Below are 70,647 nucleotides of genomic sequence, written 5' to 3'. Positions count from 1 at the left end.
TAAATGGACTCCCTTTCCTCTCCCTTCACAGCAGGTCTCCCCTACCCACCTCTTTAGAAAGTACTTGGGTTTGGTTTGAATATTTAAAGAATTTTCTGAGCTTTGGTTTGGTCTGAACTTTTAAGAGATTTTCTGAACTTTCTTTGAGAGCATCAGTAATTTCTAACAATTAGTAAACCCTGAAAACCCTGTTTATCTTAACCCATTCTACTGATATCTGAATATTCCTTCTTAGAAAGGTTGTATAAATGAAAATTGCTCTTACCAATGGGGAAATTATATTTGATTGCCTTAGCCATGACAATAGCAGAAATTGGCAATGGGCTTTTATTTGAAATCTACCAATCATATCATATTTAACCTAGAAAACCCTTAGTGTAAGTGTTCTAGGAGCATGTGAGCTTAAATCAAGCCCATCCACAGGCGGGCACTTTTTGTAGGTATTGTTGAAGATAAAGATCGCATGTGCTATTTTGAGAATGTCCTTGGTTATAAATGCAGCAAAAAAAAAATCTATACACCTCAGACACTGGGCTGGCCAAGAAGGTCAGGTTAAGGTTACAAGAGACATTTCTCCGACTCATCAGTATGAGAACATAAAGATACTTAAACAAGGAAACAACACTGAACGCAAGTAACCGGGACACTCGTCATCGCAGTGCCGAATCCAGGATGTCCCTCCCCCAGACCACCTCCCGTTTTCATCGCCAGCGCCAGGAAAAGTGAATCGAACGTATGTATTTCCAGAATAGAGTGCAAATGTATTTCTTCCTTATAGGAGCATATTTTCTGTGTCAGTCTTGATCTGGTTTTCCCCCTGCACCCCCTAAATTTGCTTAAAGTACCAGCATCCTCTCTGCCATGGAGCTCTATAAAATTGAAGTCACTTTTCACTTCCTTCCCTTATTCCATCACCATACGCAGTAGCTAGCCAGGGCCCATTGATGCAGAGCCTCATAACCCGCCGTCTGCACAACTGTGATAACTAGCCTTCTAACTGGCCCCTCAGTAGCCTCTCACCCACCCACGGTGTCTCAAACGCTCCAATCGGGTTAGTGTTCCAAAGTGCAGCTCTGATTTTTCATTCGCTTGCTCTATCTAAATGCCTCACAACCTACAAAATAAAGTCTCGACCACCCAGCCTAGCATTTAAAACCAGGTTCTGGCCACAGTCTGTTTCCGACCGGGTTTTCCTCTACTCTTCATAGCTATTGTTTCCTTTGTCCCAGCCCCAGCGTCTGCTCCTCCCTGACTTGATGCTTTCCTGCCCCTCTCTGCCTTGGCTCAAGTCGGAAATGGGTTTTCCTTCCTTCTCTGTCTTTGCAGATCCTCTGTCTTTGCAGATCCTCGCTTCCTTCAGGGCTCAAGGTCTAGCTCCGCGCCACATCCCCCACAAAGCCTGCTCTCAATTTCTCATCTGGAAGTAATTGTTTCCTCCTCTGAAGTGCTCTCTGGTAGTTATTTACGTAAATGCCTCTTTCTCCACTCTCTTCTGTTTTCCTCCCCTTCCCCTCAGCTCCTTGAGAAGATCCAACTCTTATTTGCTTTTATATCCTCTAACTGAATCCTTGTATACCGGGCAACTACATAAATAATAGTTGAAGAAATAGGTATGTATATACCCAATAAATAAGAAGCCTTTAAGGCAAATAAGAGTTTTATGTAAAAGAAGACATAATCGAATGCATGGAAAAATACTGACTTGGTACTGTAGCCAGAAGCCAGTAAATGAGCCAAAAAAAAAGAACATTGAAAGGGGAATATGTGTTTATATCAAGCTAACAATATATAATAATCTCGTTAAGAAATATTTCCTCAAAATATTTATTCTAACTGATATATTCTAATGCAGAATTTACAGGTAGTTTGTGTGTGTGTGTGTGTGTGTGTGTGTGTGTGTGTGTGTGTTATGGGTAGTTTTAAATGGACACGCATGCCTAGTCCTTTCATTTCCACTTTCTTTATTATTAATACAAGTCAAGGCTGTTGATTTGGCTCCAGATGGTTGAAATAATATCTGAAACCTCATCAGTGCTAAATGTGACTGACCAAAGTAATATGCAGACCAATAAATATATCGTTGAATTGAAATACTCTCAACTCTAAATAGAACCAAACCCATCTCCCAGCAATTTTGGTTCTCAAAAAACAGAGTCAAAGTCTGTTTTTGTTTCACTCTCTGCTTTTATTTTTCATTATGCACTTTTGAGATCACCTTGAACACATGATCAAATTCATTTTTTTCATACATGCCTAGCAAAGTGCTTGGTATATAAACACTCACTAAATATCGAATGCATAAATCTACAGAAGAATGCCCATCCTATTTGTCAGCTACTGTCCCTGAGTGATAATGCTGTGCTCCGAAATCAAGCCAGTCATGAGCTGGACAGGAAATAGGTGCTCTGTAAATATTTGTTGAATTTAATTCATATAGTTTGAGAGCTGGAGAGGATCTTAGAGATGATTCACCTTCTCGTCATTGCCCTCTCCTCTGCGTGCAGGGTGCTTTTTGCATGTTTATTGAAGCACATGTTTCAGCAAAGATTTATTTAGCTTTTCTCCTTGCTGACTCCTTGAAGGCAAAGACATTGTGATGACCCGCCTTTCCCACGGAGCCTGATGCTTGGCAGTTGACAGGCGCTCAAATGCTTGCTGAGTGCGTGAGCGTGAGAAATGCTTGCTGTGCAGCATGGTAGCCATTAGCCACATGTGACCACTTAAATTAACTAGGACTGAAGGAAATTTGAAATTCATTTCGTCTGTCACACCAGCCACATCTCTCACATGTTGAGTAACAACATGTGGCTACCATATTGAACAAAACAGGGAATATTTCCATCATCATAGAAAGTTCTCTTAGGCAGTTGTCACTTGCTCAAAATCAAACCATCAGAAGCAGACCTGGGATGAATACTTGGAACTTCTAAATCAATGTCCATTGTTGTTAAGTCATAACTGATTCATTGCAGAATTCCAACTGCCTGTAGCCCTAAATGAGAGCTAGGGATATTATGGGGGGCATGGTCTTATGGTTGCCATAGAAGCTATTTTATTTTTATATTGCAGTTGGTCAGTTCGCAGGTTTTACAAACAAAAAACATATAACAGATTTTTAAAATGTACCTGAAAGTTCTATACCTCTGGTGTAGAAGTAGAAAATAATGCTAATTTTAAAAATGCTTTCCAGGTACCTAGCTAAGGATTGGTTTCTTGAAACCATTTATCTCTGGCTTACTAATTTTTAAAAATTATTTGGCTCTAAATCAACAGATCAGATTTGGGATTCAAAGTTGTCTTGGTTTGAGTTCTTAAAAGATTTCCTCAGCATTTTTTTTTTGAGAGCATCAGTAATTTCTAAAAGGCTCTTATTTTCTAACCCTTCTATAATGTATTAGTTTATGAAATCAGTGTTTTGTGTTCTCTGGAGAGAGAAATCTAGTCCTGCCTGATATGAACAGTAATGAAGAGGTGAGGACAGGACGTGATCATTCCCATTGGTGCCCTAACATTAGATCAAAGGAGACAAGGAAAGGAAGGACCAAATGGGAGTTCAAGGAGGAGGAGGCGAGTGACATCCAGCGGGTAGAGGCCAAGGATGCAGCTGAACACGACACAATGCACAGACAGTTCCACAGCCAAGAACCGTCTGGCCCAAGAAGTCAGCGGTGCCAAGGGTGCGAAGCTCACTATGACCTATAAACTAAGAAGATCTTCCTCGATCACACCCACTATAGGCGTATAGTGATGAGGCAAACATATTGCAGTAAACACTTCCAGGTGGGAAAGGGGGGAGGGGGAACACTGTCCCCCTGCAGAGGTGAAATTCCACTGTGACGACCCAGAGCCCGGGGCGGGGGGGCGGGGTTGGGGGGGCAGTTCCCAGGCTAGGCCTCATTTCTGCTTTCTGTAAGGAACCCCGTGTCCATTGTCCTCTGGGGTCACTGGACCACAGTGGCTCTGCCCTCCGAAGTTTTTCCTCTAAGTCCACAGCAAGTGGGTTGTTGGAAAGCCTGACTTCCTGGTAGTCCCTGAAGCTTGTAACACAGACTCGTGATTTCTGTAGCATTTCAGTCCCCCCAAAATGAGACTTCTGATCTGTTTGCATCCAGTTTCATACGCCAGTAACAGTAAGTAAAGTTCTTTCCCAGAGATGATTCTTGATCCTGACTTCTTTCTTTGCTTTGTCACCCCTATACTTCTCACATTAAAGGGCCATCAGACTTAAATGTGAAGGCCACACCCTAAATCTAATCTCCGCTGCTCAGCTGAGTTTTAATGGGCCCATGTTGCTCAAAAGCTTTTTCAATCTCATTTCCTATTCTTTGCAGTCTAGAGCAGCCGGTTTTTCCAATCCCTTGGGGCTCCAAATTTCTGCCCTCTCTGTATTCCTTTTCATCCGTGCGTGCACACCTGTTTATTATTGCATGAGCTCGTTCTCCTAATACCTTTCTAAATGCAGCTGCGAAGCATAACCCACTCACGTTCCATTTTCTGGCCTCTGCTAGAGCTATGGACTTTGCAGGCACTTAACGTGCCTTCCGATGACCACAGACAACTCTTACAAATGTCTGGCCATCAATGTCCATATTCCAGCTCCTAATGTTAGCTTCCCTGCTGTCTCCTGCCTGCCTGACTCACTTCAGGTTTTTACAGCAGCACTCTACTTCTGTGACAATTTCTGTATTACAGTAGTGCTCACTGGCATGACGAACATAACCTTGGAAGGTCACAGTAGAAGTTTGTTTCTTGCTCACACGACAGTTCAATGTCAGTGTCCCTGGTCAGGGGTGGAGGAGCGAGGGAGTGACTCTGGCCACACAGCCACCCAGGGACCCCAGGGACCCAGGCTCTGTCATCTTCAACATGTAACTTCCAACCTTTCCCTTGACATCAACTTCCAACCAGCAGATGCCAGAAGCGAGGGAGATGATTGATGCTAAAGTGATCGTGGTAATCATTTCACAGCCTGGACCTGAATCAAGTCATTACATTGTACATCTCGGACTAATGCAGTGTTATATGGCAGTTACATCTCAACCCTGGCGCAGCGGGCGTGGGGGGAGGGAATTGACTGCTGGTGTTGGCAGTTCTCCACGTGCTGACTCAGTGATCTGGGCTGCTTCAGTCCTGTAGCCACTCCACGTTAACCCGAGGTTTCCTCCGTGACTGTCATGGTGAGGAAGAGGAAGTCTAGGGCACTGCTCAAAGGCTTGCCACTGTCTCTTCCTAGAAGTGACACACTGCTTCTCACGTGTTACTGGCCCCACCTAACTACAGGGGGCCCCAGAAATGTAAACTCCCATTTGCCCAGGAAGTAAAGGAGAACCAGATATTACTGAACGTTAGTGATGTTTGCCACAGACAAGGTGACCTTGGTGATTCAAGGTCCATTGGCTTCCGCTCCTCCAGCCCTTCCAAGGGTTTCAGAAGCACTGAATTGCCTGGCTGATATCCCTTTGGGTTTTTTTGTTTGTTTGTTTGTTTTTATTTTTTAAAGGAGTTTATTTATTTCTTTTTAGAGAGGGAAGGGAGGGAGAAAGAGAGAGAGAAACATCAATGTGTGGCTGCTGGGGGCCATGGCCTGCAACCCAGGCATGTGCCCTGACTGGGAATCGAACCTGTGACACTTTGGCTCGCAGTCCGCGCTCAATCCACTGAGCTACGCCAGCCAGGCCCTTTGTTTTTTCATATATCTAGTGGTTTGGGGTCCCTCCAGAGAACCCTGCCTGCATCAGGTGTGTGCTGGTGGCTCTCTGTCCCCTCACTGCCATCCACCCTCCACCCTCTGCGCCCTCCTGTGTGCCCCAGGAGGGCGTCCTCTACGAACTACACCTTCAAGGTTCCATTGCCCTATGGCTTGGGGTAGTTTTGGATAATGGGAGGTACTACTAGACTGTGGGTCCCTTACCCTGCTCTATGAAGAGTTCTGCAAAAAGTGCTGGCTGGTGTAGCTCAGTTGATTGAGTGTGGGCTGTGAACTAAAGGGTCACCAGTTCAATTCCCAGTCAGGTCACATGCCCGGGTTGGAAGCCAGGTCCCCAGTGGGGGCCACATGAGAGGCAACCACAGATTGATGTTTCTCCCCCTCTCCTTCTCCCTCCCTTCCCCTCTCTCTAAAAAATAAATAAATAAATTCTTTTTAAAAAATAAAGTTCTGTAAAGGGTCCTTTCATTAAACTTTTTTTTTTTTATTTAAACACCTTGAGTACGATGTCTGCTTCTTGCCTGGACTCATACAAGGTGTTTCATAATCAAACATGAGTCTAAAAAGGAACATTAGACTCTTTCCCCACCTCTAGTTTTACTGCAGCTGGAGATCCTGATAAAATGCAAATCTGAATTTAGTATCCCCGTCGCCGCACCCCCTCTAAACTGCAGCCATTCCTGAGCCACTTTCAGTTCCTTCTGCAGCACGGTCTCTTCCTCTGAGCCTTTGCACATGCACTAGCTTCTTCCTGGAAACCGCTCCCCACCCCCACTCTTGCATTCAGACCTCAGCTCAATGTCACTTACCCCAGGGTCTCCCACAAACCTGCTTTGCTAGTTAGATGTGGTTCTGTGCTCCCAGCAGCCTCCGCTTACCCACACACACAGACAGAACTCAGGGCCACAGTGCACTGCAACCACCTGCTTGCTTATGGCCGGTAGACTCCAGTACCCTCCCTCCCGTCGGCTGTGGGATATGGAACAGGCGCTGCGTCTTAGCTCTCCAGGACCTAGAAGGCGCCTGGCACTTAACAGGCTCTCCATCAATCTTGAGTAGCTCCTGAATGGTACTGAGAAGGCTTGAGCCTTCCCTTCGCCTTTAGCTATTGTCCTCTCTTTCCACTCAATAACAAAGACCTGAAAAAAATCATTTTTAGTCACCCTCTCCTCATGACTGCCCTCTGTTCACTTCCCAGACCATTTTAATCTTACTCTGACACCGCCTTTTAGGGAGACTTCTGCCAAGGTTATCCATGACCTGCGAGATCTTCAAATGAACAGCTTCTTTTCCATTGTAGGAGAGGAAACATAATTTTCCTTCTACCCATCTAAGTTATTCTGGCTGGTCTAGTAATCAGATTAATGTGAGAGATTAATGGGAGAAAATAACCAAATTCATTACATATATAATATATACACATATGGACAGAAGGTCCATAGAATAGGGGCCCCTGAGGACACACAGGGCAGTCACGGCGGACACGGCACATACACAGGCTGCTCTGGACTAAGGAGAGGCAGGCAGGGGCCTGGGGCTTCAGAGGGAAGGTAGGTAAGAAAGAGCAAACCTTTGGCCAGCAAATTCCTGCCGGGCCATCGGAAACAATGAGACGCCCAGGGGAGTCCAGCAGACAGAGGCTGCTAGGTTCCTCCTTTAGGTCACATCTAGTTTATTTGAGATAAGGTGACAGCTCCCTTCCTTTAAACATTTTTTTCTGTCTGAATTTCCTTTAGGCAGGTAAGGGAGAGCATCAAAGGTTCTTTCTGAGATTTTTATTTCTTAAAAAAATAGCTTAAAATAATACGCATCCCAAATGACCTGATTTGCGGTGGCAAACTCCGCTTCCCCTCACAGTTGCAGCGATCCAGAACTGCTCTGCAGCGCTTTCTGGAAACGCGTTGCTCTGCTCTCCATGGACCATGAACATTATAGTAGACTGTTCTACGTGGCGTTGGCCCAGCTCCCACTGGGAGATGCACAGGACCCACACCCACGGATAGGTTCTCCCGTGGGGAATCAGGCCTGCAATGTACCTAGGCCACTATGAGTCTTGCTTTTTGCTAAAACTCCCTCAGCCTGAATTGAGGATATTTACTGCAAAGTAACTTCCTAAAATCCATGCTAAACCTTCCAAGGATGAGTGTAACTGGTTCAACCACTTTTGCCTTTTCATTTGCAAATATCCCTCTTCTATGATGTGGTTAGCAGCATTGGCTCCTTTGTTTTCTGTATAAGGTAACCACCTAAAGCGAACCTGTACATAGTAAATGAGGACCATCATGTAATGTGAAGGGATAGAAATAAAGGCCTGTCATGGCGGAGGCTGCGGCTTTGGCTCCCCTTGAGAGAAAAGCCATGCCGTCCCTTTTCCTCCACCGGACTCGATAGTCTGTGTGAATGTCTCATTTCATCCGTAATGACTCGGACACTGTGGACCGGGGTCTGCATCAGAGAATAACTCTCTCTCCCCACCCCCCGCCCCACTCTGTTTGCACGTCTATGTTATCCTCACATTTATGCTATCCTCCATTCACTTATAAGCCCCTATGTCTTTCCATTCGTATCATGGGTCCCCAGCATAGTGTCTGGCACACGGGAGGTCTTGGTAACCATGATCATTAAATGATTAACACTCTTTCTTGGCTTCCAGGCCATCTTTCTTGACATCTTTCTCTGACTGTTCCCAGGCACTTTCACAAGTTCCTCTTCCTCCATCTACCCCTTAAATGTTCTTCAGAGTCACTCATTTTTATCCACCTTTGGGTTTTCCACCATCAGGGAATACTCTTAGTTCCCAAATGACTATTTCAATCTTAACCTTTCACCTGAGCTAAGGGTGCCCTTCTTTCCTCGAATGTCTTTCAGATAGTTCAAATCCTCATTATCCCTTCCATTCCCACCCTGCCCTTCTCCAGCTCCCAAAGCTCATTCCATGGAATCAACATCCATCTAGTTGTCCAAGTTACAAACCTCAAGGTGTCCCCTTAATTCTTTCCACCGCGCCCCCCAACTCCTGCTGGGCAACCAGTTTATCCACTACCAACCCGCCTGTCCCCAAATCCTAAACTCTGCCCCTGGGTATTCTATTTCTTCCATGTAGAACATCCCTCCCCCTTTGTGCCAAATCCTGGTCGCTGGTTACAATTCAGAACACTGGTTCACTTCAGTTAATCGCTTCCTCTTCTGAGTTCCAGACAAGTTGCTTCTTCATTCTGAAGAAACACACCTTGATGCTAGGTTTTGTTTTCTAATGACTGATTTACATATGTCTCCCTCGCTAGATTGTAAAAATTTTGAGGGCAGGCTTTTGTTTTTACTTGTTTTGTTTTGTTTTATCATTGGCTCTAGCCAGCGACTGACACTTGAGCCCATTAAAGAAATATTTTTACATGAATGACTGCATGAATAAATGAGCTCCTGAGAACGGAACCTCTTCAATGACACCCTTTCAGAGATTACTGCAAGGGAACACGAGCATTGTGTCAGCACGTAGGCAATGCGCACTGAAACGACCTATACCTGCCTGTAGACGGCAGGTAAGTGCTATGCGTCTAGGGAGCTTTCTTTATTTTTAGGCTTTTCAGTTCTTGGTCTGTACAGCCAAATTTGAAAAGGGAAGCTGTTGTTTTAACCTGTTCCGTACTCTTTTATCCTGGGTGACAGGAATTCAGAGTATAAACAAGAGGACGCCTGCAGCAGTCCAGCCGATGCCTGGGCGGGCACTTGGTAGGCCCGCCAACACACTCCAATGCTTTTGCTCTTGCCTATCCCGTCTTTACTCTATATTAAAGGCTCGTGAATTGAGAGCGCCTACGGGAAATCTTAGCTTTAGGATTTCAATTTGGTGAAAGCAACGTCGTGGAGATTCCGATGAATAATATTCTCCCAGGACTCTCAGTCCCGGGGGAGGAGGAAGAATCACTCCGCTGGAGGGGCCTGGGGAGGAGGGGGGCGGAGCAACCCCGGAGGAAAAGCGGAGAGCAAGCGGGAGAAGGAACCTCCTTTCGGGTCGGGTTGGCGTTTTTTGAACCCCGCAGAGACGTGACGCCCTAACTGCCCTCGCGGCTGGTTTCCCCGCGGAGCGCCCGCCCCAAGTTTCCCCGCCCGCCCTCTCGCTTCCGCCGGGCGACGCGCTGCCGGCCGCCGCCGCTGGGGGCGCCCGGGACCCGCGGAGGAGGAGGCGGCGGCGGCGGCGGCAGTTCTCGAAGCGGCGCCTCTCCGGCTCTCAGACGGGCGGCGGCGGCGGCGGCGGCGAGCTGCGCCCCAAAACGGCGCCCACCGCCCAGACGAGCTGCAGCACGAGCGCTCCCGCGCCGCGGCCGCCGCCGCGCTCCGGCCCGGACTGCCGCGAGGGGCGGCGGCCCCGGCCCCGACCGGCTCGCGGCGCCCCCCAGCCGCGCCCCCGCGCGGAGCTCGCGGCCCCGGCCATGGGGCTGGGCGGGCCCGGGGCTCGGCCGAGCTGAAGCGGTGGCGGCCCGCGCGCCCCTGGGGGCCGCCCCCGCACCCCGCTCGCCGGCGCCTGGCTCTCATGATGATGAAGAAGAAGAAGTTTAAGTTTAGGGTGGACTTCCAGCTCGAGGAGCTCTCCTCGGTGCCCTTCGTCAACGGGGTCCTCTTCTGCAAGATGCGGCTGCTGGACGGCGGCAGCTTCACCGCCGAGTCCCCCAGGTAAGGCGCCGGCGCGCCCGCGGGGCGGGAGTGGGGGCCCGCGCGTCTTTCCGCGGCCCCTGCGCTCCCGCGGGGCGGCCGGCCTCGCGGTCGCCTCTCTCGGGACCATCCTGGAATCGGTCAGCAAGGTATTGATCTGCACAAAGTGCTTCGCAAATACGCTCATCTGGGTTCCTGCCCTCCTGATTCCAGATGCTTCCTGGGATCTGCTCTTCCCCCCTAAATTTTCTAGGCTAGGGAGCAACGGCCAGAAGGGAGAAGATGCTTCTGGTTTCTCTTAGACGTTTCCATATTTGTGAAGTGCAAAGTGGAACTTGAGCTGTTAAAACTCACAGAAATAACCCTACGTGCTTGAGCTCCGAGAGCGCCGGCTCGGAGCAGACTCCTGTGCGGAGCCTAACTCCTCCCCCCTGTCGGTTGCCGGGCACCTGGAGCCAGGGCTGGGCCTGGACGGGCTGGATGGAGGCAGGTGTTCGTTGGCGGACGGGGCGACGTCTGTGCCTCATCGGGAAGCTGAGTGCCTGGTTCCGCGCTCACAGTGCCTCCGTGACCCACCTTGGCGTGGCCAGCAGTGGCTCTCAGTGCGGAGGACCCAGAACCAGAACGGGAGCCAAGACCCTGTCCCCTCCCCCCACAAATTTGAAATGAGCCCCTGGCACTCAGGGAGAGTCGTTGGCAGGTCGCAGAATAAAATCAGGAGTCGTTCTTGAGTCATTTCAGGGCTATTCCTAGGTTGACAGATTTACGCTAAGCTAAGTGTTCCTTAAGAAAATAGAAAATTTACAGCATTTTTAAATGGGCTTTTAAGTTCCTGAGATCAAGGAAAAGGATCAATACGTAATGCTTCTTTTGCCTAGGTTCACTATTCATAGAGTATATTTTTACCCTAAAAATTCTGTTTTCCTTTTATTTATCATTTCTATTAATAATGTAAAGGACATAATGTCGATAGGTTGTGGAACTGGGGGCCAGAAAATTGCCTGCGGTGACTATATTGAAACCTATGGAAACCAGAAGCTGTAATATCTGGTTGGCCGAAGCCAGACAGGTATGAAGCGCTGTTGATTCTCAGAATTGAAACATGGTCAGCTGAGGGTCGTTTTTAAAATTCAGCTGTGCTGACAAATCTTCTGTGGCTATTCGATTCAGCTAATTATACTACAGTCACTAGTAACACAGGTCGAAAGCTTAGAATGGTGCAGCGGATAAAGCTGTTAGGCGTTGAAAAGCCACCTGCGTTCTACAATGACCTGTAAGTGCAAGTGACAGTCCTACCCTGAACCTTACCCTGCTTTGCTGCAGGGTCACACCCAACATTTCTGGCCGTTAGAACGGGCTCCTGAGCCAGTGGTGCCACCTGCTGGTCAGGGTACTTCTCTACCATCTCCTTTCTCCCGCAGGTTATTGAGGTGGCTGGCAACTCTCAAATTAGTTATTCCCATGCAGGTAATCATTTGCTCAGCAACTATGTTTAGGCTGGGCCCATTAAATATGTCACCTTATATAATTCTCACAGCAAGCCCACAATCTGGGGATTCCCATTTTGCAGATGAATAAACTGAGGCTCAGAAAGCATTCCTAAACTTTCCCAAGGTCCCCCCATCTACTACGTAAAATACCAAGATTCTGAGACGGGTCTGTGTGACGTCAAACAGACTTAATGCCGGTAACAGAGAAAACTGTGTGCTGTGATGAAGTGGGAGGGTCCTAATGTTTTAAGAAGCCAGGGGTATAGTTTGATTGGGAATCTGCACACGTCGTTGGAAAGGGAAAAGGTGAGCGTCTGGGTCAAGCTTACCCCTTTTTCTTCCAACTAAAATTTGGCTGTAATCAGTACCAGTAAGGTTCAGAATAGTGTTCTGTATAACCGAACAGAGTAACTAACTAACCAGCCCACCCGGGTCGTTTGGAGGGAAAGGACCCATAATAAGGAGCCTCATTAGGCAGAGGTAGGTTTTGGAATTAGGTGGATCTTTGCCCCAAACCTCGCTCTGCTGTGGCGGAACCTGGGTGGAGTGCGTAGCCTCCCAGAGCCTCCATCTGTAAAGCAGAAACCGTCACGGCAGAAGGGGTTACTGTGAGGCTTTGGTAAGATCCTGTACCTGAACCAGCTCCCACAGCGCTCTGACACCCGATGAACTTTTATTTTTTTAATATATCTTTTTTTAAAGATTTTATTTATTTATTTTTAGAGAGGGAAGGGAGGGAGAAAGAGAGAGAAAGAGAAACATCAATGTGTGATTGCTGGGGGCTGGGGCCTGAACCCAGGCATGTGCCCTGACTGGGAATCGAACCTGCAATGCTTTTGTTCACAGCCCGCACTCAATCCACTGAGCTATACCAGCCAGGGCCCGATGGACTTTTAAAGAGAACACCAGGAGCTGATCCAAGAGGGCTTGTTAGGTGTTACACTTGACTTCCTTTATCCTGACAACGAGGAACGTTTTGGGTTGAATATTACACCCCATTTACCAGGGAAAAAGAAAACCTGAAATACCTAAAGGTTGTGAATTATTTAAAATCTGTATAACTTTCAATCTTAGGTGCCAGTCCAGGCAGTGCATCTCTAATGAAATGCTAGATTTTAATTTTTTTAAAGATCCCCTTAGACGCCCCTTATCAGTCCAATACAGTTCACACGTGAACATCTCTCCCATGGAAACGTGAGGTGAACTGCACAGCACCCGCAAGACTGCTTTCCTTAGAAAGGCCTGCTTAGAGCTGCTGGCGCCCAGGGGCCTGAATGATCAGCAGGCCCCTACCACTCGCTGTGCCCAGACTACTGTGTGATTTATGCCAGACGCTATCTGGGAGCCTGGGGGTCTGTGCTGGGCAGAGGGTGCCTATGGGGCCAGCCTGAAAAAGGCCGTAGGCAGCGTGTCTCTAACAAGCTCCCTTGGTAGACGGCATGTGCTGTCGCGGTTGGATGCTGGGGAAGTTGTGTTCCCTGGGAGAGGACTCTCAGAAGCTTGCCCTTGGTTTCTCCGGACTTTGCCCCGGGGACTTTGCAGCCCCGTGCACCTTTTATTCCCTGGGCTGATCGGCTTTGATTCCTTCGGTTGTAGTAAAACTCAGACATGAGTGTGACTATGTGCTGAGTCCCATGAGCCCTTCTGCTGGAGCACCGAACCTGGGAGTGGCCTTGAGGCCCCTGGATGCATGAGCCTACGAAAAAGAATCATTTATTTTGTCAGAGAAAAGCCTTAGAGGTGCACAGGACATTGTAAATAGACTTGCAAAAATGCTCAAGATGCTGCTCATTCATTATTCACCAGATATTGAGGATTTACCAGGTTTTGGGCTGCCTGTCAGCAGCGATGAGAAGTATAAAACTAAAGGCCCATAAGGGAATCACATCTATTCAATTAACTTAGGCCATAGACGTGTAATTGTTGATGGTAGGACACAGTGTGATCTAGTGCCAGACCGCTGAATTGGACCGTTTGTGAGAGTCGTTGGCTTTGTGAAGGTAGAGTTTATTCACAGGTGTGATGGTTACTGAAACCTTACCAGCTCTTCGGCATGCCGGGAGGATGCATTTGCATTGACAGGGAAGCGGGTGGACAGCTCGAGCGAGTCCTCAGCTCAGCGGGAGTTGGGAGAGCCGCGTGCCTGCAGGGGGAGTCCACACTGACCCGCAGCAGAAGACCCTGACTTGGAATGTCCTTGTGCCCTGTGCTCTCCGCTGCTCACAGATTAGAGTTCATCTAAGGTTCTCGCACCAGATCGTAATGGGATTATAGCGAGAGTAAGCTGGCTGGTGGGCGGATGCTCTTTGGATTCAGGTGGGGATAAATCAGAAATGGGGGGACAAACTAGGAGTCTGTTGAAATAACCCAGGCAGGCGCTACCAAGAACCTGAACTTGGAGGCCTCTCACGTACATGACCGATGAAATGATAATGCTGCAGCCTGTGCCTTGGTGACGCGACAGGAAAGACGTCAAGAAGCATCTTCGTCTCATTTTGCTTTGTTGGGGGCACTATAACGTATCGCGGGGGAGGGTACAAAACGCTAAGCTGTGTATTTCACGTACGACATGCAGGTGGCAGCCCCACGAGGCACATTCATTGTGTGTTTCTTAGGTTCTCGTCCATTGTAAGTAAACCTGCTTACCAAACTTTGCCGCTAGCATTTCCTTACACTGGTGTGCCCTTTACTTCCTACTTATTTATTTTTTATTGAATTTATTTTATTTTATTTTTCAATTACGATGGACATACAATGCGTGTGTTTCTCGTTTTGCCCTTTTAAAGATTATTAGTGGAAGTTAATTCTAGAAGGATTCAGTTTCTCCTGGGAAGGTATGCCCAGGGAAGACGTTAGAAAGAATATAAAGACCAAAGAGTATTTATTTGTAGTGAATGTTATTTGTATGATCAGATATTACATAGCATGGTTAATAAAACATTCAGAAAATCCATTGTACGATTACAGAAAATTGAAGCTGAGTTATTGCCTAATAAAAAGTTTTGAAGACCTTTCAAAGGCAAGATGCTACATTATTTCAATCTTTTCAAAGCACTCTTCCTTTGTGAAAATGTTCAAGGCACTTTCAGATTTGTTAAGACTGTCAGGACAGATTTAATTTCTGGTCTGCTGGAATCAAAGGAATAGTAAGAAAATTTTCCTGGATTTTTGGGGATTCCCAAGTCTGCCTTACGTGGTTCATCTTTGTGGGTGCCCATCACGGAACACTTTTCTGGGTCTCACATGGGCTGGCGGCCCCGAACCACGTGGATTCAGGGAGTGTCCAGGAAACCAGCAAGCACATCTGTGTATTGGATTTTTTGCTTTGTAAACAAGCTGAAGGGATTTCTTGTCTTTGGCCAGAGTTTGTGTTCATGTTTTCAAGACCTTAATTCACTGCACATTTTGTATTCCCATTTAGTAACCTTTTCCTGATTGCAAAAGTAACATAGATTCATGTAGAACATTTAGGAAATAGAAAAGCAAAAGGAAAAGAACAAAAATTGCATGGAAATGAACCAACTAGAGAAAATGATTGTTACTAATATTTTGGTGGATAACTTATGAGTCTTTATTGATCCTTACATATCCTTATATATACACACATACCACAAACTTTTTTAAAAAAACAAAACAGTGGAATCATACTGTACGTGCATGTCTATTTTACAGACACACTGCAGTGAGCATCCTTATGGCCACATTTAATGCACCTTCATTATTATTTATTTAGGATTAACACTAGAAATGGAATTATTGAGTCAAAAGGCTTTCAGGTTTTTAAGGTTTTTGATATATATTATCAACTTGCCCTTTAGTACATTAAATTGACTTTTTAAGATGAAAAAAATTCACTAATGAGCCCTGGCTGGTGTGGCTCAGTGGATTGAGTACTGGCCTGTGAACCAATGGGTTGCTGGTTCGATTCCCAGTCAGGGCACATGCCTGGGTTTCGGGCCAGGTCCCCACTTGGGGGAGTGTGATGTATCCCTTGAACATTGATGTTTCTCTCCCTCTTTTTCTCTCTCTCTTCTCCTCTCTCTAAAAATAAATAAATGGAATCTTAAAAAAAAAATTTTAAGGAAAAAAATCACTGAGTAGCAAACATAAAAAATAACCAGTTTTAGAAAATGCTGTTTGACCCTATGGCACAGAATTCTTTATACCCTGACCAGAAATGGGGTTATCTATTCACATGCCTATAATAGCTTTAATAATAGTAGCTAACGTTTGTCGAGCACTTTCCCCGTGTGCCAGGAACCTTTCTAGGCCTTTACCTCCTCAAAGTAATCCTGGGAGGAAGGTACTTGTACCTTATCGCTACGATCACTCTCATCTTCCTTCCACCCGAGGAGACGAGAGCACAGACAGGCACCTAGTGTGTACGCAGCTGGAAAGCACCAGAGCTGGGGGGGGGCGGTCGGCTCCAGGGTCCACGCGTCATCGATCGCTGAACTCTCCTGCCTCTCAAATTTTGTCATGTTTTCTCATGTTTATGTTTTTTTAATCCTCACTCGAGGACAAGCTTATTAATTTTAAAGAGGGAGGGAGAGAGAAAGAAAGAGATATCAATTTGAGAGAGAAACGTGGATCGGTTGCCTCCTGTACTCACCCCAACCGGAGATCGAACCCATGACCTAGGTGTGTGCCCTGACCAGAAATCGAACCCATGACCTTTACGTTCATGGGATGACACTCCACAACTGAGCCACACCAACCAGGGCTCTCATTTTTATGTGTTTGTTTGTTTGTTAATATATTATTTATTTATTTATTTATTTTTAGAGAGGGAAGGGAGGGGGAAAGAGAGAAACATCAATGTGCGGTTGCTGGGCGCTGTGGCCTACAACCCAAGCATGTGCCCTGACTGGGAATTGAACCTGCGGTGCTCATTTTTATGTTTTAACAAAACAGTAGATACATACACATAGTTCTGAATGCCAGTGTCAGAAAACTGGTTCCAGTGTGGGACACCACGGAACGGGTGGTGACTGGCCCCTCTGGGTTTGCCCTGAGGTGGTCATAGGTGGAAGATGAGAGACACAGCACTCACAGGTGTGCTCCCCCACCCCCCAGGTGTGACTTTCCAATAGTAAGCCCTTGAAATTCAGTCTCCTTCCTGGATGGCTACCTTGTAAAATTATTACTAATGCCATTTTACACCCATACATTAATGTTCGCTTTCATATCACTAAGCCTTGCACAGTGGGACATTTATAATATTTATTCAAAGAGTGCAGATACTTGGAGAAAAAGCCGTGTGGGGAAGTATATACTGTTCTGGGTACACAGTTCATTCATTCTTTATAAGATTATTAGTGGAAGTTAACCTCAGAAGGATCCTGTTTCTGATTCTTTATAAGCTGTACACCCAGAACAGGATACACTTGCCCGTGTTCAGTCTGGGGTGTCAGCCTGTGAGGGACGTTACCAGGTAGCAGCCCAGGGGAGTACAGTACGTGAGGATGCTGAGGAATTGTGAATTATGTCAATCACAGACTCTGAGGTGTGAATATCAAGAGAAGATGGTGGTCTTCAAGTAATAAAAAATGAACTTGTGTATCTGTGTATATATTTTACATCCCTAACTTCATTTAATTCTTATAAAATCTCTTTTATATATAGAGGTGGTACCTCTTACTGGGTTAGGCTATGTGCCAGGTGCCATACGGATATATTTAAAAAATAAGCAGCTTAAACAAGATGGAGGTTTATTCTTCTCTGGTGTGAAGTCCAAGCTGATGGGGCGGCTGTGCTCTGTCAAGGTGTCAGGGCCCTGACTCTTTATCTTGTCGCTCTGTCCTGCCCAGGGTATTGTTCCCGTCCACGCAGATGGACGAAGCTGGCTCGTCCCACATCCAAATTCCAGCCTCTGGGGAAGAGGAACAGGGAAGGGGGTGGGGGGTCCCTTTTGCTCACCGCCTGTTGACCAGAGCGGAAGCACAAGGCCACATCCAGTCCCAAGGAGGGCTGAGAAATGTGGTCTTTGCTGGGCATCCAGGCGCCCAGCGGAAGAGTCAGTTACGATAAACAGAAGGGGGCGGGCAGATGTCCGGGGACAGTTAGCCTCGGCCACGCCCCTCTCACCTCTCTTTTAGAGAGGAGAGCGTTGACCCTCAGAAGCGTGACGTTAATTTGTTCAAGGTCACACATCAGTTCAATGAAAGGTATTTGAAAGACTGTCCCCTGAGGAGGGAAGAGACTTGTGTCTCAGGAGATGTTAAAGAAGGCACGTGTGTTCGGGAGGACACTTAGATGTGACATGCAGTGTGACTGTGACATTGAGTGAAACATTTATGAGAAGAGTACAGTTGTGTTATACAGCTTGTCCCCTTGTCAGGAGGGTCACCCTTCATTAGTCACCCTGCCCGGTGACTTAGATGACTCATAAGGCCTTTTCTAACTCCAAGATTCGGTGACTAGGGCTTTAAATTTTGTTTGCTAATACTGCTCTCCCTAAATCTCCTGTTTCAGCCGAGACTGGTCAGCCTCGATTAGCCAGATGTGTGTGCGTTTCTGCCTGCCTGGTTTTCTCTGCTCTTCCTGCCTCTTCACCATTTTGTTGGTTGGTCCAAACTCCAGCCATTCTTTGAGATCCGATCGGATGCCTCATCCATCAGCTTTCTGCCCGCCCACCGCTCCCCTCCGACACCGAGCGCACACACTTGTCCTTCTGAAGCGTCGGTTATTGGTTGAATGAATGAAACCTCCTCATTCATTCCTCACGGTCTCCCTGAGATTTCACCTCTCAACCCCTGTAGTCTCCTTTCTACCAGTTATTTCACCCAAATCAGTGTTTTAATTACCTTTAGGAAACATTTCCATGCAGTGAGTGTAAAATTCATAGTAGTAAACATTAATACAAGGAAAGGTAGGAAGAAGTGTGTAGCTCTTCTTCTGGGTGGGGGGAGCTGGGCAGGGGAAGTGTGGTGGAAGGGAACTCCTCACGAGGCTTTGAACAAAGTCTGGCCAGGAAGGGGGGGCGGGGTGACGGAGGAGTGGCACGCAGGCTGGCAAGCAGGGCCTAGGGAGCCGAAAGCAGGGGAGGGGCTTAGGCAAAGTGAGTAGGTTGGCTTAGGGCTAAAATTTAAGAGAATCCCCCTCTGATGACCTTGGCTTTCTCAGGAGCAACCAAGGCAGGTGGAATAAGGGATGTGAGGACAAGGACAGAAGACCAGAAAAGCTGCTCTGTAAGGAATAGGGGGGGAAGCTGGCCCCAGGCAAGTCCAGGTGGCCCAGCTGAAGTTTAGAACGCGCACTGTCGGTGATGGCAGGGTGCGTGTTCACGCACGTTTCCCCAGAGAGCGGTGCTCTCAGATGGGGGAACGTAGACGGGGGGATAGATTCCGGTGTAGACGTTTGCAGGTGCATGGAGAGGCCAAAAGCACAAGGGAACTGAGACAAGGGAAGTGTCGGTGAGCAGGGAATGGAAGGAATCGGTCATGGGGTCCAGACTCCGTTGGGAGAAAGCAGGCCAGGACGATGAACCAGGAAACCGTGGGACGGTTGGAGGCGCGAGTGGGTGCGGATGGGGAGGGAGGAGGCGGGGGCGGACGGGGTGGGCTGAGAGTCGTGCTCGGAGAGCGGCTCTCAGAGCATGGGGTTCTTCAGGAGAGCTGTCCGGAGAGCCGCCGAGTGCGGGGTGTGGGCATCCCTGGAGCGGTGTGCAGGCAGCGCAGGGCAGAGACTCTGAGTCCAGGGTGTTCGGTCACTGGCCTGGTGTAAAGAAAGCAGCCAGTGTGGTTGCTGCTGGGGAGGGGGAGGGGGAGGGGTGGAGAGAGAGAGAAAAGGAAACACAGGTACTTCAGTGTGCCCTTCATGAGGAGACAGAGGGTATGACCTGGCCAGGTGCTGTGTGCCTCCCACGGAAGATGGGGGCGGAGAGTAAGCGCACCTGCCCTGCAGGGCGGCAAGACGGGGGGTGTCCTTGTGAAGTAGCCAGGCGGTGGTTAGGCAGTGCGCGAGTGCTCCGTGAAGAGGCCGAGGGGGTCAGAGGGCATCTGACCGGGGAACCAGGGTCTCAGGTTGTGCGGTGGAGGGAGATGGGAAGGGTCAGAGTGACGATGGAGAGAACAGCAGGCAAGAGCAGCCCGGGGCCTTGGGGAGAATGGGCAGGTGGCCGGGACGTGGTGTTCTGTCTTTTCCTGAGGATGACAGGGGTGAAAGGTACGCAGTGAACTCAGTGGCCTTAGGATTTCCGATATGGACAGGAAACGATCGAGTGTGGTGTCTAAGGCCCCGGTCACACAAGATGTGGCTCCAGCGGCCACGCCTGGAAGTGCAGGAGGAGGTCACGGTAGGCCCTGCCTTTCCCCTCCTAGGGGGTCTTCACCACCTCCGTCTGTCTTGCTGTCTTGCAGCCCCCTCCCCACAACTAACCTTCAAGCCCTGAAGACTTGACCTTAACCTAAAGACGTAATCTCCATCCTCAGTCAGTCATCGTTTCACTCTCAACTCACAGGATGAGGTAGATGCTGCCTCCTCCTGAGTGCCGGCCCATTTCCCTGCCCCTTGGGCCCCACCTTCATCCAGTTTCCTCTCCTCTCTGTCTGCAATTCTGTCCAGATTTCATGAAAAAACTGAGCATTCCTGCTCCGCCCTCAACCCCGTACTCCGACGTCCTCCCAGCACTCAGCAGGAGGCTTTGCTGGGGTCATCGGCCTGGTCTCCCTGGCGCCCCTGTGCTCCGTGTGGAATTCTGTGACAATGCGCCGTGGCTTGAAACTTGGCTGCCTTGGCTTCCTTGAGCCTAATACCCCACCTTACCCTCCCAGTATAACAAATCAGTATTTGTGTTGGGCGGGCCAAAAAGTCCGTTTCGTCTTTGCTGTAAAATAAAGAACACGTTTTTCATTTTCACCGTTAACTGTATTGATTTAGGTATTTTGAGTATATCGGCTCTTTCCTGCTATTGGCTTCCAGTGGGGAGGCCAGGGCTGCTGCTAGTCACCTTCCAGTGCATGAGACAGCCCCACAGCACAGGGGGTTTTGGCCAAAATGTCAGCAGTACCAAGAAACAGACCACTTTGGACATGTTCAATCAGTCACAGCACCTTCTCCATACACTGCACACATCTTTTTCTGTGTTCCAGTTGCATTTTTACCTTTCTTGAAATAATAAAGCATAAGATACCGAAATGTTGCATATTTTCTTCCATCTTCAACATTAAAATGGCTGCACAAAAATTGACCAATTTTGATAAGCTTTTTTTTAATGCACACTCATATGATAGCTGTCACAATACAATCTAACAAAATTGTTTTGAATGAAGTTAAAGACAGCTAAGCTCTACTAGAGCCATCGTAGGGAAAAAACTAAACGAACTTATTGGCCAGCCCAGTATAGAGTGCGAAACGATTGCCCCAGAAAGTGTAGTCAGCACCTGTCAGCAAACACGCCACTCACAAGGTAATTTTTTTCTTGCGATGAGGACTTTTAAAGCTCTGTTCTTTAGCAACTTTCAAACATATGATGCAGTGTGGTTAGTTACGGTCACTGTGCTGTGCATTGCGTCTCCGTGACTTCTCCCCTTTGACCCCTTCACCTCTCTCACACATACCCCACTCCCGGCCCCTGGCAATCTCCAATCAGTTCTCTGTAAGCTTGGTTTCTTGGGGGTTTGTTCTGTTTGTTGTTTTTTTATATTCTACGAATAAGTGAATTGTATTTGTCTCTCTCTGAGTCTGACTTATTTCACCTGGCATAACGCCCAGCTATGTTGTCGCAAACAGCGAGATTTCCTTCTTTATGGCTGAATAATTTTCCTGTGCATGTGCGTGCATCACATTTTATATACCCATACATCCATTGAAAAAAATACGTAGGTTGTTTCCATATCTTGGCTGTTATAAATAATACTGCAGTGAGCATACAGGTGTATATATCTTTTTGAGTTAGTGGGGTTTTTTGTTTTGGGTTTTGGTGTTTTTTTTTTAATGAATACCCAGAAGTGGAATTGCTGAGGCTCATGGTAGTTAATTCTGTTTTGAATGTTTTGAGGAACCTCCGTTCTGTTCTCTGTAGTGGCCGCACTGGTTCTCCATCCCACCAGCAACACACAAGAGTTCCCTTTCCTTCGCATCACCAGCGCTCGCCTTTTCTCGTCTTTTTGAGAACAGCCGTCTGACCAGTGGGAAGCCATATCTCACCGTGGTTTGGGTGCGCACTTTCCCAGTGCGGAACACCACTGCACGTGCCTGTTGAACACCCGTATGTCTCCTTTGGAATAATGTTCAGATCCTCTGTCCTTTTCTTTTTTCATCTATCTATTTGGAGAGGAGGAGGGAGGGAGAAGACCATCAGTGTGAGAGCGAAGCATCCATCCACACTCCCTGACTCCCAACCGGTGACCAAACCCACAACCCAGGCATGTGCCCTGACCAAGAGCCGAACCCACAAACTGTTGCCTTGTGGGACAATGCCCTTGGCCCACCCAGCCACACAGGCCAAAGTTCTTCTGTCCATTTTTTAATCCGATTATTTGGGGTTTCCTTTTGCTATTGAATTGTATGAATTCTTTATATATTTTGGATATTAATCCCTCATCAGATATTTCCTCCCCTTTAGAAGGGTGCCTTTTCAATTTTTTTTGGTGGTTTTCCATGCCATGCAGATGCTTTTTAGTTTGGTAGGGTCCCACTTGTTTATTTTTTTCTTTTCTTGCCTAGCTTTTGGTGTCAAACCAAAAAAGAAAAAAAAATCCATTACCAAGACTGCCAGCAAAGAGCCTGTGTTTCCTTGCGGAAGTCTTCTGGTTCCAGTGCTCACCTTTGAAACTTTACCCCAGTCCGAGTTGGTTTTATGTGCGGTGGAAGGTAGAGGCCCAGAGTGTTCTTCCAAGAGTGGCCGTGCAGTGGGGAGCTTGGGGGAGGAGCCTCAGGAGCAGAAGCCAGGCTCCTGGCAGCTAGTGGGGCGTGCACAGGGGAAGCAGCAGAAGCCTTGAGTACAGTTGTCTTCCGTTTGGAACGTTTGCTAAAGTAAAGCAAAGAAGAAGAGTAGAACTCAGTAAAACGGGGGGAACCAGGAACAAGCAACAACAATTTTACTTTACGTATTTATTTTTAAGAGAGAGACTTGAACATGACTGTAGTTTGGGGCAAAGCAGTAGTATAAAATAAAATAGGGATACAATCCTAAAAACAAACCCATGATTGAAAGTGTGTCTTTCTGTTGTCTGCAAGAAAAAATAAATTTTCTGCCCTGGAACCTGTTTACTTTTTTCAGAAGAAAATTCTCAGGCTTTTCCTAATAGAACAGTGTTTCCAAGCATTGAGACTTGGAAACTAGCTTACACGCCCAAGGCTTGTTGTAACCTAACGAAACGAGGAACTACCGGTAATACTGATTTTGGACTTTACGTGTTTGCTTCATTTCGTTTTAGTGAGTCATCAGGAGCATAGCATTCAAATGAACTCATTTAGTGACATTTTCTTTCTAGTCAAAATTTCATATCTTTCCTGTTTGCAGACTGCAGCCGCATTTCAACAGCAATTTCTGGGAATTCTCTAGTGCTGGTGTCTACGTATAAAGTTATTAACGTTTTATTTTCCATTGTTACCTTTTGAGGCTGATCCAGGAGCTCATAAGGTATTGTGTTTTTAAAAGTATCCCCTCTGTGTACCCTCTGTGTACCATCCTGGACATGAAGGCCTTCCCCTTTTTTTTTTTTTTTTTGGTCTTTCCTTAGGGAATGACTTCCAGAAAACCCAGATGAATATCTCACTTGGACTGCCCCACGGCCAGCACTGTTTCCTCTGTGCAGAAAAGTTTCAGATGTCACAGCTCCAGGAAGGTGGTTAGGAAAGGTTGTTCATACTCCTTGCACAAGACGGGACTTGGTTCCAACATTTTGCTTGTAGGCCCATCAGGAAAGATTCTTTTATAAGCAACCATAAGTTACCTTTATAATTTCTACCAGTGAAGGAAAAATGAACTCCATTATTAAGTCAGTAGTATAGATTGTATGCATTTGCAATCATACACAGTTGAGAACGGGAAACTCATTACACTAATAGAGCGTCAGCCTTCGTGGAGGAACCAGGAGCTCGGTAATTAATAAGCAATCCGAGTACTTGGCATTTCCTAATTTGAGAAGCAGAAAATTAGTACCAGCTGAGAGTAAAAATGAGTCTCAGCCTCTGAGTTCTGTACAGTTAGTCCCTTGTCCCTTGGTTTTTAAGAAATTCAGGAGGACATATTTTCATGCCTGTGCATATAACCTGGTTTTAATGTCCTATGTTCTTGAAGGATTTTTACCTTCATGAAATCGGGAAGTTTTGTGTAGTTTTCTTTTTACTCAGTTTGCCTAGACTGTCTGCTCTACGGTGTATTCTTAAGTTTTTAGTATGAGGTCTTTTCTTCAATTAGGGTTTTTCTATTACTTCGTTTTTTATCGTGTCTTCTTCATCTGTAGTGTCCTTGTTAGGAGTTAGGGGAGTGCTGCTTTGTAGAATGTGAACAATCAGAGCAACACAAATTAATTTTCTAGGATGATAAAATATTTTTGTCAAAAATACTCCTTTTGATACATGGAATCATGAAATTTTTATGCTACATAGCCTCTAGTTTGACACTTCTGAAGGTGCTAGATGAGGGAACTGAAGCCCCAGCTGGTGACATAACTAGTCCAAAGTCACTTGTATAGTTTCTGACAGAAACATCGTGATTCTCTAGCCTTTACTCTTTCCATTATACCCTCCTCATTTCCTTTCACGGCCGTTAAGCTGGAAAGTTGTGAACAGAAACTCTGTTAACTGACAGGTGACATGGGTGCCAGTCTCCCTTTTTTATACTGTTTCAATTGTTTATATACAACGTTTAGAAATGCGCTCAAAAAGTGTATAGAAAGAATGATCTATGACTAGCTATGGGGGAACTTAAAGAATTCACGTCAGTCGGTGATCCAAGTCATATTTTTAGTGCCGACGTTTTTACTCAAAAAAACAATTAACTCGTCTGTCGTACTATAAAAATGGACATAAGTTTGTGTACCTTTTTAAATGAAAGTTTTCATTAGGACACCTGCCAATCACTGAGTGGCAGTCATTCCTGTGTGAGGCGACCCAGGATTTCTGGACCCGTGCACAGGGGATCCTGAGCGAGCACGTGTTCTGAGGACCCGCTGCGCACCCGGTCTCGCCGTGTTTTGTGGATGGAATTTCTCATCAGCGTAGCTCCGGGCAGCGAACCGTGGCCTGTGGGCAAACCTGCCTGAGTGAGAGCTTGTTCTTTTCTCTTCTGCTCCTCATGATGTGGAGGGGCCCCCCATCCTGTCCAAGGCCATCATGTTGTCGTCGTCCCCCCCCCAACCCCGCCCCACCACCATGGCCTGGACACAGCCCCTCTGACATTCTCTGGCGCCATCATTCATTCATGCCCTGTCCGTCCTTGGCTTTTTCTCCTGCCTGGTTCTCTCCTGCCAGCACTAAAGCACACCAAGTCTCCTGCGTGTGACAATGAAATCCACCCTCAACCGCATGTGCCCACCTGGCTGCCACCCCCCATTTTCTCCACTTTATCACCCAAGTATTTGACACCGATCGGCTGTGTTCCTGTTCCACTCCCCATAGTTGTCTGCCTTCCACCCCCACCTTTGCACTGAAACCTCGCTCACCAGCATTATCAGTGCCTGCATTGTTGCTTCTTCCTAGCCTTTATCTCACCCGACCTCTGGGCCCATTATTGTTGAGCAATCCCTCCAAGGTCTTCCCCCATGGTTTGGTTTCCGAGATAACATTGTGTTCTTTGCTTCTCTCTCTGCTGACCTATAGTCCCCTGTGCCTGCCTCCCGTCCCCTCCTACACCAGCCACAGCTCTCCCCTCCTCCTGCCCTGCAGCTCTCCCCTCCTCCTGCCCTGCCACTCTCCTCGAAGGGCCACCTCGTTCCCACGGCCTCCTTGGCCAGTCTGCCATGCTGACGGCTTTCACGTGCATCGACAGCCCGGTCCCCCCCCCGCTTTGAGTTTGGGTCTCTATCTGCCCACCTACCGGGCCTTCCCAAGGAGGGACTCTAGGCTCCTCCACCTCCAAATGCCCGAAGCTGGGCTGTCATCTCCCTCACTGTCCCCCACCAGCAGCAGCACGCCCGAGTGAAAGACACTCTTCTGGGGTTCGGATGTTCTCCACTGAGTGACCGTGTGGCCAGGTGGTGCCTCCAGCCAGCAGTGCCTCTCGGCCGTGAGAGGTCCTTTCGTCCTTAGCTTTGCAATGAAAAGCCACAGTGTTATAGATCTGATTTATCCCCAGAGTCTTAAAATATTTGTTTTTGCCTCAGTCCAAAGCCTCATTTTCAGGAATCTATATCTTTCATAAAATAAATTGCTGTTGAAGAAAACTTCCTACTTGTGATTTAACCATTGTTTCTCTCTGGAGGACAAATGTAAGTGGACTTAGAACTGCTTAGATCCTTGATAATGACAACTTGTAACATTTAGTATTGAGCTCTGCTATAAGCCAGGTGCTATTCCAAACACCATGTATAATAATTCACTTGATTTTCCAAAACTCCCATGACGTGTGGGCATCGTTACCATCCCTGTTTCACAGAGAAGGAAACAGAAGTTCAGGGAGGCTAGCGAATGTGTACGGTGTGACAGCTGCCAAGTGGCAGAGGTGGGATTTGAACCCCAACAGACTGGCTCTGGGTACAGGCTCCTAACTCCCAGCAATAATATCACCTGGCAGAACAGCATACATTCCTGACAGCAGTTTTTTTTTATATCAACATTTCTTTTCTTTTTTTTAAAGATTTTATTTATTTATTTTTAGCAGGGGAAGAGAGGGAGAAAGAGAGGGAGAGAAACATGGATGTGTGGTTGCCTCTCGTGTGCCCCCTACTGGGGAACCTGGCCCACAACCCAGGCATGTGCGCTCACTGAGAATCGAACTGGCGACCTCTTAGTTCGTAGGCTGGCACTCAATCTGCTGAGCCACACCAGCCAGGGCTGTATCACCATTTCTAAAAACTTAAAAATACTTTGAATTACCAAGACATGGCACAATTTTAAATATGTGCCTCAAGTGTACATACGCAGGTCATTCTCAGAGCATTAAGTAGTGCAGTTTACTAGTACCACAACTACGTAGTCACCAAAATAGATCCATCATTTGTATTGTATTTTATAGTTTATTTTTTAAAGAACTTTTAGATTTTCTTGTATTGCATTTAGATTTTCTTTTGATGCATAAACAGCCACAGCAACACTTATCTTCTTGTAAGTCTTCTGCTTTTGAAGTTCACAGTCAGCATCTTGATCGTTTTATCTGGGGAATACTTGGCTCTCCACAGAATCAACACAAACCATGTTGTGTTGCTCTCCTTCTTGAAAGTGGTTAAGCAACTGTGTAAAACTCATAGGAAATTGATGACTCATATAATGGAAAGCATTTACTAATGTGGCTTTTGTCTCAGTTGCCAAGTAGTCTGTTTGTTTCCATGGTAACCTGTCAGTATAACAAATTGTCACAAACTAAGTTTTCCACTTTTTTTTCTTTGTGTGTGTAGTTTGGACAGCCTCCTAACAGCTGTGTGTGTGTGTGTGTGTGTGTGTGTGTGTGTGTGTGCGCGCTCACACTAAAGATTTTCTTATCACAAAAGAATTCTGAGTAATTGCCATAAGCACAGAAATTTTTTTTTTACAGAAAAATATTTTATTTACTGAAATTGTTTAAGACTCCAGGGCTATTATGTTGACATTACAAAACCTAAAAGATTATTTAAATTAACATATCTATTACTACTTGAGTTCCTATTTCTGAAGGCCATCGTCAACAATTATTTAAGCTGATAATTTTTTTTTTATTTTTTAAATACGTTTTCACATTTATTTATTTATTTTTAAGATTTTATTTACTTATTTTTAGAGAGGGAAGGGAGGGAGAGAGAGAGAGAAACATCACTGTGCGGTTGCTGGGGGCTGTGGCCTGCAACCCAGGCATGTGCCCTGACTGGGAATCGAACCTGTGATGCTTTGGTTCGCAGGCTGCACTCAGTCCACTGAGCTACGCCTGCCAGGGCTTAAGCTGATAAATTTTTAAAATATTGGTTTATTTGAAATATGCAGGGGTGAGCAAAAGCAGGTTTACAGTTGTGAATATGTGAAACAGTTTATTCTTGTATCATTATTTATTATTTTCCATATGAATGACCGTAAACCTGCTTTTGCCCACCCCTGTGTGTATGTAATCATAGGAGGGAGAATCTGCCACAGACAAGGCAGGGAAAAGGAAATTAGGACCGTGTCCTGGGGGACGAGGACTTACGGAACGACAGAGAAAGCCAAGTCAGCTGGTTCTTGCCAGCCCTTCCCGGGGACAGAGTTCGGGGACGGGGACTGGCAGACACCGAGCTCCTCAGGGAAACCAAGGCAGCCGCGTCACATAGGACACCTGGCTTTCTTTCACCCGAAGGCTGAGTCGGGAACGATTGTTAGAGGAGGTGATGACGAAAGGAGGGGAGTTTGAGTTAAACTGGTGAGTAAGGGAAGTTGAAAGGGGGAGTACAGGGTGTACAGGAACAAAGGTGTACAGGTGAGAGAGGACCAGTGTGACAAAAGGGGGGAGCCACCAGCACAATGAGACAGGAGGGGTCAGGACAGGAGGCTGAGCAGGGGCCTCGTCGTGAAGGAGCTGGGACCACATCCTCCAAGATGCAGGGAAGCAGTGCAGGATTTCACACAGAGGAGAGACATCTCAGATTCATGTCTTAGAAGGAGCTCTCCTGTGCAGCGAGGAAGGTAGCTTTGCTCGAGGACCGTTTGGGAGGCTGTTGCCGTACTCCAGAGAAGCTCTGTTGAGGGGCTGAATTAGAGTGGGGGCGGGGGTGAAGTAACACAGACAAGACTCGGTAGCTGGGACTGCTCACAGGTGGCCCACGCACGGCACTTCTTCATTCAGGAACAAATTTTTGTGGAGTGCTGGCTGTCTTTGGCAACGTCCTGTCCAGGGCGCTCGCTGGGCTCTTACTTTCTGCCTTCATCCTCCCCGGGTTTCTCCTCCAGGAAGGACCCTCTATGGTGTGGCATTGTAAGTTAATGAATGGACACATTTCGTAGCCCTCACTCGTTCCCACCTGATCCCTTGGCTCACTAGACCTTCTCACTCTCACGGGAGAGAACCTGCTCCGTAGCCCCGCATGTGTGGCAGGCACACAGCCTCCTGCGTCCGCACAGTGTCGTAACCCGCAGCTGGATCTGAGCTTCCTTGGGCCTGCGTTGGGCGGGGCTATGCAGGTTATGAAAAATATGCACAATAGGTTCCAGAGCGTTTTATCAATACATTAATTTTATTTTATATTTTTAGCTCTGTTGAGATATAATTGGCAAATTAATTGTATATATTTAAACATATACAACTGGATGTTTTGATGTATGTATATTCATTGTGAAATGACCACCACAATCAAGCTAATTAACATCCATCACACCCTGGCTGGCGTGGCTCAGTGGATTGGGCGCAGGCCTGCAAACCAAAGGGTCACCGGTTCAATTCCCAGTCAGGGCACGTGCCTGGGTTACAAGCTAGGTCCCCCTAGGCACATGAGAGGCAACCACACATTGATGTTTCTCTCCCTCTCTTCCTCCCTTATCCTCTCTAAAAAATAAATAAAATCTTTGAAAAGAAAACAAACATCCATCACCCCACATAGTTTCCCTTTTTTCTCTAGAACACTTAAGATCCACTCTCTGGGCACATTTCAAGTGCACAGTACACTATTGTTAACTGAGTTCACCATGCAGCACATGAGACCTCCAGAACTGGCTCGTCTTGCATAACTGAATTTTGTCCCCTCGGATCCACACCACCCCCCCCACCCCACCCCCCACTTCTCCCACTTCCCAGCCCCTGGCAACCACCAGCCTACCCTGTGCTTCTGTGAGCTGGACCATTTTAGATTCACTTTTGGTAAGTTGTATGTTTCTAGGAATTTATTGATTTTTTTCTAGCTTGCCTAATTTGTTGGCATACAATTGTTCATATTAGTCCCCTAAAGTTCTGTTTGTTTCTGAGGCGTTCATTGCAATGCCTCCTCCTTCATTTGTGATTTTTGTCTTGTCTTTGTCTTTGTCTTAGTCTAGCTCAGGGTTTGGTGATTTTTTTCTCCCTGTTGTTTTTCTGTTCTCTATTTGATTGATGTCTACCGTCATCTTTACTATTTCCTCCTCCCTTCTGTTAAATGAAACAGCCGTTTCTGCCTCCCCTGAGCCTCTTTTCTTCTCCTGGCAGAGACTCTGTGTTGTTACATGTGCCTTTTGCTGTTTGTTTCAGTCTGTCTTTCGTGTTAAGAGCCTTTCCTCATGTGTAACTACAAGGCACTAAAAGTTCCTTAGAAGCTTTGCTCATGTGGAGAATGTTTTCACTGTAGATTGAGCTGGTTGAGTCATTTTTCTGGGAACCCTCAACACCCACCTCCTTAGATCTTTTCTTTGGGGGGCGGGTCAGATGCCCCAGAGAATGTTCTTCCCACATCATGAAGAACATATTCTGAGGAATCCGGGTAGGGGAAGAAAATTGGAGGCCTCAGCACTCAGTGAGTCGTCCGGCATCCTCCACCCTCTTACTCCCCTAGCTCCCACCCCCTTCCGCCCCTAGCTCCACCCCTACCTCCCCTAGCTCCACCCCCTTCCTCCCTTAGCTCCACCCCTACCCCACCTCCACTGGTCAGGTCCTGCAGAGGTCCCTCTGCTTTACTCTCAGGAGGAGCTAGTCCCCTGGCCGGGTCAGGGAGAGGATCTGGGAGTTGTTTCCACGACAGTGTTCGGTCCTTGCTTCTGCCCTTGGGCCCCCCTTCCTTCCACCTGGAGACCCCGCCCTTGCCTCTCACCACGGCCAGCTCAGGGTCCGGCGCCCTGCAGCTTGCTCCATCGGTTCTCCCTTGTCCATCCCTGGCTGCTTATTCTTGTCTCCCCTCCGGTTCTCTCTGTCCTGGTGAAATGATGCCCTAACCATTAAATGGAACGTTTTGGGGAGGAAGCCCTCGTCCTGCCATCTTTAACTAGAAGTTCCTATGTACTTTTTAGGGAACGTTGTAATGTTGTCTTTGGTTCCCAGCCCCACATCAGTGTCTGAGTGACAGGAACAACCGAGTGCCTTGAAGCTCAGCCCACTCCCGAAAGGCCCCCCAAGCCCCCGGGCATCCAAGCTGCAGAGGCCCTGGCTGAGGCCGCCCTCGGGTCTGGAGGCCAAGGGAGGTTGAGAAGGAAGCAACAGTTTAAAAAATTTTGGCTTTTGATTCCCAGTCAGGGCACATGCCTGGGTTGCAGGTCAGGTCCCCAGTAGGGGGCACACAAGAGGCAACCACACATTGATGTTTCTCTCTTTTTCTCTCCTTTCCCCTCTCTCTAAATAAATATATTTTTTTAAATTCTGGCTTTTTTTTTTCCTCTTTGTGATTCCCATTATTATTCACCAGTTTTTAAAGAGTGTTTACTCTGAGTGTGCAGGAGAGTTTTGCTCGCCCTCCCCCCACCCCCGGGGATGCCTCCACAGCCTGGCACGCGTTGTGCCTCCGGGTCCGTCCTTGGCCGGGCGACTTCCATCTGCCTGTGCTGTGACCGTGCAAATTAGTCGCCCCCCTCCTCCCCGCCGCTGGATTGCAAGGGGAACGCTCCTCAGGGCACATACACATTCTCCTCACATCATCATTAATGAAATCATCTAAAGCTTCCTATTGCAAAATAAAATAAAATGGCTAAAGTTACCGTGTGAAACCTGTGACAGAAGATCTGCCCTTGGCTCCCATTTGCGTGTGTGTTTGTGTGTATCTAAACATGCATGTGCACACCACACACACACACACATGCTTGGGTTTCCCACTGAGCCACACCAGCCAGGGCTAAAGACTGGCTTTTGATAGGTCCCTTTGGCCCTGCAGGCTTGGGTGGAAGCGTGTGTGTGCTGTTTCGTCATGTCATCAGTAACAGTTCATTAACCGGTTCTTTTTCTCCCCCCCCCCCCCAGGGAGGTGGTGCAAGCCAACTGTGTTCGCTGGAGGAAGAAGTTCTCGTTCATGTGCAAAATGAGCGCGAGCGCCGCCACGGGCATCCTGGATCCTTGTGTCTACAGGGTGTCTGTGCGCAAGGTACAAAAATAGCCTGTCAGGAGCCATAATTAGTCCCCTGGTCACGGCCGCTCTTTATTTAGCTCCGCTTCCTCCTCAGAACTGTTGCAGGCAACTCTGCCTCACGCCCGCAGCACAAACTCAAGCGCCTTTGACAGACACGGTGGGGAATCTGAGGTTGTGAATTAAGGTGTGTGAGAGCCTCATCTCACGGCCGGCCGTGGTGCCTGTGAGTGTTAGCCTCGTTGGTGTTGCTTGGGGGGCTGTGTGTCTGCATCCTGCTGGTCATTGACTTCCTCTTTGTTAGACAGTATTTTAGGAACCTCACATGTGTGCTGTCTACCAACAGCCCCGAAAGTAGGGGTGCTTTTTCTCCATTTTCAGGGAAACTCGGGCTCAGAGAGGTGGTTACTTGTCCAAATTCACATGGCTAGTAAGTGGCAAAGTAGGGACTCAAGCTCAAGTTTTTCTAATTCCAAGTTCATATTCTCTCTCATATGTATATATGTATACACACACACACACACACACACACACACACACACACACACACATGATATATATATCTTCTTTCCACATGTCAGGTCGAAAGCATATTACCAATAATCTACAAAAATGGCAGCCTCGGATGGTTCAACTTAATCATATATAAGTATGCAATCCTACCATTTTTTGTGTATGAAAAAGAAGAATCTGTTCACCACCCCTACTAGCGAATTAAACTACCAGCTTTAAAATGTCAAGCTGACACATAAAACTGACCGTCACAGACCTCCAAGTTCAAGTTCCCTGTGCCAGCTCCCTGGAGCTGCTCTAAGGAAGCACCGTGAGGCGGGCGGGTGAAAGCAACTCGGTGCACACAGCGCCGCCGTACACGGATGATGTGTTCTAGAGTTGCGCCCCTGAATTGAGACCTATATAAGTTTACTAACCAATGCCACCCCAATAAATTCACTGAACATTAAAAAATTAAATTAAAAAATAAGTAAAAACAAAAAGACAAAGCTACCAAGATGCACTGTCTTACAGTCCTGGGGCCCGGAAGTCGGAGTCAGGGTGGCGCAGGGCCGCGCTCCCTCTGGAGGCGCTGGGGGAGAAACTCTTGCGCTCCCCTCTCCCGCCTCCCGGCAGGCAGCTGCAGGCAGCCACAGGCATCCCCTGGCTTGGAGATGCGTCCCTCCAGTTCCACGCTGTCTCCTCTCTTTGCGTCGTCACATCGTCTTCCCTCCGTGTGTGTCTGTGACTTTACTGAAACGTCTCCTTTTTAAATAAGGACACGAGCCGTAATGCATTAGAACCTCATGCTAGTTACATTACTCTTCAAAGACTCTATTTCCAAAGAGGGTCACATGCTGAGGTACTGGAGGTTAGGACCTCAGTGTATCTTTTGTGGGGGAGAGACCTACAATGTAATTCATAACCGGCCTAAGGCCATAATAAACCTGGGGATTTATATTTCTGAAGTTAATGGAGCAGCTTGTTCCAGATCACCCCTCCCTCTGACAACAACCAGGAAAGCGAGACAACGTGTTAAAAATAGCCGCTGGAAGGCACCAGAAGCTGCCTGGGGAGTAGGACTTAGGATCACAGGTAACAGACGGGGAAAGAGTCGAGCCTGCCGTTCAGCATTGCTCTGACCCTCAGAGCCTGTGCTGATGTGCACGCGGTGGTTAAGAGGCTGAGCCAAACGCAATGGCAGAGAAGGTGAGAAGCTGAACTGAGAGTCCAGCAGTTTACAGATTTAAAGGGACAAAAACTGGAGCCCAGGACCCGTGGAACATGCCCCACGCTTTTCACTGGGACTCTCGAAGGGTCTCAGCCTGGAAGGAGGAGTATAGTGGAAGTAGATCGGCCCTTACAAAGACTAACTCAGCTTTAATCGGCTCAGTCCTTGCTTAGATGAAGGTGATCTGCCCCAATCTCACTACTCACCAGAAGCAAGTGTATGTGTTTTTTAAAGGTTTTATTTATTGTTTTAGAGAGAAGGGAAGGAAGGGAGGAACAGAGGGAGAAAAAACATCACTGTGTGAGAGAAACATCGATCGGTTGCCTCTTGCATGCCCCCAACTGGGGACCTACACCTCTCGGTTTACAGGACAACACCCAATGCACTGAGCCACACCAGTCAGGGTGCAAAGGTGTATTTTCTCTGAAGGAAAATAGCATTACTCTGAACCTCAGAATATTTCTTCAAGTTTTCATGCACAGAAATCACCAAGCATACCCAGAGACATGACTGCGTGACCAAAAATCAAAAGAAAAAACTAGGGGGATGGCTCCAGAGGGCGGAGTCCATGCTGTGTCCCTCACTCTAGGGAAATGCAGGCATGCAAACAGTATTTGCGCAAAGAGGAAATAAATGAAAGGACTGATTTTAAAGCCCACACTTCAGAGAACTAATTTTTAACTCAATTAAAGCTTGATGCTCAAAAAACTTTCAAGAACAAGGAAAAGAAAATAATAATAAAAAGAGACCCAAAGATATTGGAAGACCAGAGACAAACTTTTCCAATAAACATAATTAGTGAACAATATGGGGACTTCCATTAGAAAACTAGAAACTATTTAAAAAGAAGCAAATTGAATTCTAGAACTAAAAAAAAAAAAAACAGTAACTGAAATGGAAAGCTAAATAAGTGAAACTCAACCTCAACAGGTAGATTGAACAGCAGGTTTACCACAACTCAAAAAAAGCGTTGGTAAACCGGGAAAGAAGACAGAAGAAAGCATCCAGCGTAGATCACAGAGAGAAAAGGGGTGGGATGCACAGAAAAGAGTGTAAGATTCGGGAAACGGGGGAAAGGTCTAGCATGCAGGTGATTGGAGCCCTAGAAGGAGAGGGGAGAGGGCGTGGCTGAGAATCTTCTAGACGAATGAGAAACACCAGCCGCAGCTCTGGAAGTACCTCGGACCCCACTTAGGAGAAACAGCAGAGCCGGGCGCGCGCGGATGAGAGACGGGACCAGCCCGGCTTGGAGAAAACGTGGCGAGGGGAAGCTGCTGGCGAGGAGGCTGGGGGCGCTAGATCAGGGAGGGCCTCACAGGCCACAGCGAGGAGTTTCGATGTATTCTAACTACAGTGGGAACCCGGTTCAAGGTTTTAATAAGGAGAGACGTGGCTTCTAAGATCACTTCTGCTGCCGTGTAGAGGATGAATCGCAAGGAGACCACGCGGGTGTTGGGGACAGTTTAGGTGAGGATTGCAGGGCGTGTTTTGGCTTGGGGTTGTAACAGGGGAGACGGTGTGATTTGGGGTGTGTCTTGAAGGCAGACCCCCCCCCCAGATGTGGCAAATGAGGGGGAAAAGAAGAATTGAGGATAACTCTTGCCCCTTGTGCCTGAGTGAATGGGTAGACGACTATGCTATGTATTGAAATGGCAAAAACTCCGTGGAACAACTGCAGGGACAATAGTCAGATCAGCCCGGTCCTGTTCTGGCCATGGTTAAGGTTGGCGTGTCTGCAGGACGTCAAGCGGACAGTTCAGTAGGCATTTAAAAACCCTAGTCTGGAAATCGGGGGGGAGTTTAGACTAGAGCTAGAGATTTGAGAGTCGTTCAGCTCACCTTTTTTTTTTTTTAATTTAGAGCCATAGACTTGAATGGGATCACCCAGGGAGAAAGTATAGAGAACGATCTTAGGCCAAATCCCGAATCCCTCTAACACTCAGAGACAGTCCACATTACTGTTAGCGGGTCCAAGAAAGGGGCAAGAATTCATTCAGCCCCACGTCACCTCTCACGTGCCTTTGGCCATATCCTGGTCACCCTGCCAGAGCACAAAGGAAGGGAGAAGATGCAGTCATTCCTTTATTTGGGGTAGCCAGATGTCCAGTTAAAAATAGAGGATTCTGTTAGTATGGAGAGAGGGAGAATGGATAAGTGGGGTACAGGCAGCATTCTTTCTCCGGAAGTTGAATCCAGGGGTAGGTCCGGCGGGGAGAGTGGGCAGGAGTGGCTGGCGAGGCAGCAGAATCAGGCATTGGGGCGCCACGGACTTCAGGAAGACAAGGACGTGAGCTGGAGGAGGAGGGTAAGCTCGCCACGTGCTGCTGGGAGATTAAGGTGAAAACAGAGGCTTTGGCTTTAACAAAAGCGGAGGTCACTGGCAATCTTAAGAGCTGCTGCAGCCGCAAAGCGAGGACAGACACCAGCTGGAGGAGACTGAATAGAGAGCAGGATGCAGCATTTTCAGTTAAGTCTTTTGAGGAGTTTGGCTGCAGAGGAGAGCGAAGAAAAGAATCAGCTAAGAGAGACAGGGATCATCTGAAAAAAGTTCAGTGGTGGTTTTTGTTTTTTTTTGCTGTGGTGTTTTTTTGTTTGTTTGTTTGTTTTGCTGTGTTTAATGAAGAGTGCTATTAAGGAATATGATGAAAACCTAATAAAGAAGAAAAATTCAGTGATTCGTAAGGGGGTTAGACAGAGGACATGGCCACACCTTACCCCAGTGGGGCAGCAGAGGGCAGAGGAAGCAGATAGTCATGAATAATAGAATTTACCATCAATTGCTTCTGAACTTATTTAAATTCGACACTTTAAAGATGGAAATGGTAGATAATACATTATGTATCTCGTTTCTGCAAGAACGATAAAAACCAACTCCATCCAGCAAATGCATTTTTAAAAGTTGGGGGGGTAGGGAGGAGTTTGGCCCTAATTATACACACGTGAACAGTGTTTATTGTGTGCTAGGCATAGCCCCACGCTTATTCTCACATGTGTGTGATATCCTAAATCCAGAGATTTGGCAAATTAATATACAGCTTCATATGTTAACTGAATCTTAGCTATATGTTATTTTTTATTCTTTTTCACTTTTGCCAGTCTTGTTCACATTAGATGACAGGGAGTCTTGCCATATATATATATATATAAAAGTAAAGTATAAAGTAAGGTATATATAATGTGCTATCATTTGAGTGAGAGGGGAATATCTAATCTGTCTATATGCATGGAGCATCTTTTGGGCAATTCCTAAACATTGATAACAGTGGTTGTCTCCAGAGCTAGGGTTTTGACTCTTACTGAAATCTTTCTACAGTGTGTTAACATGGGTAACTAAGTGATTTAACCTTTCTTTGGTGATTCGGGTTCTTGCAATATGTCCAAGACCTTTTGGCCATTTCTTCAGCAAATGGATCAAATATTAGCATGTCTTCTCACCATTTGCTGCTTTCAGATTTAAGCTAAATTCTCAATAAAAATTTTGGTCCTTTGGAGCATCTAAGTAGTTGGATTTAAGATCATCAGAACTATACTATCTAGATTTGCCAGGATTTAAATGTCTACTTAGAATTATTTGATGTGTATTTCATTTTAAATCCTTAGTCATGTGATAGCCTAATAGTGTTTTTTATCTTTGGCAGGAATTAAAAGGTGGAAAAGCTTATGCAAAGGTAAGTAAATGGTCTTCAACTCTTTTGGGTTGTGTGATATCACTCACTGCTATTTATAAACTTAAAGATTAAATAGTTTGCTCTTCTAATTGCCAGTCAAATAGGGTGTTTTTAAGTAAAGAGATCAAACAGTCGGCTTCAACAATTACTTAGGCGTGTTCTTCGTAAAGACTGGTTCCAGGAGGTTCTTGAGTTTCAGTGTGCCAAATGGAAGATGATCGCCGGTGTGCGTTAAGCAGTAGCATCCATTCATTCATTCTCCCAAGAGGTACTTCCAGTCCCGCCTCCCCAGCAGAATAGAGCCCCTCCTCTGTGCCCTTCTACACTCTGTGTGTGTGGGATCTCTACTGTTCTTTGTACTTGCACTACCTGGGTGGAATTACTAGAGGGTGTGTGCACCTTTTTTGTTGACCAGAAGGAATTAGTGATACTCCCAGAAACCCGCATGTTCCTCCTTCATTTCCAGTTTCCGTGATGGCATCTCCATCCATCAGCATCCGAGCCAAGGCCCGGGGCACTCGTTCCAGCCATCACGTCTGCCCAGCTCCCTGAAACTAGCAGGTTGCCATGTCAGTTAGGATGCTCTTTGCTATGAGGAGCAGCAAACCCTCCTCACCCAGAGGTTTTTTTAATCTCGAAAAACAAGTAGATGCAAGATAGAGCTGCTCTGGGATTGGTAAATCCACTGACTGGAGAGGCCAGGATTGGTTGATCCACTGACTGGAGAGTGTCATCAAGAACCCGAGCTACGTTCCTCTTTGTGCTTTCATTCCCTCCGTGTTGGCTTTGTTGTTGGCCAGCTCCCTCTGTGGTTACCGGGAGGCTGGCTGCTGAAGTTGTAGTCAACACTCCCTTAGGACAAAATCCAGCTGCTTCCCCATGGGCGACTCTTTTTGAGTGAGAAAGCTTCCCCTGGACGGCCCTCAGAGGACTTCCCCGTGCCTGTCATTGGCCACAGCTGGATCATAGGTTCATTCCTAATCCAGTCATGAACAATAGGAATGGATTGGCATGGTTCATTTAGACGAATCACGATTTAACAAGGAGCTAGAGGTTGGGAAGCTTTCCTTGTGCATGTGGATGAGCTAAGAGTAGACACTCAGATAAAATCAGGGCTCTGCCAGTAAGGAACATCAGGGCATGGAATGGTGGGTGGGCAGACAGCAGGGTCTGCTGTGATTGACAGCTCCTCTTGCTTTTTCCCTACCAGGAGCCCTTAAAACCATCTCCTCTCCATTCCCAAGGGCACCGCATTAGGTTATGCCGTTTATCTCTTATTTAAAACCTGCGCTGGCCAGCTATTTTTTGTTCTCTGTCTGCATTGTCTTCCTCCAGTCCTTCCTCTATATGGCCAGAGCGATCATTCGAAAATTCAGACACGGTCACATCACCCCCTCACTTTCCGTTTGTCAGCAGCTGTCTGTTTCCCGTGAAGGGACGTGAAGTCTTTAACCCCACATATTAGACCCGTCTTGGGTGGCACATGACCTACTTGCACGTGCGTGTGCACACGCACCCTGGGGCTTACACACCCACACTCGCCCCATGCTCAGACACACGGCCTCCTGCACTCCCTGCTCTCGTGCGTCTGCCCGCGGAGCCTCTGCCCTGGGACCCGTACTCCCTGCCATGCGTGTGCTTCTCCCCTCTCTTGTCCTGGCAGCTCCGCTGTCCTTGAACTCTCGGCCTGCTCATCCCTCCCCGCTGAGAAGTTCGCTCTTCTCCCTTTCGTGCAGCGGTGTCCCCTGCTAGCACGGCACATAGATTTCTATAGGAGCTTTTCTGTCTTCCCTTGTTAAAAACCGTGAGCTCCTTGAGAATAGGGATGATCCATATATATATATATATTCCTAACGCCTAGCATTTGCCGGAATGTAGATGCTCAGAATTTTGGGGGGAAATGAAGTAATATCGACCACAGAGACCATTTTAATGAGACAGTTACCTCAGAGAAGCCGAAGGGAAGTCGTAAGGACGTGTAGACTCTCAGGTACCTCCCTAGAGTGGAAGCTCTTCCAAGACAGCCCTTGTCTGTCCCGTTCATCACCGTTTCCATCGCCTGGAACAGGGCCTGGTGCATCAGAGGTGCCAAGTACATGCTGCCCTTCGGCCTAAAACATCCCACTGACCTACCCCACCTTTTAATATGCTCTCTTAATGGGGACCGCCCAGATGCTTTTCTCTTTGACTTTCCTTCTGCCTAACAACACTGTGATACCAGCGTTCCCACAGTGGATGGTAAGCCAGTGGGTTGTTTTTTATTCAGTGAGTGGGTATTAACCGCATACCATGGGCCAGACAGTGTTCCTGGCACTGTTCCAAGCACTGGAGCTGCAGCAGCAGACAAAGCTGACCAAGTCCCTGCCTTTGTGGAGCTCACGTTCTAGTAGAGGGCTGGGGGAGGGGGGCAGACAGTAAACAAAGTACATGTGACATCTGTGTGTACGTACTAGGGGGGAAATAAAGCAGATCAGGGGTGAAAGGTGAGGACTCCAGTGCAGCAGAGGGAGCAGGCGAGGTGGGGTCAGGAAAGCCCCTTTAGAGAGGTGACACTGGACCATAGACCTGAGTGGAGCGAGGAAGACAGTGACAAGGAAATCTGAGAGGGAGTCTCTCAGGCACAAGAACGGCCAAAGGCCTTGAGGTGCACCTGGCATTTTCAAGGGAAAGGACATTGTGGCTACAGCGGGGAGATAAAGCTGATGAGGCGGCCAGGGTCAGAGGGGCCGCAGACATGGGCAACTTTTTCAAGGAGCTTTGCAATGAAGGGGGAGAAGAAAGACAGTTCAGGAGACTGGAGAGAGATGCGGGGTGAGGTTTGTGTGCTGGTGGGAATGACCCAGCAGAGGAGGCAGATCTCAGAGTGCAAGAGAGGGAGCAAGAGGGGGGCGGCCGGCCTCAGACCGGAGCGCAGCCGGTTCACCTCCAGGAAGTGGGGAGGCAAGTCCATGGGCACAGGTGCAGGCAGGTGAGTGGATGTGGCCGCTGATGAGAGCTTGTGAAAGTTCAGCGCTGTTTTGATGGCTTTCATCTTCTGGTGAATGAGGACGCAAGGCATCAGCACCGAGTGCAGATGCGGAGGAAGTGTTGGAGGGTCAAAGGGAAAGGCGAGTGGATGAGATAGGGCATGTGGATGGTGTGGGGTCACGTGGCCACACGAGTCTTCACGTGCACACTTACATGTGGCTTTGGCCTGGACGCACCCAGGCTCTTTGGCCGACCTGTTGAAGCCCCTAAAAGAGGCAGTAAGACCAGAGGCACTATGTGAAAATTAGGTCGATGTGACCTGTGGCATGATGTGTTCTGATTCACTGTATGCGGGGCTTGTGGCCCTTTAACTGGACTCTTAAGTTCTTATTCTCCATTCTTTTTGTACCACGTCAAAGCTCCTAAAATGATGCTCCAGTCTGCAACTAAAATCTTCATCTCAAATGTCATGCATATTGCCCCATGTGTTACTAAAATCTTAAAGTAAGTAACTTAAAAAAAGCATAGCAGTGTTTCACATGGTCAGTAGTCTTTATTATACATGTAGAGAAATGTGCTTAATTGTAGATGCAAAACTTTTTGTTGTTGTTGTTAACCAAAAACCTATGTACACTTGGTCATGCAGAATAGACTTAATTTGTTCTTTAAAAAAGATATGATGGGGTTGACCGCTTGGAAACACAGTCAAGGGTTGATGGACATCAGAGGAAAGACTGGAGGGCAGCCTGTGGCAGCAGCAGAAGACAGTGACCAGGGAGGAACGGGTCTGAGCCGGACTTCTGTAGAGCAGCCCCGAGGGCTGGTGTGGGGCTGAGCTCTGGGGAAGGGAAGAAGTAGGGTTTTTCAAGAAAGACTCAGCGCAAGGGCGATCAGCAAGACAAGGTTATGGAAGGTGCCAAAGGAGAAGGGGTTTGTACCAACAAACGTGTATGACGTGTATGTAAATCATTCTAGTTCTTGAGTGGAGAGTGACTCTAATAACCTGCAGCTGCCTGCAGCCACCAGGGGCTGCCTGGGAATAAAGGCGGAAGCAGAGTAGGAAGAAGCAAGTCTGGTCAGTGTCCTGTACGTCCCTGCACATGACCTTGATTGGTTTGCTAGTGTTTCCTCTAGTTCAAGTACCCCTGCTCCTTGCAATGAGTTCAGTTGCTGAATATGCATTATTTATTTGTACCACAACAGTTATATATTTTAATGTGTACAGAAGAATACATTTAGCACATCAAATCCGTGATTTCAAAGATTGCATTGCTTAAAATGAGTACATTAGGGAATACATTTTTTACCAGAAATGAGCCAATTTAAAGACACACACTAAGCAGATAATAGAGCAGGTATTGTTAAGGTAGCAACAATTGCAAATGATGGCAGTTTGCAATAACTTGTCTAGAACGTGAGGTGAATGTTTATTTTAAGAAGAATATGATAGAAGCCTAGTAGATATTCTTAGTAATTTTTTTTTTCTTTTCGCAGCTGGGCTTTGCAGATCTAAACCTGGCAGAGTTCGCTGGGTCGGGAACTACCACTCGCCGCTGTTTGCTGGAAGGCTACGACACCAAAAACACGAGACAGGATAATTCCATCCTTAAAGTAAGCACCTTTCAAGATGTACATGTCAACACACGAGGTTCTCTGCCTTTAAGTAAGCCTGGCTGTCTGCTGTCAAGGGCAAGATGGGAGTCGCTACTGATGATCCCATGAGCTGAGCACACCACTGAAATGCTCACCAGCTAGGGCAAAGACTACCCAAGTCCCAGAATCACAGACACAGTGGAGAGTCACAGAATTTCACCTTCCTGACCCTCAGGGGTTTCTCTCTGGTGCCGTGGCCACTCAGGGGTCAGCGCACTGAACCACCATGGCCTCGGGCTCGTGGGCAGGAGGGAGTGTGGTGAATGAGCACCTGCAAATGCTTATAGCTCCCAAACGGTGATTTCCAGAGCAGCTGTGGTGGCCACACAGCAGTCACTGGGTCCTCTTCGAACCAGTGGATTAACAGTCGGAAGTCACTGTGGGTGTCTGCCCACTTGTTTCCAAGTACCATCCGGAGCCGAACATTCTGGTGGCCCCGGGCAGAATACACTAAATGAGACTGTTTGAGAAAGTGTTTGTAAAGTGCCTTGCACCTAGGAAGACTCACTGGATAAACTTCTTGCTGTATTTTAGTTAGGTTATCTAAATGATAAGAAATGAAAAGTGCCCCTTGATCCTTGGTCCTCGTCTCCCTCCGTTGCTGTCCCCTGGGTATGCCCAGCCCTAATCAGACCCTTCCGTCCCCCGTGGGTCTGTGTCCTGTTGTCGAACCAAGTGCGGCTGGAGTCACCAACACCGTGCTCACCGCCAGCAAACAGCCACACCCTGCTTCCCGTGTAAGCTTCCTTTCCCGGTGATCTAGGTGTTCTTTTCCCTTTACTTTTGTAACCATTTTTTTATTTTTCAATTACAGTTGATACACAACATTATATTAGTTTCAGGTGTACACCCTAGTGATTGGACATTATTATAACTTACTCAGTGATCATCCCAATAAATTCACATCCATCTGACACCACACAGAGTTACTAGAATATCATGCACTGTATTTCCTACGCTGCACTCCACGTCCCTGTAACTACCAACTTGTACTTGTCAATCAGTTCACCTTTGTCACCATCCCTCTGACCCCGGTGCCTCTCGAGGCGCTGGAGCTCTGAGGAGCGAGTCCGAGTGAGTCCGCATGCGGGCCCTTTAAGAGGAGAGCCTGGGACTCCAGAACCTTCCGTCTCCCTCGGCCACTGTCCCCGGGGTTTTACAGCCACACCTTGGTATTCTTTTTCGTGGCTTTTCTCCTCGTGTCTCCACACGCCACTCTGGTGGTTTTGCATCATCCTTTATTAAGAAAACAGATGCCGTTAAACTCAAATTCTCTCCTCTTCCCATCACAGAGTTTATGTCTTCTGGTCTCTCCAGCCCTGTCATCCTCTCTGCTTCGTGTTACAATGAATGAAGTGTCCCTCTGCCTGGGAGAAGTCTGTCTGTCCTTCCTCCTAGGTTCTAGAATCTGAAACTTGCCCAATCCAGAGCTCCGCCCCTTGGGGGATCTCTTTACCTAATCCTCTCTCTCTTGAATGTGAACCATCCTCATTAACATAGAAGGAAAGGGCTCTGGCAACTTCTCACCTCCTCCAGCCAGGACTCACTTCTGTCTTCCACCTCCCTGCGGTGTCTTGAAAGCTGCCCGCACCTTCCTCATCTCCAGCTCCAGCTCCAAAGCGCTGTTTTGGTGGAGCTGGAGACCAGACTGTCAAGTTCTGTGTCAGGAGAGGTGGTGAGGAAGCAGCAGCACAGCACACGTACGTGTCAGCCATTAGTGGGAAACAGGCAGTCTTCATTAAGACCACGAGTTTTAGTAACATTCCACTCTGGGTCTAGACCCCTTTGCTAGCTTCCTGACCTTGAAAATATCACTTAACCTCCCAGACTTAAAATAGAAGCATTAATCTCTCTTAGAAGCTCTGAAGATTAAATGAAATAATCCACATAAAACCCTTATCGTAGGCCCGGCATATACTATGTTCTCCAGTCATGATCATTGTTAATGTCAGTGACGACTGGCATTGTCACCATTAGTCCCAGAAGAACGTAAGAAGATCCCGTGGCTGACCCTTAAAGGCAGCCAGCAACTAGTGAACAGCCGCATGTCAGAAAATGTCGGCAACGCCTTCAACCCTGATCTAAAGCTGGGGCGAAGGCGGGAAGCGTTCTGCTCTTGCCAGCCACCCGCAGGCACCCCGTGAAGTGACAACAGGGCCGGGAGGGGACAGCACGGCCGGCCAGCTGGCAGGCGACGCCGAGACAAACTCGCCCAGCACAGCACTCCCGGGGCCCCTGCGGCTGAAGCACTTGCCCTCCGTTTCTGCGCGTTCCACCCTGATTTTTGCAGTGACACGGTTCTGAGTGTTAGCAAGGACGTTCAGTCCACGTCTGCATAAAGCGGCAGTTCCACGCTGGGCGTAAAACAGTTCAGCCGTCACGTCACTCAGCCTTCCTGCAGAGCAGGCCCCGAGCGCGCGGCCGCGGAGGCTGCGTGAGTGCTCGGAGCCGGGCCTCCCCCGCCGGGAGACCCTGTGGGGTCACCGTGTCTCCTTTCCTTCCGTCTAGGTTTTAATCAGCATGCAGCTGATGTCCGGGGACCCGTGCTTCAAAACGTAAGTCGATGCTCAGTGAATGAGTTATTCCCCTGGAAGTTACAATAGTGACTGACTTGTTTCAGGGTTGGGGTTCCCATTTTGTAGTGTTTACAAGCTAATACCAGTGAAAGGCCAGTTGCTCCCCTGGGTGACCCCCCGACCCTCAGAGGAGAAGGTGCTGTAACCTATTGCCTGGGAGTGCAGCACACCCTGGATCGTTTAAACCCTGCGCCTTTTGTCATCTTCAGGTTTTAGGTGGAATCATACACGTTAAAACTTTTCAGTCGAGCTCCCTGGACTTCCTCATGGCTTGAACAGACACCTGGTGCCGTACCTTGTGCCGGGCCGTCTTCTAGACGTGACAGAGAGAGCAGGGGGCACGGGCAGGGTCCCTGGCACCTTGGAGCCTGTGCTCTGAAACAGGCAACAGACTGAGGAGGGATCCTGTGACGGAAGGGTGGCCGCGAGTGCTCTGGCGACACGTAACTCGGGGTGGAAGGACCGTCCGTCCATGGTGGGGAGAGCTGTCGCTGTTTTACAGGGAACAGTCGGGGAGACGGTACTGGAGTGGAGACCCGAAGGAGGCGGGAGCAGGCCCCGCAGGCCTTCGGGGAGGAGCGTGCTTGGCGTGCCCGAGTGACTGCCAGGGGACCAGCCTGTGGGCAACAGCGTGAGGGAGGGGGAAGGTGCTAGGAGACGAGACCAGCTGATGAAGGGTTTTGTGGGCCGTTGTAGTGATAGTCTCATCGGCGACTTACAATCTGAATGAGGTGAAAAGCTCCCGGAGGGTATAGAGCAGAGGAGTAACGTGGTCTGACTTACGGCTGCGGGTGGGGAGCCGTTTGGGGAGCCGTTTGGGGGAGCAGGGAAGGGGGCAGGGGTGGGGAGAACAGGTAGATGAGTTGGGCGGCCGCTTCAGCGATCCGGGGTTGAGGCCTGAGAAACCAGGAGAGTGGTTTTCCTGTGTGTTGAAACGGGAGGGTGTCCGAGAGGTTCTCCAGGAAGGTCAGATTGGGCGTTGGATACATTAGGTTTAAAATCCCAATTTACATCCAGCCGGCGCATTGAGGAGGCAGCTGGATACATCACTGCAGGGTTGAGTGGGAAGCCCAGGCTGGCGACACGACTCAGGACCATGACATCAGCAGCACCTCGAGAGACACCCGTTAAAGCCACGAGGTCTGGTTAAAGGACCCAGAGGGAGTGGATACAAAGAAAGAAAAGTGCAGCAGTGTGGGGCCCTCCAGCACGTGAGAGGCTGGGGCCAGGGAAGAACCAGCCAGGAACAACCAGGGCGGTGGGAGGAAGGAACCCAAGGAAAGGACTGTCCGGAAACCAAGGAACTTGTTTCAAAAAGGAGGCAGTGATCGATGGCGTCACACACTAGGGAAGTAGATCAGGGAAACGGACTGAGGGCTGACCTTCGGCTTTTGCGGCCTGGACGTCATCGGCGACCTTGTCAAGCACTTTGGCAGCATGCCCTTGGATGAGGGCCTCATGGAAGGGGGTTACGACCTTGGATGACGGCCTCATGGAAGGGGGTTATGACCTTAGATGACGTCCTCATGGAAGGGCATTATGACCTTAGATGATGGCCTCATGGAAGGGGGTTACGACCTTGGATGAGGGCCTCATGGAAGGGGGTTACTACCTTAGATGACGGCCTCATGGAAGGGGGTTACGAAGGGTTTGGGAAGAGATTTGGAGACGGTGAGTGCAGTCGGGTTCCCCCCTCTGCTGTTTTACTTTCTGCAATTTCAGTTATCCACAGTCATCCGTGGTCCAAAAATATTATATGGAAAATTTCAGAAATACACAGCTCATAAGTTTTAAGGCTCATGCCATTCTGAGTAGCATCGGGGAACCCCATGCCAACCCACCCTGTCCCCCTGGGATTTAAATCACCCCGTAGTCCAGCGTCTCCGCTCTGGACACACTGACCCACTGTCCATCACCTGGTAGCCGTCTGGCTCATCAGATCGACTCCTACGGCATCACAGTGCTTGTGTGCCGACAACCCTGACGGTGTTGTTGCCATTGCTCTATGTTATTATTACGCGTCGTTGCTGTTAATCCCTCACAGTGCTGAATTTGCACGTCAACCTTTACCGTAGGTATGTGCGTGCAGGAAAACAGGACATGCAGGGTTCGGGGCTGTCCACAGTTGGGACACGCACCCCACAGACAAGGGGGCACGGCTGGGTTTGTCCGCGGCCGGGAGTGGCCCAGTCGAGAGGGAGAAGCGTGGTGCAGAGGGGACAGGAAAACTGCCGGAACCGTGCCTTGGGTTGTCGAGGGGGAGCAAGGCAGGGAGCGTGGCCACAGATGCAGGTACATGAGGAGGGGAAGCACGCGGAAGTTATTTTCACATTGCTCCTGGTTTCCGAGTGAAATGGGAAGCCAGGCGACCCCAGAGGAGCAGGGCGGTGAGGTGCGGAGGTGGGGGTTGGGGAGAGAGGGGGAGGCTGTAAAAGGCTCTCGGAGAGCAGATCTAGAGCGTGAACAGAATGGGAGGAAGTAGGGGTTGCCTGTCAGCGATCTGCAAGACACTCAATAATTAAACATGAAAGCTAATTAGATGTTATTTAAATATCTGAGAAGAATATGTTTAGAAAAGGAAGCATTAATTATGTCCCTGTGCATCATCAACTCTATGTTTTAATAGCAACATCTATGTAGTTTTCTTCTTACAAACCATTTCATGAGGATGAAAATATACGTCTTAATATAAATCAATTATCGATTGAAACTACGTGTTTTCCTCTGACTTAGCCTTCCTCTGCTGTCTTCTCTCAAACCATCATTTCCTGGCTTTTTTCTTAGTTTCCTGTTCTCTCGGGACTAAACCATTTTCACTATACTCTTTTTGGTTTCATGGGCAACAGTGTTTTTCTGTTACTTTAGGGTAAAAGGAGAAAATGAATAGCAAAACTTAGTGGGAGAAAATGAATTCATCCTTTCTTCTCGTGGGCTTTTCCCGAACAGTCTCTCTCGCTGGCCCTTTCTCTGCCATGTTCCCTCCCTGCTTGCAACACCCAAATGCTAAAACGCTCAAAACTAGGTCCCCTTGGGTTCTGTGTCAGCACCACAAATACAGTTCTGACAGACTAGAGTTTATATTTGTGGAGACTTTTATAGTTTATTAGAATAAACAGGCATCACCTCATCACAAGAGAAGTTAAAATATTTCTTGGGAGAATCAAACCGCCAATATTTGTTTTATCTTTGAATGTCTGAAATTGTGCAACTTTCAGTGGAAAAAGGGCAATTCTCCCACCTACACATACTGAGTAGGAATTGAACAGGAAAATGTTCGAACTACCGATACAAAAAAGTAAATTTTTTATCAAGTTATATTTTAACATATATCAAATATGTAAAATCACAGTACTCCTTTATGGCTGAAAAGAATGTTGGAAGTTATCTAGTTTGGTGATTTGTTTTCCAGAATATTTAGCCACAAATTAATGTACGCAACTGTATTATGAATTCTAGCATGTAACATTTTTCTAGCGAGGGTCAGAGGTGCAATACCCTCCCACCCCTATGAAAGGAGCTTCATGAAGACAATTCAAAAGCGTCTGTATAATCCAAGTTCAAGGCACAGAGCAACTGAGTGACCTGTGTATTCGCCTGCAGGGCACAGGTTTAAGTGACTGCTGGAGCGGCTCAGTCCGCTCTTCCCTCCGCTTGTGCCTGCCTTTGAATTTTTCATGATGCAATGTTTTTAAAATCTAGGAAAACAAGAGAGGAAAAAGATTTTAAAAATGCAAACACGAAAAGGAAAGGAAACACACACACCCCCGCCCCCCCCAAAAAAAAAAAAACGAGCAGGGCTGACCCTTGACACCCTCAGGTTTGAGTGCAGGTTGGGATGTTTTATGGGCAGAGAGTCTGGGGCACAGATGGTGGGGTTTTTCTGAGGCAGGTTTGCGCTGGGAGGCCGACGCAGATGGAAGAGACCACCGGTAAGGCAGCCTCCAGCCACCTGCCCTCAGGTCCACTTGGGGGTTCTCTGCAGCTCGTCAGACACCCACCGCCTCCTGCAGGAGAGCGGAACCGACCCAGGACAGAAAGCCACCACCGGCGCTGACAAAGGGAAAGGGTGTTTTGAGAGGACAGCCATACACAGTACCGGCGTTCGGTCACGGTGGCGACACAGCTCTGGGGGTGCCATGACCCTCTGGAATAGCGAGGGCTCGGGAGCGTTTATACTCCAGAAGGAAGGAAATCACCATTCGTCAAGACGATCTAACGAATATTCCAGGCTCCCAGTTTAATTCGTAACTCTGCAACTTGAGTATTTTCCATATTTTTAAGTGAGGATGTGGAGTCTTGGGGTCCCGGGATGCACCCCTTCATTTGGTACCTGTGTCCCCGGTGCCTGCCCTGTGCCGAGACACTCACCAAACTGAATCACGACCAGCTGCCACTCTGGAGGACCCACAGTCTCCAGAGGGTGTGGGAGATGGACACACGGCCTGCGGGGTTACGGAGGCCCGGAGGACAGGGGTCCCCAACCACTTTTCTGGGGCGTCTTCACCAAGGGAGTGACGCGGAGCTAAGTGTCAGCGGGTGGAGAGTAAGAGGAGTTACCACGTGGAGGGAGGAGGGGGGGCATTCCAGGAGGGGAGCCCAGCTTGCCCGAGTTGGTGGCGCTGTCCTAGGGCGCCGAGTAGTCACTGATGGCCCGTGGTGGTGTTGCCATCGTGGGAGGTCATTTTTCCTGTGCTCTTAACGTGACTGTGACATTCAAACAAACAAACAAACAAACAAAAACACCTCCTCTGTTGCTGTAGTTGAGCTGTATTAAACCGTTTCTGATAAGGGATATGCAAACATTTTCAGGGCAAAGGGGTGCTCAGTGATGATGTATTCAGCACCGTGTCGAGGGAGCTGCCCAGGCCCTGCCGAGATCTTGGGTCCTACCTTTGCCTTCCTGTCAGCCCCCGTGTGGGCGAGTTCAGTCTGCGATGCTTCGGGGCCCCAGGATTAGAGCAGTTCAATTTCAGCAGCGGCTGAAATGAGCAAGGGCCGCGGCTCCCCAGGTTTTCGGGGCTGCAGGCCGAGGGTAATGCTGACAGTGCGGTGGCTGTGACGTGGCCAGGCAGGAAAGCGGGGATCCAGCGGGAGAGTGATAGACAGGGAGGAAGGGAAGAGGTGGAGGGCCGGAGGAGACACTGTAATCAGGCCATCTGAGAAAGGAAAACCAAAGGAACTGGCATTCTAGAGATAAGAATTTTTTTTTTAAAAGAATTTAGGTGGGCCTGAGCCACCATCAGTGATTGACGCCTGATTGTAGACTCCATTCTTTTGTGCTTAACACTGATGAGATAATGTAGGAACTAACCCTTGTTTATCTCAGTCGGCCTGTTGTGGAGTTGACCTTGCCCCGCTTCAAGGTGCTGAACCCCTCGACGATGTCACGTGAGGACTTGGCTGTATTAACGATGCAGCTTTGGGTCATGGAAGGGGCAGGTCTGGGCCAGAGCTCAGACGGCCTTGCAGTGCCTTTCTGAGGAGTCTGAGCTTTGTCCCTAAGGAGTGTTTGAAGTGTTTTAAATCAGAGAGTCACCTGTCCGTATGCACATTGCAGAAAGGGCACAGTGACCGTAGCAGGGCATCGGGGCAGGCAGACCTGCTGGGAGACACGCCGTGTCATCCAGGACAAGGACAGAGGCCCGACTGAAGTCCCTACTGCAAGAGGAGACGAGACGATGAATCGGAAAACGACCACACAACGTACTGAGAGCGAATCTGAGATTTGGGAGCTGATGGCATGTGGAGAAATGGGAGTGGGAGGGGACAGAGGCTGGTGGGGGGGGGGCGCTCTCGTCAGGAGACTCCGTGGACTCTGACAGCGCTCGCAGAGAAAGGGGCTGTGTCCGGGGACAGACCTCAGTGAGGTGCACTGACTTCGATGCTCCTTCAGGACAGATGCTTGAAGGCTTCTCAGTGGGGTATGGAGTTCTGGAAATGAGGAGATGCTGGGGTGTAAGTAATCCATCAATAAAATGGGTTTAGTGGCGTTCCTACATGCCTGTGGCCTCGGGGCTCCGAATCAGCTCTGCGATCCCTGGGCCACCTTCCTGGTTCAGCCCAGGTCACCCAGTCTCCAGAAATGTGGTTTTCCTCTGGAAAATCACCCTCAGAAGGCCTGGGATGTTTTATTTAAAAAAAAAAAAAAACCCTGCTAGAGCTCAAACTTGCCCCGCCCTGCTTCACAGCTTCCACAAGGAGATAGCAGCCCTGAGTTAGCCAAGAAAAATACACCCGCGACCGGCTTCCAGAGAATCCAGCCCAAAAAGCAGATCTGTATAGACTCTCCCTGGGGCAGGCAAACTGTTTTCAAGAAGAAGGTGGAAAAGAAAACCTGGACACTATGTAAGAAGTCAGTGGAGCCAGCAGAGAGTGTAGGCCCCGACCAAAGGTGTGAGGTATTGCCCTCCAACCTCAGGCGGGAGGGGCTTGCAGCGGGACTGGGGCCGGCAGATGGAGCGCCCTCCACTGGTAGTGCTGGGGACGCGTGGGCAGAGTCCTCGTCTCCTTTCTGGGCTCGCTTTCTGGTCTCACGTTTTTTGGCTGTGTGAACTCTTCTCCCCCCCGCCGTGAATTTTACTCAGGCTTGAGGATGCTCGTACGTTATTTGTTGATTTTTATGAACGTCACCCTCAAAGACGTGACGTTGCAGGCACCTCACGGAGGCCGTGGACTGGCTGTACAACCAGTCTCCAGCCTGAGAGCCGAGTGCCGACGCTTCCAAATGCTTCTTCACAGGCCCCCCTCGACGTCCATGTCCATACCGATTGCCGGGGAAGCCGAGTCCCTGGAAGAAGACAGGAAGGGGGGAGAGACCCTCAAAGTCCACCTTGGAATAGCAGGTACGGGTGTGTGATCGACCGGTTTTTCCACCTGTGAGATTCCCACGGTCCCTCCCAGCTTTAAAGTTCGGTGGGTGGGTGGCTTGAAACGGGTCCGTGGGTCTCACAGTGTCAGTTACGCAGTTTTTAGGTAAACTCTTAGTCTCATCTAAGTGCTACACTCAGACGGATGAAACGCCTGAAGTCGCAATGACGCAGCCCCCCCACACACACCCCCCACTGTTGTGTGCTTCTGCTTGCCGCCCCCCTGCAGCTACAACAGGGCACTGCAGGATTGGGGTCTGTGGGTCCTTTGTACCTTTCCGTCAGCTCCTCCTTGCCAGCACTTTTTAAAAGATTTTATTTGTTTTTAGAGAGGGGAAGGGAAGGAGAGAAAGGGAGAGAAACATCGGTGTGCGAGGAAAACACTGATCAGTTGCCTCCCACACGTGCCCCAGCCGGGGCGGAGCCTGCAGCCCAGGCCTGTGCCCTGACCGGGAGTGGAACCGGCACCTCTCACTGTGCAAGAGGGATGCCCAGCCCACTGAGCCACACTGGCCAGGGCTGAGTTCTTCCTCTGCTGCTCATCCACAGGCTCTTGCTCTCCTCCCCCTCCCCCTCTCTCGCACTCTTTGTGGCCCCACATCCAGCAAGAACATGCTGCCCTCTTATTCCCAAACATACACGCAGCCTGGCCTCTGCCGCTGCCTCGCTTGACGCCTCCCGTGACGTGACTGCCACTTCCTTGGGGCACTTTTTCTGCTTTCGTCTGTCTTGGCCGTTTATCCTTCTCAAAGCTTCCTCCTCCCGTGGCTCCCATGCCTCTGGCCTTTCCTGTTCTAGCATCTGGGGGCTTCTCTGTCTTCTCTCGTCTTCTGTTTAAATACTGATGTTCCACAGGGTCCGGTTCCCTGCACTCACTCTCCCTGGACGCTGTTGTCCACACCCTCGGACGTAATAACTGCCGTAGAAATGCTAATGTGACTGTGTCGGTGAGAGTCCCATCCTTTCCGCGGACACATCTGTGTCCCCTCCCGCCTCCCTCCTGAGCTGCAGGCTCACATTTCCGGGGGCTGTTTGGAAAGGTCCACGTCACGTCCCGTCTTAGACTGAGAGCCACCTGTTCATCTTCCCCTTCCGCTGGATGCTGAGTCCCCCCCGAGCAGGTCTCATCATTGTGTCTCCAGCATAACAACGCCCGGGACACAGCAGAAACTCAGTGGGTGGCAAGTGGGTGTCCTCGTGTGTCTTGGTTCCCGAGTATCCAGTTCAAGTCTTCCCGCCTCCTCCTCCCCCTGCAGTTTCTCTCTCGGTTATCTGGACACCCACTTCTGCTGAGCAGCCAGCGCTGTGATCCGTGCCTGCCAGGCACCTCCCGCCCTCGGCTGGGTCATTGTGAAAACCGTCACCCCTGCCCCCCACCCAATTACCCAGTTGCCAAAGTGATCTTCCCGAGAGGCAGGTCCGGTCGTGCCGCATCCTTCTTGGAACTCATGGAGTCCTTCAGCAGCAGGCACCTGCTCCCGTCCCTGTTCCCCGCGATCCTCTGCACCTGCGCCCTCCGAGCCAGCTCTGCCCGGCCAGCCGTGCTGTCCCTGTGCCTGTCGCCCCTTCTCTCCCCCGGCAACTCCTAGACGTGGCTGAGGCCCGGGAGTCGCCCTCCCTGCTCCACGAGGCCTCTCCCCCGTCAGCAGGTGGCGGTCGAAGCCCCTGCCCGTCGGAGCTCTCAGTGGCTCCTTCGTGGTGCTTGTGCATGTTTTCACACTTGCTAGTGCTTCTGCTTCTGACCTCGGAGCATGTGGTCTGTCTTACCTATCTTGTGCCCCCTGTATCTCCCACAGTGTTGACACCTAACCGGGTAAGAGCCTAGTAAATATTTACTGAGTGGATGCGTTTTGGAAGCCAGTAGATAAGTGGGTGAGTCGGGATCAGAGCCCACGCTGAGAGCAAGGTGTCAGTCCTGCGTGATCTCGGTCGGAAGCGAGTCTTTGAGCTCAGATGTCGTCGTCTCTGGTCTGCGGCTTCGGGACCCCGGTAGAGCAGGACGAGGTGCTGGTGTGCACGGCGCCCTCCAGTCTGTCCGGCAATGCGGGCCCGTGCGGAAGGGCCGGCCGGCCCCGTGGCGTCCGTGTCCGGCGGCACGTGTCAGTCCCCCTGTGCGCGGTCTCGCTGTGGAGCTGCCGCCAGGACTGCTGTGCTGCCCTGCGGGTTCCCTTCCGCCTCCGAGTGAAGAGCAGTTCTGCTTCCAGATCCTTCCCCGCTCCCCGCGCCGTGGACACGGTCACGGTTCTGCGCCCTGGGCGGGGAGCCCGGTGCTGGAAACACATCCTTGGCATCTGGGACAGGCACGCTATCAGGGAGCTGCTGGAAATGGCCTTGACACGGCTTTTTCGTGCATTGACTTTGAGACTGAATACTGTGTGCAGCCCACTTCCTCCCGACTTTCCCTCGCAGCGCTGCGCTCCTTGCCCTGCTGACCTCCAGCGCTGGCCTGTGCCCCTCGCAGCCTGGCGCTGGCAGCGCGATGTCGCCATAACCGAGTGGCCGTCCGCTCCCTGCGGCGGCGGGTCTCTGAGAGCAGGGTTCCCTCCAACACCGCGCGAAAGCCTGGCAACGCTGTGGGAATTTATGAGACACGTCTGACTCATTTTTTTTATTAGAAATGCTAAGCAGTAAAAACTGAAAGTTTCTTTTAAGATAGAGCCCTGTTAAATCTTATGAAAAATGCCATACTTCTTCGGGAAACTAAGGTGTTTCAGTTTCTTACTTTTCTTGCAATACAGTTGTTCCCATCGTACGGACTTAAAGGGATCGCTTTCACTTTGCAGCTTGCTTTTCTTGGTAATGAACTTGGAAGTTTATAAGATGCACAGAGTAGAGTGTCACTGGCCACGACTCGTTGGCCGTAACAGTAACATTGTGTCGTGACGCATTACAGATCCCTCCGCGAAGAGCGCCTCTATTCCAGATGAACTCGGGGCCTGCGGACACTCGAGGACGTCGAGCTACGCCAGCCAGCAGTCCAAAGTGTCAGGTAGCGGCTGGCGGTGCGGCCCGGGTCCTCAGACACCCACTGCTCCCTGGGCCTGGAAGCGGCTGCGGCGGGGGAGGGGAGGGCTGGGCGGCGGCATGTCCGGCGTCGGGGCCGCATCCGCCGTGCTCTCCTCCCACAGGGTACAGCTCCTGCCACTCGCGGTCGTCCAGCTTCTCCGAGTTCTGCCACAGGAGGAACACCTCCGTGGGGAGCACCTCCACGGGCATCGAGAGCACTCTGGAGCCGTGTGACGAGGTGGAGCACAAAGGGGCGGAGGCAGGCCTGGATACTGCCGATAAGGAAGACCCGGCTTCCGAAACACTCAGCAGGTATCCTTTGGGGCCGGGAGGGGGAGGGGGAGGGGAGGGGGTGGGGTGGGCTTTGTTTTCATGACCGTATAAAGGAGGACATTTTTCAAAATTGTTTTCAAAGATGCCCAGTGAAACAGGATTCGGTCGAATCTCAGCTGAAGCGGGTTGATGACACCAGAGTGGACGCAGACGACATTGTGGAGAAAATCTTACAAAGCCAAGACTTCAGCCTGGACTCCAGTGCAGAAGGTGAGTGGGCCAGCCCCAGGTACGTGCACACGCGCGGCACCTGTGGGGGCGTGCCCTGGGGGTGAGCAGCAAAGAGGAGTGTGTCGCGGTGCTGTCTGTCGCACATTTGTGAAGTGTATTGGACACCCATAAAATCGGAAGATAGCTTCGTAGCTCATCAGTTTCTGAGAATGGGAGTTAAATTTGGTAAAGCACGAACTTTAGAAAGGTAATTTTAAAGGAAGTTCTTAACTGTATTTTTTAATTATGCATCAGTGCCTGCCAGGTTTGTATACCATACGATAGATATTTACATCCGTTTTGTCATAACTGGGCCTTTGTGCCTCCAGTCACTGTCGTGGTTTGGAAGGCTGGGCCGTGAACTTGAAATGGTGAACAACAGAATCCTTCCTGCCCTCCTGCGCATCTCCACCGCAGCTGAAACATTCGCATGCCACCCATTCGAAAGGTGTAATTATTCACGCTGGCGTGAATAGAGAGCAGTTAACAATGGACTTGGTTCCATTATGTGCGTGGTTGTAGAGGGAAATAATTGAACCTCTCTTGTGGAAATTCGTAGGAAGAGCTGCCTTCTTCACTCGGTTTTAAGAAAAAAGCTTTAGGAGAGTTGATGAGAAACGGCGATCAGGGTTAGCTCTTAAACCGTCCGCTTTAAACCATGTGGGTAGCTTTCGTAAGTCTCTAATTTCTTTAATAAAACTGAACGGGGAAACAGGCACTGACTGTGATATGACTGTCATTTGGCAATAACCACGGCACCCACAACAAATGTGTTCCTTGTGCAGAGGAGGGACTGCGGCTCTTCGTGGGCCCTGGGGGCAGGACCACCTTCGGCAGCCACCACCGGACAAGTCGGTACGTAGCGCCAGCGGCGTCTTGTGGTGCAAAGGCCAGGCTGGCTCTTCCTTTACGTGTCCGCGCCTGGAAGGCGAGGCCACGGAGCGGCGTCAGACCGCGGCTCGGACGCACAGACCGCAGGGGTTTCTCAGGAAGGGTTACAGCTGTTTGTTCCATGCTCTGAGGAGGCTTGAAATTATATTTTATACCTTTCTTTGGCGATTTGCTCAGGTGTATTCTTAGAATGTACTAGTAGGGGACCGGTGGAACCTTGGGCAAGATGCAGTGTAAAATGGGCGTTTAGAAAAGAGTCCTCAGTCTGATCGTTTAGAAGGATCAAAGTGTAATTACAATTTTGGTCAGAAGTCTTGTCTGTTAGGAGCTCTTATGTGGCCGCTGAGCAGCAGACACTGATCTTTACCCCCCTCCCACTCTCCTCGGATTCAGTCCTGCTGCCAGCACTGCTTTTCTTGAGCGTCTACTCTGCGTTTAGTGCATTGCAGAGCGCAAAGGATGCAGAGGAATTTTGACGTGGGAAACTACTAACTACGATCAGGTGTGATAGGTAAGAGAGGAACAGAAAGATGCGATGAGGAAGGGGTTGATTGGAAAGGGGCTTGCAGAGCCTGTGAACACAATTTAGACCTTTCATACCTTTCACTGACTTACCCACTCATTCAGTTCAGTAACTGTTTATTGGGCCATGTGGTGGGTAAGGTCATAGAGAAGAAAGACCAGCTCTCACCTCAGCTGGCTTATGTTCTAGCACATGAGTTGGCAGGCTGTAGCCCTAGGGCCCAGCTGGCCCACCGCCTAGTTGTGTAAAGAAAGATTTATTGAAATGCAACCACACCTCTTCATGCCTTGTGCTGCAGTAGCAGAGTTAAGTAGTACAGCAGAGACCATATGGGTCACCAAGCTAGAATACGTATTAACTGGCCCTTCCTGGCAGGTGAGATAGACTTTATAATAGTATGATAAGTACTATAAAACAGAGAAGTGGAGGAGACTCTCAAGAACAGAGATGGGACCTCAGTCAGAGAGAACTTTCTGCAAGAGTCGGCACCTGCAGAGCATCTTCGGGAGAATGAAAGACAGGTGGGAGCTACCAGGCTGGAATGAGGGACAGAAATATTCCTGGTGGTGGGAATACATTGAAGGAACTTATAGGCATGATGATCATGACATGTAATTATATAATAATAAGTATGTTTCATTTAGCTCTTACATGATCTCTTTAAGTACTCACAACTTACTATTGTTAGTTTTTGAAAAGAAGAAACAAAGACAACAAAGAGGTTAAGGTCATTCACCCAAGACTGTTAGACTAGAAGGTGGTAACACCACGATTCAAACCCTTGTCTCTTCGATTCCAACACCTGTTCGTTGCACTTAACCATTGCACCTCTCCGGCTTGTGAATGAGTAACCTACTCAGAGAACTGCCAATAACGGCTTCTTCTGTTTGTGAAATGGAACTGTGGGATGTGAGGCTGGCAGGTTTCTCGGGCACTGGTTTTTAGAAGCTTTCACCAAGTCTGGAAATTCTCCAGCCATTATTCCCCCCGCTCTGGATACCCTGGCCTACAGTTCCAACCCCCAGCACCGTGGAGCTATGACCTCTGGTTGCCACGGAGAGCTGTGGGTGGGCCCCACCCCCCATGCTAGGGGCTGGCAGGAGCCTCGGGAAAGAGCTTCAGGCAGCAAGCTGGGCCCTTTGTTGGGCTTCTTCATTTACTTCCCTTCTCCGAAGACCGGCCCCAGGCTGCCCGTTGTGTGGGGTGCGGAAACCACCATTGCATAGATTCCACCCGGCATCCTAGTCAGGCAAAGCAGGAGGGAAAGTCCAGTCCCTGCTGCCCCTTCATCGCCCGGGAAAGGCCATTTCTGTGCAGCTGAGCCCCGGTGGGCAGTGGTGGATGCCGGGGCCCCTTCGAAGTCCGGTGCTCTGCGGCTGTGCACTGGTGTCCTGTGGCGGACGGTCCTGCTGCTTGTTCAGACTGAATCTGTAGGAACAGGAGTCCCTGGGCAGCCAGCTGAGTCCGTGGCACGCTGGTAACCCTAGCCGTACTCCCATTTTGTAGCATTCCCTCCTAGAGTTCCACGGAGGGCAGAGACCACTCGTGGTTCTTCTGGTCCGACTGACCTCTGGAATATCCCGTGAAATGTCAGGTAGCACATTGCCTCTGACGTCCTGATGAGTGAGTAGATGGGTGCCTGGTGCTGACCCACGTTCATAGTGCCCTCTGTCCACGCGACACCCCTTCAGCCCCCTCGTACCCACTCAGGGGGTCGAGGACAGGGCAGAGTGAGGCTCATGCAAAAGTAAACCGTCCCGCCATCGAAAGACACTGTGTTCACAGGCACGTGGAAAACCTCTGTCCTCCCGGAAACAGGAGAGCACGTGCGTTCGCCTTATTGTAACATCAGGCCAAGGCACATCAGCAGTAACCAGAAAGAAAGTCCTTCTCTGAGTACTTTATTTACAGAGCCTGCAAATTCTGAGTCTTTTAGGACTCTTCGTATTTATTAATAGAGGTCAGTCGGCACCTGGCATATTAGGACAAAGGCTGAGCTGCTGTAACAAAGACACCCCAAAATACAGCTTTGCCCCGGAAGCGATTCGTTGACATAGGTGCCCTCTGCTCCATCCTTCACTGTCCTCCTTACCTGCGCCGTCAGCACTGGGCTGCTGCCAGCCCCAGGCACGCGGTTCTCCTCGCAGCAGCCGAGGCCGAAGCGGGCACTTCTGCAGTCCATTCACGTTCCCTGGGGAAACCCGGTCACGTGGCCGCGCCCGTCCACAGAGGAGTGGAGGAGCGGTTGTCTTTAGCCCAGCAGCCTGTGCCTAGCTAAAACTGGGAGCAAGAGGAGAGTGGATTTAGGGGTGCAACCAGCAGCCTGTCAAAGCAAGCTAGTGAAGAAGTAACCCGTCTTCAAGATCCTTTTCCCTTTAAAACTATATTAAAAGCCCTGGCTGGCATAGCTCAGTGGATTGAGCGTGGGCTGCGAACCAAAGTGTCACAGGTTCGATTCCCAGTCAGGGTACATGCCTGGGTTGCAGGCCATGACCCCCAGCAGCTGCACATTGATGTTTCTCTCTCTCTTTCTCCCTCCCTTCTCTCTCTAAAAAATAAATAAATAAAATCTTTAAAAAAAAAAGGTAGCCAATAATAAACCAAAAATTTTTTTAAAAACTATATTAAACAGGTATAGTTTACAGTATAGACCATGGACAAAGAGATTTGCATATTGATTCAAAGAATCGTTGCCCTTCCTGGGGAAGGGTTACATTAGGACACCACGCTACTGCCCTGGCCGGGTGGCTCAGGTGGTTGGAGCATCATCCTGTGCACCAGCTGCACGTTTGATTCCTCTTGGTCAAGGCGCATACAGGAGGCAGCCAGTCAATGTCTGTCTGTCTCTCTCTCTCCCTCCCTCCCTCTCGCTCTAAAATCAATAAACATGTCTTCAGATCAGGATTTAAAAAAAAAAAAAAAACCACCACACTATTAAGTCAGCTAAAAACTATTATCGAGCCCTGGCTGGTGTGGCTCAGTGGATTGAGCACTGGCTTGCTAATTAAAAGGTTGCTGGTTCATTCCCACTCGGGGCACACGCCTGGGTTGCGGGCCACATCCCCAGTTGGGGGCGTGTGAGAGGCAACCGATTGATGTTTCTCTTTCTTTCTCCCTCCCTTCCCATCTCTCTAAGAACAAATAAAAAATAAAATCTTTTTAAAAAACCCTATTGTTCATTATTTCTGTGCAAGCCCTGAACTGCCAGCGAGTGCATGTTTGTTCTTGGATGGACTGATTTTAGGATTTATATACAAACATTTTTGCCACCGTGCATTGATAGGGTAGGAATTTGGAACCATTACTAGACTATTGTGGGAGTTAAATCTGAGAGGATCCGGGGACTGGACTAATCCAGTGTCTTAATTATAGACGTTTGGTATTCACGTGTTTTCCCTCTGGGATATCTCCAACCCCCGTGGAACTCAAATCTAGTAGAAAATGCCTCCTGCACTGTCTTTGGAGCCCAGGCTAACTGGCGCAGTTTCGGTCGCTACTGCTGGAAATTACATTTAAGCTGTGTTCCCCTCCTGCCGCTGTAGGGTGGCGTCTGGAGCGTACGAACAGGTGGTGATCAAGCGCTAGAAGCCGAGGCCGGGACGGGAGCCTCCCTGGGGGTCCAGGACGCTGGCTGTGGAGCCGACAAGGCGTTGATTCAAGCACGTCCAGGAACACGAACCTCTTTACCAAGGGAGCCTCTCCACCTGCCCAGAGGAGAGCCAGTGCTGGCTTCTTCCCGGAGAGGGCCCGCCGCTGTCCCTCCCCGCCGAGGCCGAGGGGACGTCGGAGCAGCGGGAGCACGTACAGCCGGCCTGCGTGTCTGGAGGTCCGCGGCTTCCGTGGTCACGGCACGGGGCACCCCCCGAAAGACTGCTCGTCCTTGCGGAGCATCCTGGCGGGGAGAGCCACACTCCCCGCCGGCGTCCAGTTTTGCTGCCGACGCACAAAACCCGCGATCGAGGTGCTCCGCAGATCTGGGCCCTGGTTTCTTAACTGCATGTTTGAGAGACAGTAAGTGAGGACGGAAGCCCGATCGACTCTGTCAAGACAGTTATGGTTCCTGTTAAGGAAGTCTTCCTTATTATACTACCTACAGTATTGTACTAAGTTCATTAACTCTTTGTAATACAATAATTGATGTTAAAGTGTGGGTGTTCATGCTTTGAGAAAAAGTTATACTACAGTTGAGACATGTAAAATGCTTGCTTAATCCAAATGTATCAACGGAATAACAAGTGTATTTAAGTCTGAGATACACGAGTGGGTATAATGCCACTAGTAGGCAGTATGTATTGTTCCTCGTTCTTATTCCATGAGCCGCAGAATTCCCACCAGCGCGATGTACGCGATTCGGGAGAAGTTCGGGGTTCGGTGTAAGGCACCCTGACATCAGAGCTGTCTTAACGAACCGAGTAATGTCTGCTGGTTTCAGAAGTCAGAGTTTAGAACAGCTGCAGGGACGTGGTGACCCGATGAGAAGCAGAGCAGCCTTTTCTCCGCGAGTCCACACTCACCTGACACCGGGAACCGTTCCAGGGAGGGAGTGGACGAGGCAGGGGACAGCCGTCCCACCGGCACCTGTGGCCTCTTCCTCAGCCCCTCCCCCGCCCCATGATCAGGCTCTGTGCTTGCTTCTTGCTGCATCAGAAGTCGGTTGTTTTGAGGCAAGAATGGACTATGCCATACAGCAAACAGAGCTTTTAAAGTCAGGAAATCTTATCAGCACAGCAGACAAACCTGAAGAGTCTTTCTGGTTTTATGTGGCAGTTTCTGTGTGGAAAGACCCTAAAATTAGGATCTTGGAATCACTTAGGAAAGAAAAAATGTAGATTCTGTAAAACCAGAAATTCCCGGTTTGGGCTTTCAAAACCACATCCAAGTCACATGGTGTGTTAGAATTCTTTGGTCTAGGTATTCTCATGTGGGCAGAAATGTTATTGCTTTTGCATAAGGCAAAAGTGTTATTTTTTTAAGAAAACAGTATTTTATTATCCAAATTGAGAGGTTGGAGAACATTCGAATAGTTCATGTGAGGGCTTTGGGGGGTTTCTTTTTTTTTTTTTAATATTTCAAGGATTGGGTATTCCAAATGAACCCAAAACTACTTTTACAAATAGATTCTGAGATTTTTAGAGAGATGACACCCCCACGTAGAATATTTTGAATGTGAAGAGACAAGGTTTTCTGACCCACCCAAACTTTCTTGTTTCTGATTCGTTTTGAAAGGAAAACACTGACCCAAAGGTTTAAGTTTCGCCAAGAAACGTGTTGTCTCGAGCGAGGAAGACTTGCCGCCTTGGAGCAAACAGGTGAATGATGCGTTCGTTCACTGAGTATTGTAGGAAAAAATCAGAGACAGTTTTCAACAGAGATATGACCATGCTGTTTAGAGAGAGATTTATTATCACATGTTTTAAGAACCTATTTTTCTATTTTCAAAATATTATTCCTAGGCTCTATTTTTTATTGGCGCTTCTGCGAATGACTGTGCAGTTTTGAGTGACTGCTCACGGCCGGACTGCAGGCGAGCTCAGTGAGGACAGTCGTCTGCTCCGCCAGCGAAGGTGCTGTGACCTGGGCGCGACCCCTCTGACTTACACTGGGCTGCCCTTGGCCGGTACCTTTGCACAGGTCTGGCTCTCCGTAGTTAAAAAGGATACAGAATTATTTTTCAAACCCGAAATGTAGATTTTGAAAAGCATAAAAATCATGCCTTGATACATGTCGCAGCTGCTAGGTACCATCTTGATATGTATATGAGTCAATGTCACAAACATTGAAAATAAGCAGAAACTCTGGGGAGAGGGGAGAGGGCGTGGCCTCTGGGGCTGGTGACGTCTGCGTTCCGCCGCCGCCTCTCGTTCTTGCAGCCCTTAGAAGTGTGCGTTCCAGGTTGCCTGAGCGGCTGCCTCACTTCCAGGTTTTTCTTTTCTTAGAGCATGTCCTGTTAATATCTTAACCATGTAGCTATTGCAAAACAAACAAACAAACAAACAAAAAAACTGAATCTGCTTATTCAGTACCAAGTCCACTCATTTGGTTTCATTTTGACTGTAGAAAATGGAATTTGAAAAAGTAGATCTTAATACATCGATTTCTAAATCTTGAACTCCAATATTAAATCCCCCAGTCTTTGGAGAATTTGCAGATGTGGAATATTTTCTGACCCCCTGCCAGAGAAAAAGGGTTAACGGTATTTTAAAGCTACTATTGTGATAAGAGTCCTAAATGCCTTGTTTGGGGGAATTACAGAAGCAGCGGGCCAGGAGCCCACTTCCTGTGACCTGTGCTGGTGACCGAGACTGGAGGGGATGCGAAGGGTGGCTGGGGACCGGGCAGGCCCTGGGCCCTCGGCTCACACTGGGACAGTTCACGCCCCTTTGTGGCGGTGAGAAGGCTCTCCACACAAACAGTTGACTTGCATGAGTATTTATAATTGGACCAAGCCTAGACCAAGAACCTTAAAATGTCTACTAGCCTCCAGTCAGAACACAGTCAGGGAGCAACGAGTTTTAATAAATTAAAACACCCAGAAATAACTTCAAGCTTCAAGATTTCCATGCTAATGACAACTTGGCAAGCTCCAGCTGGCAGGATGTGTCAGCGTGCAATGGAAGCACTCAGAAGAGTTGGGCTCCCAGGATATGTAACCATGCACTGAGGAGCCCGGGCTCAGGTGATGAGCTGTGCTTTGTTCCAGCAGGTCTCTAACTGGGGCAGCCAGCAAACTCTCCTCGGTCAGCTCGCCTACCGGTACCTCACGTGACTGTAACCAGGTACTGAGTTGCTGTTGTGTTTTGCCGCTACGGATGTGTTGGCTTAGGTACTATGCATAATTTTTAATAGCTGCGATGTTACAGAATAAAAATAAATGTAAAGGATGATGTATGCCTGTATTAACCCTGTTTTAAGACTGCTCTGGAAATCAGGCCTTATTATTCCCTTATATATGTGACTTTTCATATGATAATATACAGGGCAGGGCAAAAGCAGGTTTGCAGTTCATATGGAAAATAATACAATAATTAATAATAACCCAAGAAGAAACTCTGTTTTGCAGATTCACAACTGGAAACCTACTTTCGCCCCACCCCGTGCACACACAGTGTATTTTAAACGGTTGTGCAGTGATTTCCAGCTACTCCTCTCTACGATAAAGCTGACAGATGTTTTAATTGACGCAGGCTGTGTGTTCCGCATTTACCAATGTTTATGTTCATCCTGTGTATGTGAGAAAACTCTCTGGCTGATCCTCATTGACCAAATCCCTTGCAGAGGAAGACACTTAAGGTACATTCAGTTTCATTATATCTTTTGGAAATACATCTTATTTGGGGGATTGCCTTTTTGTCCTCTGCATTTATCTGTTCCTGTGAAAGTTGATACAGCTGCGAGCAGTCATGTAAATGTTTATGAAAAAGTTGCTATTGAAGTGATTCCATTAGTATTCTGATACTTGGAGAATGACCTTCATTTTCATATATTTTTTTGTCTTACCTGCACAACTGTAAATCCAGGAAGTTTTTTTTGTTGTTTTTTTTACAAAAACTAATTTTTTTATTGTAAAGTATTTGTAATAAATGTCCAGGTGAATCATACAGGTTCAATAAAAATCCTATCCTAAAGTTTGGAGTGTTGTTTCTACTTTAAAAGTTCAGGTGAGAGTCTACTACCTGCCGAGGAAAGAGAGCAGCAGTGAAGGGACCGGGGTAGCCCCCCAGGGCTTCACAGGGAGGGACATTTCTCTGTGCCCCGAGTGGTTCCCGCGGTGGCGTGGTCCTGCACCTCGGAACGAGAGGCCTGAGTCTGCATTCGAGGAACCCCCTCTGGACCTGTTTTCTGACCTGGGATGAGGATAACACCACTAACTCTTCCAGGTGGTAGGATGTTTGTTAAGAGCGTGCCCCTGGGTAGGCACTCGGTGTTTTATGAAGCCAAAGCCTGGCCTTTGTGCCCATCTACATGCGTGTCTTCATTGCGGCCACAGAAGACCATCAGGAGCGTGCCACTGCAGGAGGTGAAGGTCATCTCTGAAAGGAGGCCGTCACCGCGCCCTGTAAGCGGCTCTTCCCCGTGATGAGACTGCCCTCCCAAGGGAGGGGCGCTGCCAAGGCGTTCTCTCTGCTGATGCCCAGTTACAACGGCGACTGGAAGGGGACAGAGAACTGGGGTTTGGGAGGAGCCTGGACGCAGGTGTTTCTCTGCAGACTGCCCCGGCTTCCCTGGACAGCACAGTTACGAAAGGTGATGGGAGTGAGGCAGAGACCTACCTGCTCGCTGGCAGAGCAGCAGAAGCGGCTGGGGTTTGGGCACTGCAGGAAAACCCTCCGATTGCCTCCCCAGCACATGGGATCGTACAGCACCACCCGGGATAGCTTGGTGCCGTCACAGCAGGGCCTGGCAGCCCCGTGGCCTGGCCCCCGAGGCCCCGTCTCAGGCATGGGGTGCCTGGGCATGGCCTTCTTGTTCCAACTCAACACCCAGTGTTTCCATCCCTTCCTCCCCCACCCTCTCTCCCCTTTCACCTTAATGTACCTCTCCCTTTCTGTGTATCATACACCTGGTAGGGGCACATAAAAGGAAATGGAATCTTTCCACTTGCATGACAGGAAATCTTGGGTGGAGTGAATCCGTCCCACATGACACAAGATACAGAACAGAAAAGGCCTGCGTTCAGACAGTCCACGAGTCGGCGACCTCTACTCCAGATGGACCCATGTGACGAGGAAAAGTCCGACCTTCCAGGATGAGTTAGTTTAGACCCCACCCCTGTGCAGTTACAGCTCAAGTAGGCCAGGATGTCTCCTGAATGAACCCTTTTCTCTGTAACACTGACTTCACCAGTAGACGTTTGAGCCATTTCAGCAGTGACTTCCCCACATTGCAAAACCTTCAAACCTCCATAGAAATCGGCATGACTAAGGTTTTTTTTTTTACTTTTGGTTTTTTTTTTTCTTCTTCATCTTAGGGAGTCCTCAAAGCAAAAGAATGCATCTACTTGAAGTGAGAAAAGTGTGCCACCTTCTGGTATTGAACTTCAGTGACTGGGCTCAAACATTCTTCCCCACGTGCTCCTGTGTCTGCCCCTCCTTCCCCACGGTCCGTGTTTTTACGGCCAAAGGGAAAACAATTTTCAGTATGGATTTTAAGGAACTTGAAATACTTGCAAAAAGATTTGGAAACATCCCATACTTTTGCTTAAACAGGGTGAAAGTCTTTCCCTTTCGTCTGGAATGAGTGAAAGATGCTGTAAATTCAGTTCTAGGAGGATTCCCACTAGGAAGTCCTGGGCTTCCGGACAGAGGGCCAAGGCTGGACCGAGATACAGCCGTGGAAAACCAGCCGAGTAGACGGCAGCAAAGAACCTCGAGACGAGGACGAGGTGTGGGAGTAGGGGCAATGCAATGTTCGTGGGAAAGACAATGCAGTGGTGGAGCTTGGCACGACTGACCCCGGCTCGGGCCGCAGCAGACGGACGCATGGCGTGGGCAGAGGAAGGCAGCGGGGCAGCCAGAGTGCACACAGTTCGACGGGAACATTAGGAGCCCAGGAGGGCACTGAGTTAATTCTCGAAAGATAGGTGCGTGCCTGGGGTGCCGCCGGCTTCAGAAACCTGCTGCAAGGTGAAATGAACGTCGGGCACATCTGTGACGTCCAGCTCCTGCCGGCTCGTTAGAGCTCGGCCGTACTCACACGCGTTCCCTGTCACGGGACGTCCCCACGGGTGTGCATCACGCAGGAGGTGGACCGTTCTTGGCCACCGGTTTGACACCTAGCACCCCAGATGGAGCGCGATCAAGACTGCCTCCGGCATCCGAGACCGCGGCTCACACCCTGACCCGCCTGCGGCCCGGCGCGCACCACCCTCCACGGCTGCGGGTGTAACCGCGTGATTTTGCTGGCTTCCAAACTCCGGCCGAGGGAGGTACTGCTGTTTGGAATTGTTCCCTGATGGGCACTCACAGAAATGAGAGCCCCTGGGGGTGGAGAGCAGTACTTGAAAGAGAACTTAACTGCTGGGTATGGCATAGATGAAACGATTGGAAATGGAGAGAGAGAGAGAGAGAGAAGTAAGTGGGGAGGAGCAAGCCTCACGGAGACACTGCCAAGCAGGGTCACATCTCAGCATGAAGAAAGGCGGCTGGGAGCACCTCAGCCCCGGGGAAGCCGTGGAGATCGCTAAGAGGGTTTTGGAGTTGCCCAGATGATGGAAATAGGAACTGAAGGCAAGTCTTAACTCAGATCTCAAGGAATGTTCCAAGTAACACACTTCATACCTCCTCTGCGGGGGGCGGCCCATGGTGGTGGCGGGAAAACCTTCCCTCCGAGAACAATCTGCAGGTAACTGGTTCCCGCAGAAGCACGTTCCGCTGCTGCACAGAGCAGCTTGGTTCCCTGGGGCCGAAACACCTTAGGGTTCTGTTCTTGAGGCCTCTGCTTGGTATTTACAAAACCATGTGACCCGTTCAAGTGGCTTGTTTTCCTAGAAAAAAGGCCATTGGTTCTTGCAAAACTGGAATCTACTGGTAGTTCACTGGGAAGAGACATAAGAAAACCTTGATAGTTGTCTAATTGGTATCGGAAAGCAGACGTTCACCCACCGGAGTTCTGTGAGGAGTAAGCAGGTACGCGGGCCTGCTGCCTTTAAGACAGTGGATTTGACAGGCAGAGAGTTCAGCGTGGTGTGGGGTGGCAGGCCATCACTCTGAACCCTGCGTGGTCCTGCACTGTCCCATTTGCGCAGTATCGTTTTGTCGGTCAAAGGTTGAGTCAGTGGATGCATGCGCTATTACATCACCGTGGCTCTAACACAGCAGATCAATGGTGGGAAGACAGTCGTGGGTGAAGGCTGTGCAGAGGCCTAGAAAAGCAAGGACAGACAAGAGAGCCTGGGGGGCGGGAGGGAGTAGGGGGGCAAAATAACACCGCCGGATCGTACGCACTCAGGAGGGAAAAATCAGCGTGCAGACAAAGCAGGAGCGGGGGACGGGCGTGTGAGGGGGCCTCCTGTGAAGTTCAAGGAGGGAACAGCTGGCTATTGGGTGCCGACTGGTCTCTCTTCCAGGGTCACTTTTCCCCTTCAAATGCACTTGGCTTCTACTCCCTGGGGAGTGGCCACAACATCCTCTCACTCCCTGTTCCTTCGCAGAAGACCGTCCAGTGGGCACAACTCCCAGCCTCTCACGTGTTTTAAGAGACAGACTGATGAAGAAGCGAGCAGTTGCATGTAACAGTCAGTAAACCTCACCGGACAGCCAGCAGGTGCCCGGTGCCCTTTTCTTCCTGTTCCCCTTTCTGCCGGTTGGAATAAACCAGAGGTGGCTCACGCGTCTGTCTCTGTCCCCGAGGAGTGTGCCACGTGGAGGACAGCAGGGTGCACTCGTCAGTCCCTGCAGTGGCAGAGCTGTCACGCCAGTCAGCATACCCTCCCGGGCCTCGGGAGGCCGTGTGCTCACGGAAGCCACCGCCTCGCCCAGCACCACGTGGAGCTGCACGTGCTCCCCGCTCCTCCACTGCCACCACCTCCCAGCCCCAACCAGCAAGCCGCCGGAGAGGGTGCTGGGACACCGTGGGCAGTGTGTATCACGAGGCTTCCGTGTCCTCCCATCACCCACGTTCCCACTTTGCATGATGTTTCAGACTATGAATTAGACGCCGGAATTTAGCCCCAAGGAGGTGGGGAACCCTGGAGAAGTGTTAGAGCTACCCGCATCTCCCGGGAAAAAGTTTCAGACACTAATTTCCTTTCCGATTTTTTAATGCTGACACAAGGCTCTAACAACGACAAAAAAAAAACAAGCATATCGGGAGCTCTCTATACACACCCTCAAACAAAATAAGCCTATTGAAAAAACAAAGAAAGAACAAGTTAAGTGATTTCAAAATTAACAGTTGCCCTGGCCAGGCAGATCCGTTGGTTAAAGCGTCATCCCAGAATGCCCAGGTGACGGGTTCTATCCCCGGTGAAGACACACACAAGAATCGACAATGAATGCATCAATAAGAACAACAAATCAATGTGTTCCTTCTCTTGCTCTCTCCCCTTCCTCCCTCCTTCTCTCTCTCTCAAATCAATAAATTTTAAGAAATGTAGAAGTCACTTGAATTAGGACTACACAAAAAATTCTCAAGTGAGCCCTGGCTGGTGTAGGTCAGTGGATTGAGCGCAGGCTGCGAACCAAAGCATCGCAGGTTCAATTCCCAGTCAGGGCACATGCCTGGTTTGCAGGCCACAGTTCCCAGCAACCGCACATTGATGTTTCTCTCTCTCTCTCTCTCTCTCTCTCTCTCTCTCTCTCTCTCTCTCTCTCTCTCTCTCTCCCCCTCCCTTCCCTCTCTAAAAATAAATAAAATCTTTAAAAAAAAACACTAAAAAAATAATAAAATGAAGAAAACTGTCTCAGAACTTAAAAAAAAAATTCTCAGTGAGCCCACCGTCTGCCTCGGCCGGGAGGCTTGGGACGGGAGGCTCACTGACCGTCGTCATCCTGCAGGTCCACCGTCACAGCGGAGCCGTCCCTGCTTAGCCGCACGGTGCCCTCCAGGAGCGCCCGCATCGCGTCTGCGTCGTCGCACAGGCGGTTCACCTTGGGGTATGCCAGGAGCCTCTCCAGCGGCACGCAAAACTCCCTCCCGCAGCAGAAGGGCCTGGGAGCCTTCTCTATGTTGCGTTTCTCCAGCTCCGTGAAGACCGGTCCGGAAAACGCGGTGAGCCCGTTGCCTTTCGTGGGCGGGCCCTGCCTGTCGCCGCTCTGCGCCGCGCTCCGGCCCAAGACGTAGCTCTGTCTCAGGCTCTGGACTTGCCGAGACACCACGTTGGCGAGTGCGAGTCTGCGCACTTCCCTCTGCTGGAGGCTGGGGTACGACACCGAGTAAACCTGAAAGGGGCGGGGAAACCACTCAGGATGCAGGAGAGTTTTCCGAACTCTTCGTAGTAACTCTGCACCCCAGGAAGCATTAAACCATAGGTGCCAAGGTCCAACCTCACGCATCATAAGTGCAACACTGTAACGGGGGGGCGGCACACCACTGACACGGGGTGACAGCTGCTCATTAAAAGAGGAAGGCATGTGTTCTTCGCCATGCCTCCTGAAATCAAAAGGGTCTGAGATGCTCAGGGGCTCGGTTCCCAGTGCCTCCCTCCTGAGCCACGCCATGAAACCGCTACTGGCCCTGGCTTCCCCTCCCCTGCTGACCACCCTGCCGCCTGACAAAGGGGGGCTGCTGGCCCACGCGGCTCAGAAGCCATCCTGGCAGAAGGCCACGGTGGACCTCTGACAGCTGAGGGGCACACAGGCTTGTCCCAGGGTCAGCCCCATAATAACATCATTACTTAATCTCAATGGTCGGGGTGCTTAATAAAAAGGTCACCCCTCAGCCCTGGCTGGTGTGGCTCAGTGGATTGAGTGCGGGCTGCGAACCAAAGTGTCGCAGGTTCGATTCCCAGCCAGGGCACATGCCTGGGTTGCAGGCCATGACCCCCAGCAACCACACATTGATGTTTCTTTCTCTCTTTCTCCCTCCCTTCCCTCTCTAAAAATAATAAATAAAATCTTTTTAAAAATATATCTCAATTAAAAAAAAAAAAGAGAGAGGTCACCCTCCTGGCAAGTGTCTTTCTGGTCCTGACAGCGACCCCACGAAGAATACTCACAACTTTATACACGTGTTCACCACACTGCTCTGCAGCGCACGAGGCGGTCTCCGGGGCCCCGATTTTCCGGAAGACCCCTATCTGGGTGCAGTAGCCAACATTCCCCGCTCCTTCAGGCGGCTCCCCCACGCCGGTAAACTCCACGGAGTAATTGTAGAAGTCGGCCACACCTAAGGCCCTGAAATCCACATAAGGAGAGAGACCTTTTTTCCTCAACTTAGAGCTACCGTGACCTAGACAGCAATTTCCAGTAGAAGAGAACGTGAAAAATACAATGGACAAAAATTGTTCTCGGTTACAGATCCTTGCAGCACCACAGGATGCCAGCCACCTCGTGGGCTTGCTCGTTTCTCAGCGGGGCATGAAGGCAGTGACTGCGAGTTTAACGAACCCCGAGAACAGGGAGGAAAGGAAAGCTGTGGAGCCGAGGCCGGGGTGGACAAGGGCACCACAAGGGCTAGACCCCCGACTTGGACTTGGATTTACGGCACAAACACGTCCAGCCCTTGGGAGAGGCCCCGGAGGCAGGGACACACTCATCCCCGCACCTTCCCTCAGATTCGCCCCCCCCCCACATCTGGACACCCACACCCCTGATGCCGGCACACCTGGGGCCCGCACACCCTCCCCTCCCACCCCCACTCGCTGGAGACCTAACAGAACAATCTTC

The 70,647-nt window shown here is 49.3% G+C and overlaps 2 protein-coding genes across 4 annotated transcripts in view; one reads left to right on the top strand and one right to left on the bottom strand.

Annotated features, from left to right (window-relative positions):
- The first annotated feature begins 10,227 nt into the window (after positions 1–10,227).
- FAM102B (family with sequence similarity 102 member B) lies at positions 10,228–63,948 on the top strand. Its single transcript, XM_045816779.1, has 11 exons — positions 10,228–10,378; positions 31,805–31,925; positions 37,269–37,298; positions 41,760–41,876; positions 44,427–44,473; positions 51,233–51,336; positions 54,254–54,349; positions 54,489–54,678; positions 54,782–54,909; positions 55,695–55,764; positions 59,866–63,948. The coding sequence occupies exons 1-11, from the start codon at positions 10,239–10,241 to the stop codon at positions 59,906–59,908; spliced, it is 1,086 nt and encodes a 361-aa protein (XP_045672735.1). The 5' UTR covers positions 10,228–10,238; the 3' UTR covers positions 59,909–63,948.
- A 4,781-nt stretch (positions 63,949–68,729) lies between these two features.
- HENMT1 (HEN methyltransferase 1) overlaps positions 68,730–70,647 on the bottom strand; it is a 16,708-nt gene continuing 14,790 nt past the window's right edge. For all 3 annotated transcript variants that reach the window (XM_045816605.1, XM_045816604.1, XM_045816606.1), the window contains exons 7-8: positions 69,978–70,155; positions 68,730–69,201 (exon numbers count right to left, since the gene is read on the bottom strand). In XM_045816605.1, the coding sequence (XP_045672561.1) occupies positions 68,794–69,201; positions 69,978–70,155 (586 nt within the window). In that variant the 3' untranslated portion in view covers positions 68,730–68,793. The remainder of the gene's footprint in view (positions 69,202–69,977; positions 70,156–70,647) is intronic.

This window comes from Phyllostomus hastatus, unplaced genomic scaffold (assembly GCF_019186645.2).
Source record: "Phyllostomus hastatus isolate PE091 unplaced genomic scaffold, TTU_PhHast_1.1 phas_scaffold_216, whole genome shotgun sequence".
Taxonomy (NCBI): domain Eukaryota; kingdom Metazoa; phylum Chordata; class Mammalia; order Chiroptera; family Phyllostomidae; genus Phyllostomus; species Phyllostomus hastatus.
This window is presented reverse-complemented; position numbering and strand designations above follow the sequence as displayed.

Excerpts from the sequence above, each read along its gene's own strand:
- FAM102B (XM_045816779.1), top strand. The coding sequence starts at position 10,239 with ATGATGATGAAGAAGAAGAAGTTTAAGTTTAGGGTGGACTTCCAGCTC. Across the intron at positions 51,337-54,253 it reads AGTCCACCTTGGAATAGCAG|ATCCCTCCGCGAAGAGCGCC; the intron begins GTACGGGTGTGT and ends GACGCATTACAG. Across the intron at positions 55,765-59,865 it reads AGCCACCACCGGACAAGTCG|GGTGGCGTCTGGAGCGTACG; the intron begins GTACGTAGCGCC and ends CTGCCGCTGTAG.